Source organism: Solea solea, chromosome 8 (genome assembly GCF_958295425.1).
Source record: "Solea solea chromosome 8, fSolSol10.1, whole genome shotgun sequence".
Taxonomy (NCBI): domain Eukaryota; kingdom Metazoa; phylum Chordata; class Actinopteri; order Pleuronectiformes; family Soleidae; genus Solea; species Solea solea.
The window spans coordinates 27,758,053-27,810,536 of NC_081141.1; the positions used below are offsets into that span (position 1 = coordinate 27,758,053).

Genomic DNA, 52,484 nt, shown 5'->3' on the forward strand with positions numbered 1-52,484 from the left:
AATTTCTCAAACGTAACGTCAACAGCAAGTAGCTACACTTTTAATCATAACTAATGTTAGCCAAGTTGGCTGTAAGCCTGCACTGAGGATGCTAACACTGTTAGCAGGAGCAGAAATGTTAGCATTGCTAAAGGTAAAGTTGTTTATGGTTAGTGTGTTTACTCACATCTACCTTTTAAAATCTCATGTGCTGGTCACCATAAACTATTATCTTCTGATATCATCACATAATGTTAGCTTGAGTTTTTATCAGTGTCACAGGTAAGAGGGTGCACTGTGGGCGCTAGCACTGTTAGTAGCATTAGCATTTCTAAAAGTAAACTTTGCTAAAGCAGTCTAAAAATACTGCGTTGTCTTATCTTTATGGAATGTCGTGTTTATAAGTGTTTTCTGGGGGTGGCTAGTGTGGCTAGCACATTTACTCACTTCTACCATTTTATTGATGTTGCTTTTTTTGCTAATTTTAGCTAAATTAGCCAAAACTCTCAAGTAACGATTATTTTCATAATCGATTAATCTGTTGATTAGTACTTTTTTGGTCTGTAAAAGAGCAGAAAGTGTTGATAAATGTTGATCAGTGTTAACCAAACCTGGAAATGTCTTGTTTTGTCCACAAACCAAAATTCATCTAATTTAATGATTTATTTGTTGTATGGAACAAAGAGACAAGAAGATATTCAAACCATTCTAACATCTTACTTATTAAACTAAGGCAGCATTAATTATAACTGTTGAGAAGACTCATTATCGTATTTTTTTTTTTTTTTTTTTTTAATTCTTCCTAAAATTCATAATTACTGTTTGACACTGATGTCGTTTTGTTTGTTAGCCACAGGATTTTCCACATCGGCACTGTGACAGGTAGGAGACACACTCCCCCACAGGCATGATATGATATGACTGTGAAGCACTAATTAAAAAGTTGAGAAAACAACCAAAAAAACTTTTTTGGGATGTTTTTAAAAGTTTGCTTTTATTTCCATGAGAAATAAAAAAAAACTAAACAATACACACGAGAGCCGAGGAAGTCTCCAACACTCCCGGTACAGGCGTGATTTAAAACAATAATAAATAGTAGAGCAGGTTTATGCAAATAAAAACCAAGTTACTGTTGGTCTGATCAATGTTATGTACAGTATTTTACAAAAAAGACAGGATGGTTGGATTTAAGAAAGCAATGTCAGACAAAACTTTGCTTCAGAAAAGGTAGTAATTCCAAAAAAAATGCTAACACAGTTGACTAGCAGCTCCCCTAATGATGATGAAGCTGCCAACAAAAGTTAAATTCTACTGCTCAAAAAAAAAAGGGTAATTCAACACACGGGACAGATGCTCCTTGTCCCCCGCCTGCCCCTGCTCTGCTGCAGTATACACACAAACGCTACCTCAGTCAGGTCTGATAGTTTTGCTTGACAGAGCCTGTTTAAAACGAACGACGCAGTCAACACGCGACGTTAACATCATTTCTGTTCACGAAAGATCAAACGGAGGCAGAACAACGTCAACATCACCGTAAGTTACGTACTACAGCTTTAAAGCTTCCCAACGACTGATGCAAAAATCAGTGGATCGGATTTTGGCCAAATTAAAACGTAAAGAACGCGATACAAATCGGAATTTCCGAGGTATTGCACAGATTGTGAAAATGTAAATACAAATCAGCGTTGCAATTGCATGAAATGCACAAACGCATCAGTTAACGGCTTCATAGTTCAAAAGGTCGGTATCGTACAAGTATCGGCAGATCTTCATGGTTGTGATATCGGTATCGGAGACAAAAAAAAAGTGATATCGTGCCACATATAGCAAAACTTAGAAGGCATTTTTATGGCGCCTTTATGTAACACACAATTAAAACCTTGTGTTCACATAAAGACACAAAATTCAACGTTACAGATAAAGATTTGTGTATTCATTTCTTGTTAAAACCACTAAAAAAAATTTGATTTGAGTTGCAGACTTTTGGAGAAAGCCTGGAGGGAAACGTTCCCACACAGCTTTGTTATCATTTTATGTTAAAGGAAGGAATTTACTGCTTTCCCCAGCTCGTCAATGTGAGTTACTGTACGTCGTCGCTCTCCATCTGTGGCTCTGTGTTCCAACTTGCTTGTGGCTGTAATTTTAATCAGTTTAGCCGGAAGACATGAGAGACAACAAGAGAAAATAAAAAAGAATGGAGAAGAAGCGCCTCGAGCAGCAGAAGAAGAAGACATTGAAGAGTCAAGGCTGGGCTTCTGGGCAATTTGAAGGAAAGAAGTGATGAAAACCCGGTTCAGGACGATGCCCAGAGGCGATGGCATAAACGTTCAAAGATAACTTCCACGAGTTTTCAACGACTTCATCCAAAAAGTGGAATTTCACTCCTAAACTAAGACTATGGCTCAGACCAACTGTCAGAGGCTTCTGTGAGATTATTGCTCGACCCGGTGAGAGCTGTAAATCCATCAAAAACATTGATTTCGAAGTCAAAGTAAAGGTCGACCAATTTGGTTGATTTTTAAAGGCAGTCTCCCACTTTAAAAAAACCTCGGAAATGACAATGTGACGTTCCAAGAAAGTTTGCAATAATAATACTCATGAAAATGTTAAAAATTTCAAAAAACGCAACAAATGATTACAGCATGGATTGAAAAAATTGGAACTCTGAATTTCTGGGATCACAGGGCGTTCCTGAGGACCGCAAAAACAAAAACTCCCACTCCCATCCCAGACTTTAGGAATCACTGCATTAATGTAAGAACTTTGGGGTCCATTTTGTTTAATATAAAACATGAATATATAACAATGCACAAGGTAATTTTATACTTTTTGATGTACTGGTTCTGTGTACTTCTGTTATCAGATCAATCCACCACATTACTTGTGCCTGTTTTACCGAGCACAACAAGCAGTGGACTGCGGAAAGGATGGAATTTACAAAGTTCCTTGAATGCATCAGTAACAGGTGTCTATCAGTGGACTGCAACCATATTTGCTTAAGTGAATTAGAAATGAACAAGGTTCACTGAATGCATCTCTTAGCAGCAGCTTCTACATCTTCTCATATCATGGAGTCTTTAAACTGTTGTTTTTGTTATTAAAAAGGGAGAAAAATCACACATTTACAGCAAAAAAAAAGTCTTTAAATGAACAAATACAGCCACAGAATTATGGTTTGTGCTAGATGTGCTACTAGCTGGAATCAATTAATCGGCTAAAACGATTAATCGGTCAATCTTTATATCAAAATGAATAAATTAAATAAAGTCATTTTCCTCAGACACTCGGAGTAACAGGCAGAAATCCTCAGCCGGTCCTTGGACTCCGTCATTCCCTCTCAGAACAGAACCAGCTCCCAGACTCAGAACCACAGCAGACTGAGGTCACGTTTTAAGGACCTTGTGGTCCATCATGCTCACCCTCTCTGCTGTGGGTCTCAGTAGTACGTGCACCAGTTGCTGTAATCGCTGGGCATCAGGCCGCCAGTGATGAGCAAGATCAGATCCACGAACCACCAGATCCCCAAACCCCCCAGAGTGAGCAGCTTCCCGACGGCGGTGCCGGTGTGACCCAGGCAGAAGCGGTCGACACCGAAGCAGCCCAGGAAGAAGGAGTACAGCAGTGTGGTGATGAAATAGTGTCCGGTGTATCTGAGACAAACCAATAAACAACAAGTCAGGGACAATTATTATATGTTTTAACCCACCACAGCAAAATACAAATACATGATAATTGTTACCATTTTACTCCGGGTCAAAGGCAACATTCATGCCACAGTTTAATTTCAGCTGTGTTTTCATACAGATGCTGCATTTTTGATACATATAGAGATTCATTTGAAATTCTGGGAGAACATGGGATTCTATACATTTGTAAATACTGCCCTCTAGTGGACATTGTGATATTTCTAACAATGTACAGAACATGATGATGTCCTAACTGATTTGTTTTTACCTCTAGAAATCCTGCTGGGTATATCACAACACAACACAACTAAAAATAATGGATATTTATCAATTACTAATTTAATAGTCAACAATTTTGATAATAGACTACTCAATCTGAGTGATTTCTTTATAAATAAGTAAATAAAAATCAGTGATTTCAGTGCCTCGTTTCATTCAAGTGAATATTTACGGTTCATAAAAAAGGCACAAGACATGGAATGTTCCGATGTGTTGCCATTTTTGTCAAGCTTGTTAAAAAAAACACATTAATTGATTATTAAAATAGTTAACAATCGATTAATCAATGCAGTCTTAGTGTGGACGATCAGGTAAGGTGATCCGGATGACAACCGTCTCCAGTCAGTTGAAAAAACATTCCCAAAATTGCCTATAATTTAATGAATTCAGAATTGGGATCAGAACATCCCTCGTGACAGGTTTGGAGTCACTTACTTGATGCAGGGGACGCCGTCTCGTTGGAATTCTCTGGGTCCCGCACACTCTATATCATCCAGTGCAGTACATATGACATAAGTGGTGTTCACTTCTTTCTGAGTCTGGCCACCCCACTGAAGGCAACAAATCGACAGATAATGAGGTTAAAAACAAAATGACATATTATTTTAACAACATAATATGTGCCTCAAAACAAGCAGCACTCACCCCGGCACATCCGTGTCCCATCTCCTGCAGGGCTGTGTAGTTCCCTGCATGATCCACAGGGTCCTGACAGAAGATGAACTCCTCGGGTCTTCAATGTAAATTCAAATGTATGAGAAATGTGAGACTAAGGGCGGAATTAATTGGGTATATAACTCAAAATATACCAACATTTCCAGGTAATAAATAACAAACGCCAGACTCCATTCATAAAACCTTAAAGATAATAACTTATTGTGTTAGTAGTAAACATGCATACTTGGCAGGAGAGAGCTATTGTCTTAATCTTAATGATTATTACTTTACGTAAAATTCGGCGTATAGGTTTTAACAATTTTAACAGTAATTTAGTAAATAGGCTGGTTTACGTCTTGATGTCAAGAACATACGCCAGACTCCATTAATAAAATCTTAAAGATAACATTGTTTTGTACTAAAAGTCAAAATTAAATCTTGTCAGGACATGACGCATATATTAACCTTATCAATTATGACGTTACATAAAATTCGGCGTATAGGGTTTAACAATTTAACAGTCTTTTGGTTAACAGGCTGGTTTCCGTCTTGGTGTCATACAATCTTAAAGATAATAATTTATTATGTTAATAGTCAAAATGAAATCTTGTCAGGACATGGCGACTATCTTAATCTTAACAATTATGACGTTACATAAAATTCGGCGTATAGGGTTTAACCATTTAAACTGTAATATAGTGAACACTACAGATTTGTTTACGTCTCGGGTATTCAGGATGAACGTCACAGGAGCTTAGCTGACATGCTAACGTGAACCCGGTACTCACAGATAGCTGCAGAGGACGACAGGTGACGGGGGTCTGTACTCGAATCTCTCCGTTTCATTGTCACTTTCCGCCGGTATGTCGTATTTCTCCACGCCGGGACTCGGAGGCTGCTCGCTGAAGGGGAGCCCGGTGGCTCCCTGGCCCGGGGAGGCAGAAGCTAGAGGCTCCGCGGTCGATGAGTTCTGGGAGTGAATTCCCTCCAGACACTGTAGGAAAATGACGGCGAGCAGCAGGAAGAACTGCCCGCACAGCAGAATATAACTCACTGAAATCATCGCGTCGTTTCAGTCTCCGCCAACAAACCAGTCATGGTTGAAAAGCGACATTTATGGACGAGAGTTTGTTTGGGCAGCCATCTTCCTCTTATTCGCATTCTTCTTTCACGCTTGTCGAGGGCTGGGGAAGAACACATTTCGGTCACTACCGCCACCAAGTGGTGTGGAAGGTGGACTACATAAACACTACAACTACATTTTATATACAAAATGATGACATTTTTATGGTTTTAATTATATAAAAAAATAATTAAATATATACAGAAAATATAAAAAAGTTGGGAAATTTAATTATGATAATGTTTTATGATTCATAATTCAAATATTAACCGTTATAATTGAAAATAAGATTGATGCAGGCTGGAGTAAAATAATATAAAAGCATTTTATGACTTAAATTAGTATTATTATAACAGAATATTTAATATAACATGTCCATTATGATTTTAAGTAGACCTCAGCGGGACTTCCTTTTCTACTCAGGACCAGGGGTGTTCCAAAACACTTTTGGGGTCCTGGGCTGAAAGGACCCACTCTGCACCAAGGATATAAAGGACTGACTGGGTAGTGTAGGAGTCTTCCGAGTCTCCAGAAGATGGCAGTAATGCAACATTGTCAAAATCATTCAGTATGAATGATTTCTTTGTTATGTGGAGCAAAGAAATCAGAAAACACTCACATTTAAAAAGGCTGCAAACCTATTAATCCTCTATCTCTATATATCTCTATATATTTATTTCAATAAGAGCAGTTAAAATTCACAGATTAAACACAGGAGAAAAGTAAAGGTAATGAAAACACAAGTTCTTTGTTTCATGTGATTATATTGTCATAAAAATCTCATAAATATTATATTATTCTGCCATAAAACTCTTGAAAATCATGGTCATTTAATGTTTCTGGGTTCATTTTGATGAAATCATTGCACCACAGTGATTCAGTCTCAAGTCATGGATTCAGGAAGATGCAGCTTTTACTGATTTTGCAAGACAAACTTACATTTTCATTATGAAACACTTTTTTGTTTGTTTGTTTGTTTGTTTGTTTTCCTGGTGGGAGTGGGTGAAGAGCACATGCAGGGACGACGACACTTTAAAGAACACTCGCGTCAAAACTTCAACTCGTCCTGAAGTTCTGCTTCGTTCCTCTGCTCCGTCGTGGGTCGCACCAGCAAATCGGGGACGAGATGTTTCAATCCACTTCCTCCCAGACGAGGAACGGACGAAGATATGGAGACAGGAGAGGAGGAGGAGAAGAAGTCCTGACTGTGGACACTAGGGAAAGCTCTGAAATCCAGTTTGGAGCGAAGAGAGAGGCCGGTGTAGGGATAAAAGAGGAGACCTCCAAAGTGTGAGAGGTTCACCACGTCCTGTTGACAAGGAAATAACAAGGAAACACATTTACAGTCGGAAAAAAATAAAGAAGATGTTGTTTATTCAAACAGTTTCAACCAAATAGTCCTAAGAAAACTGTACTCTAATATTTAATCAACCAACGTGTTATAATGGAGGAAAACGGTGCCCAATCATAGGTCGTTCAAATTAAAACAGGTTATATAAAATATGAAAGAATACATAAACAGCATTAGTTTTGAACATCTTTTAGATTATATTATATTATATTGTACATAACTAGTAGAGGTGTCCAAAAAAATCTGTGAAATCTGGATTTTTTTGCTTCTTTCTTGGATTTGCTTGTGTTTTCAAATATAAAAGCTTCCTAATCTTGCAAACATGACATAACACCACTTTACTAAGCACACGACAGCAGAGCAGACACACTGTACTTAATGAATTTTAAATCAAAAATCGATTTTTAATTGAATCGTGACCCAAGGAATCAGATTGAGTCACACCTCCGGGCCTTTTTGTGAAATGAATCATTCATTTATGGACGTCCAGGTACAATTTAGGCTAATATAAGCACTTAGGGATAATTATTGAACCTGAAAGTATATATATGTTCCCTTTTCATCATCCAAAAGGTACATACTCTACATGTTTCAAAAGAATTTACCATTTATTCAAATAAGGTACAAAGTGTGGGGGACACACTGAGCAAGTTAAGACATGTTCTGTCCATCCATGTCTCTCACACATCTGTTAGCTGTGGACTTAAAACCTGCAAAGATTTAACCAAAGTCAAAACGTACGTATAATTTCAACACAGAAGTTTTTACCTTGTATCATATTGAAGATTTTGTATTATATTTGCTGATATTTTCTTTTCTTAAGTTCATCAAGGACTGCAAGTAACGTTAGTTTTCATAATCGATTCATCTTAACTTCTTAAGTACTTGTTTGTATCAGAAAATGTTGAAAACCCTGGAAATGATGATGTTGTCAAACGTCTTGTTTTGTCCACAAACCGAAATTCGATTAATAATCACTTAATCGTCGCAGCCCTGACTTTATCTGCTTTAATCTTGATTGATTTTTGACTCTTTAGATTCTGATCTTTTTACCTGCACCAGTGCGTGCTGCCGAAGGCTGAGTGGAAACACTGGAGCTGCTGGAGTTCTGCAGGCACTCATCAGTCCACACGGGTGTTTGTCCGATTCCGCCGGATAAACGCAACCGTGTGCGACGCCGACTCTGAGTGACATGCACTTTTGTCTCCGCTCTGAGTCCTGAGGTCCGTCAGAGAACGGACTGAGGACGTGGATTTGTCCCGGCTCAGTTTCTGTCTGTGTCCTGTCTGGACTCCTCTGAACTGTCCTGTGTGTTGAGGAAAGACGCGACGCGGGGTTGGTTTGACTCTCTGCTTCTTCAGAATCGTCCAGCGCAGCGTCGTTCTTCTCGCTGTCACTGTCGGGGACATCAGGGACATCTGGGACAAACGACAAACAAGTTCATTCTGGACTGAAATGAGTCTTAAACCATGGTAAAGTGGGAAAACATAAACAGCGTTTGTGAACCTGGACACTTTTGTTGAGATGAATAAGCCTCAAGTTTCACGTCAGTCAACCTCATCTCCTTAGATTTGGATGACAGATGTTGTAGTTTCCTAAACATGAGAGGTAGAAATTATAAATGGAGTTGAAGATAAGACAATAAGTATCAACCTTTTTTGTTTTACAGTGTAGAAAGTAACTAACTATTCAGGTTTAAAGATGTTGTCAAATTTGCCACCTCAATTTCTCACAAAAACACAGTTTTAAATGTCAAAATGTGACATATTTTGCATCTTATGTTTCTAATGATGCGTTTCACACATTTAGTTGTTATTAGAATTATGAATAAACTTGCCTCTTCTCTCGTCTTCCGTTCCCCATGTCTCGGAATCCTTTAGCAAAAGGGTTGTTGTCTATTTTCAGCTGCGTGATCTGACAGAAAAAGAGATAAACGTCGTCTTTACTGGCTGAAAACTAGGTTTTGTTTTGTTTTTGAGAGAAGATAAGTAAAAAAAAACAAAAGAACTTGTACCTTGTCATTCTGATAAGCAGTGACGGCGATAAACTCCGTCTCGGAGAAGACGTACGTCCTGAATGTGCTGTACGGCAGTTTGAGGACGTCATTGACCTTCACTATGTGGAATCTGGGCTGGTATTTGTGCATGGAGTTAAGAATTGTCTGCGAATTAATGGATAAAAAACAGAAGAATTTTAATTCTATTAATATTATGTTATGAGGCGAATATGTGGAAAATGTTAGGAAATTCTGTGACTACTGTGTCAATTTTGTAGACATAACTATGTGCAATTATTCTTGATTAAGGTAAGAAGGGGGGAACTTTATCATTTCCGATTCATTTTGGGGAATTCAGCAATTCTTCGGTCTTTAAATTTTTGTCAGTAAAAAAAAATAATCAGACAAAATGATATAATATTTCGTCAGATAAAAAAATATGATAGTATTTCTATATATACTATTTGTGTGATATTTAATGTATAAATATACTTAATGAATTGCAGTACATGTACAACATTAAATATGTTAAGTGAAATCATTTATTTTAACAAAGTACAACAAACAACGTTATTTTTAACATTCATTTGTGTGTGTGTGTAATTTCTAAGTTTAAAAATAGGTCATTTGTTTATGTTTTAAATTTACATAACACAGTTTTAAGAGTTTTTTTACAACAGTGAAACAGAGCTGCAGCAATTTATCTTCAATCACAAACAAATTGATAATCGACAGGTTTTACACTGCAAAAAAATGAAAATATGTACTTGTGTAATTGACTTGAATCAGTGTATTTATCTAATCACACCATTTGTTGGACTTACAGTATTTAGTAATAAAGGCTGAAGATACTTAAGATAATTTGACTTGTTTCAAGAAAACTTGACATTTTCCCCTAATAGTGGTTATATTTTCTTGGTTTTTGAAGGCATTTCCTAAATAATTTTAAAAAGTTGTCTAGTTTTTCAGCTTCTTAAATAATGATAATAAGGAGTTAAGTTTCCTCACATTTTGAAGGAAGCAGGTTAAACTTTTGCATTTAAGAAAAATACACTTAAAAACACCTAAATAATCTAATAATTATTGACAAAAGTGACTAAAATCCAAACTTACAAATCCGTGTTTGTCAGAGATGTTGTTGGTCAGCTTGAGTTTGTTGAAGTTCACCACCTTAGACATCCACTGCTCGCCCGTGGCCGGACTGTCCGGGTGGATGTACATGCGTTTGGGCATCTCCGGGTCGGCCTTCCCCGCCACCATCCAGCGCGAGTTATGGAACTTGTACCTGCAGTCGTCGGCCGCCACGACGTCCATGAGCAGAATGTACTTGGCTTTCCTGTCCATGCCCACACAACTGGCTTTCAACGGCGGAAACATGCGTCTGCAGAAAGAAAAAAAGTGTGTTTAAATCATCTCACAACAAAAGAAAAGAGAAAAGAAAGATCTTTCTGTCACCTGACTTCCCATGTTCAATTTAAACTGCCACCAAATCCGTATTACGTAATATAACCACATTTTGTTCAATTCGTTAAAATTCTGAAGAACATTTTTCTGGAACTTTACAGGACTTTACCTTCTGATAACTATTACCATTTTACATAAACATGACAAAATTCATCCTGATCGGTGAAGATATTGCTGAGATATAAACATCTGAACTTTTATGGGGCCGAATCGTGTTGCAATCAAATTAGCGCAAAATTCGTAGCACGTAATCTCACCAAATTTTGTTTTTTGATTTCATCAGTGGGTCAATTCTTACAAAAAATGATAGTTGAGTGATTGTCGAGCCATCACAGAAAATTCAGATCAATACGTCAAAAACTATAGACAGGAAGTCAATTTAAACTACGAAACTAAAAACTCTCTGTATTTACATTGCTCTATTTTACCTGTTTTATCTTCTCTCTGTTTTATTATCTTTATTATTTTCTGTAAAGTGTCCTTGGGTGGTCTGAAAGATAAAAAATAGATTTAAAAATAAAATTTTTCACTATAATTATTATTAAGTTGGTCAAAGGACAAACTTACAGATAAACCCACGCTAAATAAATAAATAAGCATTGTAAACATGAAACAAAGTCCTTTTTAACTCATGTCTGAGTTCCTAACAGGAAGTTTCAAGAAGAAAAATCATTTCCAACTCACAGCAACATGGGATTGTAAGATGGCTGCCACTCACCTCAATAATAAAGACAAAAATGTCACTTTATATCTACACATTTACAATCATCAAGTCACTTAAGTCTATTCGTTTAAGACTTTATGACAGATTGGGGATGAACGAAGGCTTTTAAAATATAAAAAAAAATGATATCTATACCCCCTCTCGACTATTTACACCAATAACTCCAATAAAAAGACAGGCACATATATACAAATTTATAAATAATGTGTATATAATATAATCTAAAATAAATGTTGAATGAGAAAAACACATTTCTTAAGGTTTTTTTTACCATTAAATCTAACTTTTCTCTTAAATGATATCCCTTAATCTCTTTTATTCTAACACATTTACTTTTTTATTTGAGTTAAATTATGTGGTAACAATATTTTGATGCACGTTATATATGACGTTGCCAATTTAATTAATAGAATCAATTAAATCCTTCCATTTCAATGTCTGTATTTTAATAAACACGTATTTTAGACATTAACGGTTGGCAGTTTATTAGAAATGACTGCACCTTTACGCACTCCATCCATCCATCCATCAATCATCCCTCCATGCGTAAATGCTTCAGATTTACCTGCCAGATTTGGTGATGATCATCTCGGTGCCACACTTGTGGAACTGTCTCCAAAGGTCGCTGGCCTCCAAATAAACCTTGCACTGATCCTCTTCCATCTCCCCTCCCTCGAGAATGTCGGGAGGCCGACACAGAATCGCAGAGTGCCCCGGCGGAGACGTGCGAATCACGGGATCCGCACGCGGGGGGAAAGCCACGGCGGGGAACAGCGGAGCTCCGCTCAGGACGGACCCGGGAATCAGAGCCGCATCTCCGGCTCTGACCGGGAACGTGTGCGCCGCCACTTCGCCCGCGGGCACGCGCGGCTCCGAGAAGCTGCGCATGGTGGAGAAAACTTTTACGCACGACTCTAATCGGGATAAACGTTCACACTGCAACGATTCCTGCAGGAGGAACGAGTCGTCACAAACGCATGGCGTCGCTAAACCCGCATTATGAGGTGAAAACTGTCATTTTTCAAAGTCTCCACGGTCACAGCGGGGCTTCGCTCTCAGTTTGTGTCCAGGCTGATTTGCTCCTTGACACTTCAGGACTTCAGAGTGACAGCCAGAAGTGGGAGGAGTTCTCAGTTTCCCCTTAAATTGCACTTCCTGTGCAGAGAAATGCTGCCTCAACTTTCAGTGCAGGTCAGGTCTGCAGGTTTTAAGCTGCTCTTTGGTGAAAAAATACAACAATTATGCACAAAAAAAACACAAATGATTGTATTAAGTCATACAATTTATGAGTGGATCCACTGAAAACAATGGTGCAAGCAGTTTGTTCTCAGTTTAAAGCTGTAGTGTGTAACTTTTAAAGGTCTGTTACATTCAAACTGTTATGAAATTAGTTCACACTAATGTTCTAACGCTGTGTTCACACCAAACCGGATTTTAAACTTATTAAAGTATTTTAAACAGAAGTACTGGTTCACACTTCAAAACAACCACAGTGGAACCAAAGTGCTTTACAGAGTCATTAATCACAGACATCAAATCTTACACAAGGCAATAAAATACAAATAAAAGACATAAAACTTGTAAAAAAAAAAAAACAGCCATACAGTAAAAACCAATAAAATAACACCAAGGACTTCATTAGTGATTGAGAAGAGAAGGATTTTAAAGAAGAGACAAATGTTATATCTTTTAAATCAGAAAGGGAAGTCATAATCATGTGTGTGTTGTGAGGGAGACGAGCAAGCAGGCGTTTTCCAGTAAAGCAGCGTTTAGATCCTGTGTCACCCGGCGACATTCCCACGCTGCACACAGGAAGTGATTTGTTTCATGTCTAACAGACGGAGGCAACAGCAACATGGAAACACACGTCTGAAAACACAAAGAAATGTTCAGAAAAAGGTTCACGAGTGAATCTTTGTTCGCACTGAGGATCCCGTTTCAAACCCCAACACCTGCTGAATTACATATTTTAAGTTGTTCAACTTTTCTGGAGAAGAAGGTCCACTTTTAATACACACACAAGCAAAATAACGCCCTAAACCAAGTACACACTTTTTGCATGAGTGAAATCCAATTGAAGCCAATTGTTCCAGCGCCAGGAGCTAAACACTGACGAGGTCTTTCCTCGTGTCCAGTTCCGCACGGGGACACAGTCTGCTGCCGCACACGGATCCAGTTCTGTGGAGGTGGCGACTCTGCCAGCGATTGTCCCGGCCCGGATTAGCCTCTGGGTTCAGTTACACACATTTTTATTGCTCAATAGTCCATGACAGCGCGGGGACGTTCCAGCGAAAGCTTTCCATGTGAGTGAGAGCGGCAGGTTCAGGATATACAGAACATGAGCGCTGTGCCACGCCTGATGTGGCTCACTGGGGCTCAGCGCTGTCACCATGTGAAGTCGCACGCAATGTTAATGAACACTTCGTCCAATTTAATGGGAAAAAAAAGCAAATTACATTCATAAAAGTGTGGTTTTTGGCGCACAGTTAAGGGCCAGGTCGTACTTACCGCGCTCCGGTTCCACGGAGAGCTTCTTCGCATTTCCACGTGTGTAAATATCTGCACTTCCGTTCCATACTATCACAAAATATTTAAGTTTTACTCTCATGTGTACTTGATCTCACGTGCCATTTTACTACAACTACTACTTGTCCTTGTCTTCTTTGCGTTCTGAGTCGTACGTGAGGTCACCAGTGGACGTCCTCATTTAACCTGAAGCACTTTCCCATGGTTTCCGTCTACTTTGTTGTACCTGTTGACCAAAAAAAGGAGCGTGCCACCAAACTACCAAACCACCAAACCAAACTGGACTAGTGTTTGTGCAGTCGCCACGTTTTGTATATTCCAGAAAGAAACCCGCACACGAACCATAACAACTCGAAAAAGCCTTTGTTAATTAAAAGGAAGTAACTGCATTTTGCACAAGCCTAGAACAAAGTGGCTTTCTGGTATGGATCACGTAGCCAAAGCATGCATGGATTCGTCTATGAAGGCTCTCTATAAAATGTAGTTAAAATAATTTATATACACATATATAAAATGTTGTTAAAAAAACAAAAAAAACATAAAAAGTTGAGTTAAAAAAATCTAAAACATTTCATTAAAAAAAAATGTTAAATTTAGTTAAAATAATTATAAAATTTATAAAATGTGCAAAAAATATATAAAATTTACTTTAAAAAAAAAAAGAAAAAAATTCAGTCTCCTTCTGGATTTCACTATGTTTTCCATCCTTTTTGTCTTCTTCTTCTTCTGTGGAATAACTTCTTCCATAAATTCTAAATGAATCTGAGGGCGGAAACTACTTGAGTACGACTCAACTATCAATTACAGAAAGTTGCAAACACCTAACAGACTATTTTCCACTGTCTCATATTTTTTTCAGATGTTTTCTTAACAAGCAGATTCAAGTTCTTTCCACCAGTGAAGACGAAGTCATGTGAACACATCTCGAGTCATTCCACCACAAGATGATGCGTCAGTGTTAACAAGGAAATCAGCACATACTGTACAGGTTAATGTAAGCGCCATTTCTATTCTATTTCTGCTTTCTGTCGAAAAGTTATAAATGGCATTAACAATTAAAGGGGAAGTCCAGTTTTTTTGAGTGTGTCAAATGAGATATTTACACATTATCAACGTTGAATTTGTCCAGTGAACCAGACTTGGACACGGACAGTGTATCTGAAGAAAAAGTTTTTTTTATCTGGCCATAATGTGCTACTGTACAACTAAAGATTCTAACATACTCTTGTACTATATTTCTATTGATTTTGTATGATGTGAGGCAACTAAACGGGACAGGGGGAGGTTGTTTTGGGGTTGGGGCGATGATGGTGATGAACTTCAGCGAGGACTTTTGCTGTGAAATTAGGAAATACCTCACACAACACCTCTGGTTCCAGCCTCTCCACAGCTCTGTGATCACATGCCTAAGTAAGCGCACGTCTTATTCAGAGGGTCAGTGGAGATATGCGGGTGGGTGGCAGAGCCAGCCGAGGATGACCCAATCTGTTTCTGGCAGGGACGCGGGGGAAAACCCTGCCCTGTCCGTGCGACGACTTCAAAGCTCCAGTGCGTAATACGAAACGGGCCCCGGAATCGTGGCAAACAAGACGCCTGGCTGTTATTTGTGGGGCTTGGCCCACAGGCTGTGTGTGAAACCTGTCACTGAGGATAAAGCCCAGTAGATCTCCACTGGGTCACCGGCCAGGAACACACGCTCAGTCTGGTTAAACCTTTCTGGGTGTGGAGCTACGGGCAGCCAGAGGATCCAGCATCGTGCTCATCATCAGTCACCATCAATCACCATCAGTAATTATCAGTCCCTGCTTGGTTTAACGCTCTGTTCCCACCAACTGATGATTAGAAAGGGTTTCGTGGTAAACTCTTATCTTAGGTCTTTCACGATTATCATTCACAGTAGCACAGATTCTTGCCGTGTCTTGTTCGGGGGACTGGCTACACAACAAGTATGATCCCGGCCAATCATTGTTCACAACACTGCGTGAGATTATAGGTCATTGTGGAGGCGGGGGCAAGGAGTTGTTGTCAATCATGGCTACTGTCTTGAAAAACAGATTCCTGGAGGACCCGTTCTTGGGTGTCTTGAAAAGGACAGTATGGACTCTCTGTACTTCAAAGAGAGCTTGAGGTAATTTATGTCTGGATGTTACGCCCACGTCAGAGCACTCTGATCTCCTATTGGTCAACGTCCAAGAGCACGTGTCGTAGGAGATGTCAGACGAGGCAGGAAAATGGAGAAAGTTCTAACTTGTTCTTGTTGGGGTGACGCGGAACATCCTGCCAAATCTCTGTTCACTACACGTCTGTTAATCATTCTAGATGTTCGTAATCCCTTCATGACCACATAGCTTGAATTTGTGTAGTCTGATCTTGGCATTAAAGAGATTTTACATCAACGACTGTGGGTAAAAACGCCAAGAAAAGCCCACGAAAAGTGGATTCTACTGCTAAAATAAACTGATATTTTCAGTTACGCTGTTTAATTGTATTGATGACCATGATCGCGATTGTGGTTTCTCACAATCGTAATTGCTTGACATTGTAAATCCATATTGGGGGCCACAGGAACTCAAGTGCCTGCATGTTTAGTTAAATACAGATGCTGCTGTTCCTGCATCATGCAGCTCCAAGTTTCCTGGATGTAGTCTTAGCAAAGTCACGCTAACAAATAAAACATGTAACTAATATATTTCAACTCACATACAGTGTTAAGTACAAAATTCACGTATTTGTTCATTACTCATTACTACCAAATAAAACCAGAGGAAGAAGAGTTGGTATTATGGTCTGTATTGATATAGAGCTTTTCTAGTCTCAAAGAGCTGCTTTACACTATAGTTTTCACCCATTCACATGCTGCAACATGGGGTTAAGTGTCTTGCTCAAGGACACATGTAGACTAGCAGTTGATGGAATTGAACCCACAACCTTCCAGTTGAAAGATAACTCGCCCTACCACTAAACCACCATGGCTCAATCATTACTACTCACTGTTTTACTTCTAAACCGTAAGTACATTTTACCAGAAAATGATACTTAAGTACAGTACATGACATACACTTTAAGACTTTTACTCAAGTAATATTATAAAAAAAAGGGACCTCAGCTTCTATCAAAGTAATTTTCTGGTAACATACTTGTACTTTTACTAGTATCCCTTTTAGGTACTTAATACAAGACTGCTCACATATAGCAGATTTAACTACAAACAGAACAAAGACACAACACGTAAATAAAGGTGTTTTTTTCAAATGTATCGTCTTATTGTCGTCACACACATGAAGTTTCATATCTGTGAGACAGCGACAGAGAAGGTGTCGGCAGGAAGTCGCTGCGCCGAGGTCAGATGGAGGTGAAGATATCGAAGCAGAGAAGTTACTTAACCACAATAGTTTCAGTTAGCACTGTGAGACCTCTCACAAAACTTTTATAAAGGGTATAATATTAGAAACTGCTCCGCCCAGCGGTGTGTATGTTACACTCTCACATACAGAATGTGTGTGTGTGTACGAGAGTCAGTCACACACACACACACACACACACAGTACATGTCTGTAAAAGTCTGTCAGAGTTCACACTCACAGTAAACCCTCAAAGTCATTGTTGACTGTGTGAAAGTGTAATGTAGTCGTTGTAAAGTTGTGTACTCAAGTTGTGTCTAGCTATCTATACCTAGCTAACTATTTAGCTGAATAGCTAACAAGAAAGATAACTGCTTGTAGCTAACTAATTAGCGAGCTAGCAAGCAAGCTAGCTAGCTAGATAGATAGATAGTCTAACCATCTATACCTAGCTAACTATTTAGCTGAATAGCTAACAAGAAAGATAACTGCTTGTAGCTAACTAATTAGCGAGCTAGCACGCAAGCTAGCTAGCTAGATAGATAGATAGTCTAACCATCTATACCTAGCTAACTATTTAGCCGAATAGCTAACAAGATAGATAACTGCTTGTAGCTAACTAATTAGCGAGCTAGCAAGCTAGCTAGATAGTTAGATAGATAGACAGATAGATAGATAGATAAATAGATAGATAGATAGATAGATAGATAGATAGATAGATAGATAGATAGATAGTCTAACTATTTATACCTAGTTAACTATTTAGCTGAATAGCTAGCAAGATAGATAGACAGATAATTGTGTCTAGCTTTTTATACCTAGCTAACTATTTAGCCGAATAGCTAGCAAGATAGATAGACAGATAGAGATAGATTGTGTCTAGCTAACTACTTTGCTAGCTAGCTAATTAGCTAGATAGCTAGCAAGCTCGATAGATGGGGTGATTAGTTTTGTATTTTTCCAGAAATATCTGTATTTTCTCATTAATTCAGAAAAACACAGCTATTTCTCAATGTTATTCTAAGTGACTATGCTCCCGTAGAAAGTGGTGATACAAGTGTAGTAGAAAAATGTACATAGTACATTTCGTCGCTATTCAATATATTCTTATTTCCTGGTTGGCATCATGAGGAAACTGGAAGACCACATCCATTTTTCACACAGTATATATGATCTATGTTTAAAACAAGCAGAGCTTTGCTTTTAAATCACTCTTGGTCAGTGGCGGCATTAAGCACCTGACAATATCTCTCCGATAAGAATGTTAATCTTCGCTCCCTAACACCTGCGATGCAGCCCCGCCCGTCCTCCTCCAGCTCTCTTTAGTCCTTATGTCTCTCTTTATGTCCCTCTGACTGGAAACCGTCTCCACGGCCAGGGTCACTGGAGACACTCCAAACCACTGTGGCCGCGTTGTCTCCGTAACACCTCGCGTGTTTGGACAGTTGAGCGATGATGAATGGCTTCACGGTAACAGGTTAGTGAGAATGAATATATTTGGGGCTTCAGAGGTGGAGGAATGTGGTTTAGTGTCAGAGCGGAGGTGCCAAAAGAGAGAGAGAGAGAGAGAGTTGATGTCACATGACACACATTCACACTGAGGTCACATGAGCAAAGGTGGGGCAGACCTGAAGAACTGTGAAAGAGTGAAGGCCGTCACCACTTTGCAACAGGTTGTATCTCGTCGTCTGCCTTCATGATTTCATACTAAAACAGGTGTGTTCAAACAAAGTGAGGCCCGCGGGCCAAATGTGGCACATGCACTTGGGGGCTTGTGGCCCCTAAAGGGTGCATTCATATGGAATTAGATTTGTGTCAATAATTTCAAGAAGCAAATAAAATGTTGATTGAATCATACAAAAATATTGTATTTTATTGTTTGAAAATACACTTTTTCTTTGCACTCACTGATTTGTTCTTTGCGTCATGGTTTTTTGTTTGTGGGCGGGCCTTAGGAAGCTGACTGCTGATTCGCTACTGAATTTTGGAGCGACATAACCACGAGCTTGGAGTCGCTGTTCCTCTGGAACTCGTTCCCCGTCGACATCCGACAAAATAATTATAAGTATCTAACGTTTATAATCTTGACAAACATTAGATATTTACAATTATTTTGTCACAAATCTAATTCCATACATTCACACCAGCTTCTTCTTAATCGAACCCTCGTTTTGTGGGAAGTGACTTTTAACGTTATTTTATTTTTTCCAATCCTAATGCTCAAATTGTATTTTCTGGGTAAAGTTGCCCTTTAATGGACTTTAAATTTATTTTCTGTTGCATTTTCATTAAGGAGACAATGTGTAACTGACGCATGAAGACTCTTTAGTCAGATTAAAGCAGTTGTAAACAGATTAGAGGTGCGTTTAAGAGCTGGAGATGAGAGTCTGACTCTGATACTTCAGTGATAATATACACTGATGGAGATTTTTTAAGGATAGTCCAGTAAAAAGGGGGTTTATTGTTTATTGGCCAGAAAATTAGATTATAAAAGGTGAGTACTGCACCAAAAACACTGTAAATCAGCTGTATTCAAGGTGAGTGAAGAAACAGGATGAGAGAGAGTGGGAGGTAAAAAAGAAAATCAATTTTGACACATTAGAGCGATTAGCTTATTGACACGGCGGGAGATTGATTGACGGCGTGGACGCTGAAGAGAGCTGCGAGTGTAAAACAGCCTCTTCACTGATGAGCTCTCTGTAAAGTGATGCTCCGCTCACAGTCACACGGCCGTCCGTCGTTACTTTACGCCCTCCAGAAACATAAACAAGAGAAGAGGACGCATCCAAGCATCAAATCCCCACAAAACCGCTTACACGAGGATTTAAGGGCCACTTTCAGACACTTTACAGTGGCTGACGACGTTGGTAATTGATCATAAATTAAACGTGTGTCTCTCTTTTTGCGGGAACAATGAAAGACATGTTTAAAGATGAAATTAAATACATAAGAATATGAAATTGTTTCATAATATATTTCAGTAAATGAACAAATCAAAATAATTCCCAAGTAAAACAAGATATTATTATGATTTCCAGTATATCTTGTGTTTATTATAAAGTCTAGTTATTATTTTTCTCTAAGAATTACATATTTCTTTGATATATAGGTTTTTATTTTTATGAAATGTGGATGTTTTGAGGGTTTGACATATTATCAACACTCAAATCAAATGATTTTGACAACTTTATAAAAGTTTGTAAGCCGCTCACTCTCCCACACCAAATCCCATAGAGAAAATCTGTGATTTTAGCTCACACCGACACATGAGCCGCTGGTCTACTGCTGCCCCGTGTGGCCAGTTTGTGTCACTGAGGTAAATCCGTACAAAGATTTTCAGACACCAAAGTCAAAACATAACACATTTATACTTAATGATGGAGGCAGCAGTGGATTAACAACTCCTGTGTGCTGTGGTGTAAAATCACTGATTTTCTCTATGGGATTTGGTGTGGGAGAAAACAAACTTCAGTTTACTTCCAAAAAACTGTATAAAGGTGAGAAAAAGTGGCAAAGTTTGAGCTCAAATTAGTTTTATGCACTTGAAACTATATATTTTTGATAATAAGTATTAACTGATTTCAAATTTAGTTTTATTTTGATCACATTTTGGAGCATATGGTCCAGCCCGACGAGAAAACTGCCTAAGAAAGTGATGAAAAGCTGTTTTTGTGTGTGTTTGGGCGACAGACGCTTTTTCATCACTTCACCGCCCTCATCAATTCACCCGCCTGTCATTCCCGTGAGGCTACATCCACTGTCAGTGTCCTAAACTGGACACCAGCGCACTTTGCAGGATAATTTACAGAAGCTGGCAGACGGGTGCTAATTTAAGAGAGTAGCCTTTTTTTTTTTAACGACGTGAGAAAACGGGTCAATTTACAAAATTGCTCAAATTCCAGCCAGGAGTGATTAAGTCACATTATCCACCAACTTATTTCACTTTATTTAGATGCAAAAGTAGATTCTTTTAAAGACGGGATGAGCATCTATCACGAGTCAAAGCGTGGCTGTGAAGTATCGACAGCGAGAGCATCAGGGAAACAAATGATTCAGACTAAATAGCTCGGAAATGAGCGATTCAATTAAGAAGATGTGTTTTCCTTCTCGTCAGCACAAAGACGCGGGCGACGCAGATGAAAAGTCCATCAAAGTGCGTCTCAAATGTGCAAAGACCGTATTTCACGCTGCTGCTGACGATGACGTCGTCTCCGGCCTCGTTTGGTGTGAAAAGTGTGGATATTTTATGTCTGACAGGTGTTTGTTTTGTTTTCTCCTGTGATGGAGGACAAAGAGGACACTTACTGTCCACTGAGCGACTTTATTATGTTCACAGAGACGAGAGGAATAAATGTCCACTCATTATTTCATCACTCACAGCTTCACACACTGTAAAAAGGGATTTTTATGAAAGTAAAATAAGACTTACTTCCTGGACATTGCTCTATTTTTTCCAGGTTTTGCACGAGAAGAAAAAAAGGCATTTGTTATTAAAATTATTTTAAGTGAACGTTTCTTACATGACACAATGTCTGTGATGAGTGGGTCAGTTTGGTCAGTTATGTCAAATGTTTGGTCATTTTTGTCAAATGTTTGTTAGTTTTGTCAGGTTTTGGTTCATTTTTGCCAATTTATGGTCGGTTTTGTCAATTTTTTTATAATTTTGTAAAGTTTTTGGCCATTTTTGTCCAATTTTGGGTCCCTTTTGTCAATTTATTGGACATTTTTGTCATTTTTTGTCAAATTGTTGGTCTTTTGTCAATTAAAAAGAATTGGCAAGATTGAACATAATTTGAATATTTTAAGATAAATAAGTAAACCAACACATATATAGGAATGTTTTTTCTGGTTTCTGAAAAATCTGAAAATATTAAATCAGATTGAAAATCTACAAATCTCCATACATTCACTATCACACTGTGACGAAGTGACGGCTTCAAATTCACTGTCAATTCATCACGCTCCAACAGGTGTGGACGGCTTTAATAAAGACGGCTGCTAAATCTTAGTGGACATCAAAATATCGCTTGACTCTGCAAACGGGGATTTACGCTTCGAGTCTGCAGCCGACTGTTCACAGAATGTCCCGCGCTCCTCTCCAGGCAGGCGGGATTTACGCGTGGCCCTGCAGGGCTCAGTGCGTCGGTCTCCACCGTGGATTACAGGCTACACAAGTGGTGACGTGTGGGGGGGTGAGCACAGAGAGAGAGGGGCGCGAGACGCTGGTGTTTCAGGTTTCAAGGTTCAGCTGGAATTCTGCAGCTTTCTCCAAGTGAAAATCACCGTCCCAGGGGAAACCTACAGGAAACACCGAGGACGCCGTGTCACCGCGGGGTCGTTAACGCCTTCATGTTTCCTCTCCAATTCCCGCTCTGTCTCGTTGTTTGTCTCTGAGGAGCAATAGAATCAAGCCCAAAGAACTCCACTGACACTTTTACAGGGCCACCATTGTCACACTTAGGTCTGTGCGTTAATCGAACTGAGCTGTTTTGGTTTTTTTACGAGGAACACCAACGCTGAGCGAGTGTGGACAGTTAGACTCTGCAGATGAATGTTTCTGAAAACGTCCTCGCTTTGTGAAAACGTCCTCGTTTTCTGAAAATGTCCTTGCTTTCTGAAAACGTCCTCTTTCTGAAAACTTCCTCACTTTCTGAAAATGTCCTCACTTTCTGAAAACGTCCTCTTTCTGAAAACCTCCTCACTTTCTGAAAATGTCCTCACTTTCTGAAAACGTCCTCTTTCTGAAAACGTCCTCACTTTCTGAAAATGTCCTCACTTTCTGAAAACGTCCTCTTTCTGAAAACTTCCTCACTTTCTGAAAATGTCCTCATTTTCTGAAAACGTCCTTGCTTTCTGAAAACGTCCTCGCTTTCTGAAAATGTCCTTGCTTTCTGAAAACGTCCTCACTTTTGGAAAATGTCAATTCTGTGAACAAATCTTTGAAATCAACGGATTCTAATGATTCAGTCACACTGAAAACAACTGCTTTACAAAGTCACGAGTTTGTGTTGCGTGTAAAACCACGACACGGTAGTTTCACGCAGCAGTGCTATGACAACTCCGCCCACATTGAGGAGGAGCTATGAAGTAATGGCAAACGATGATACCAAATCGAGTAGAGACAAACAACCATGTCTTCAGACCAGGTAGTCGTCTATGATATAGCATTTTACATTATTTTTAAAAATATTATAAACGATAAAAGACAAAGAAAAGACAAAAGAACATATGCCATAAAGTAAAATTTTGGAGTTCTTTTTCTTTTGGTGACACGGACCAGAAAGCAGATGTTCTGTTGTACTAACACAGGTGATGTCGACCAGCTCAGACTTTGACCATTTACCTGCATCATCAAAATAATCTTGGAGACATTATTTGAACATTGAAATCCTCCAATGTGTTGATTTAAAGCCAAATGTGAGTCCATCGATTCGCTTCAACCCGAAAGAGTTATCAAGTTCAGAAATCAGGTTTGAAATTCTTTATTACTTTTTTGTAATCTAAATTGTTCGTTATTTCCATTGGACAAAGACAAAAAAAAGAGCTGTACAGTGAACCATTTCAACAGATCATCATCAAAAACTCTCCGACAATCTTTAATTCAGGAGCCCCTCGAAAAGAAATAAAACAAATAAACAAAATTCACATAAAAAAAAGAAAGAAAAAAAAAAGTGCATTTTTTGTATAAACTCCTGTGATACATTTAGTTTTATAACGCTGCTGCTGCTGCTGCTTTACAACCTCAAACTCCAATTTTAGGCAGGTTCCTTGATCACATGATCACTACAACTGCACGTATGCTTTTATTCACGTTTAAAAATCACGACAGAAACCCTGAATGTGTAAAAAGTGTATCGACTACGACGCTCTTCTACCTTTGACGCCAGGCAGTTTTTCCTGAGAAGCTGCCGTTTCCTCCAAGGTCACGAGGTTTTTGCTCACAGAGCAGCGAGAGAGAGACTTTTTATTCCCCTGAGCAGTTTCTTGCTGGAAAGTTCCAAGAAACATACTTTATGATTATCTTATTTCTTGTTTTAAATCCTATAAGAAAGGCAACGGGGGTTCTTTTAAACGTCTTTATGGTGAATACTGTAGCCTTAATCATTTGTTTGTTTATTGTTTTCTAATGAAGGTCTGACGACCACGTTCCACCGTGTCTGCAGCTCTCATCTAGTAATCTTTCTATATTAATAATTTCTCACAACCTCAGGATGTTTCTAGGACAATTTCTCAACAGTGGATGACTAAATTCTTCCTTTTTGAAAGACTGAAGGGACAACATTGATCTGTATTATGCTTGACGGTGGAATGGTACAAAAGGTGCCATGTATATATATGTATGTATATATATATATATATATATATATATATATACATACATATAGGTTTAAAACATATTATACATATGTGACATGAGGCAAATCATTTGGGGAAAAACCCTCGACCTGCATGACCTCTCATCAGATCGTTAAGAAAATCTGCAAAAAAAAAGGTTTCAAAAAAGAAAGAAAGAAGTAAAATTAGCTGCGTAGATGATGTAAACCTGAGAAACGGAGGCTGCATCCACACTACGCCACTCTAACCGTTTATAAATGTGTATATTCCGCTCCAGATAAGTGTGCTGCCGGACCCCAAAATTGAGTTTCTGTTTGAAAAGTGTGTTGCTGCAGTTTAGTGTGGACGTGGAAAAAACAAAAGACCTTTAAGGTCTGTTACGTTGGTCACGATGTCCATTGAATATGTAAGAATATGTCGTAGAAGTCGGAAACAAAAATAAAACATGACTCCCTGTCAGGAGGTCGTGCGGTGTCCCCAGTCTGTCCTCCAACGATGGACACAACATATAAAACAACTTCCAGTTTTCATCACTCTTGTTCCTCACTTTCTAAAACTAAGTCGCACATCGTTCCAGTTCTTGTTTACAAAAAGAATGCATAAATTGTGATCCCAATACGTCCACGTTACCCCGGGTATTTTTCATTAGTAGAACTTTCTGAAACTAGGTCAACAACTAGAGGATGTCGACCAATATGGGTTTTTACCAGACCGATTGAAATCAGGATCGCAGATGTCTTAAAAAATATGAATCAGCGAATTACGATCATTAAAAAATGAGTGCGTATTAACACACAAAATGCTCGACTGGACGCAGATATGTGCATTTTCCTGATTTAAAAAGAAAACGTATGGATGCAGCCAGAGAGAGAAAGATACTCAACAACGGGAGCTTAACACCACATATGGAGACGGGTGATTACTTTGGATTTGGTAATTCAGTTGTTTATGGCAGAGGTGACAAATAAACGTGATCCAGTGGACCAGTGTGCTTCATGATCTCATCTCATGGCTTTAAAAAAAAAAACAGATTTGACTTATTCTCCATATTCAGTACAGTCATTAATCATCAGCAAACCAAGTGCTTTTTACAAACTCTCCTTTTTAAATAAGCAATAGTTTGTTTGGCCCTGCATCACAGGGGAGAGACAATAATTCTAAATCAGTAACTCCGTCTAGTCAATAATACACTTGACTAGCTTTAGAGAGAATCTGAACAGTTTAATGTTGATTAAAGAATTTCTAACCCTGTTTAGGCCCCGACGTGGACCTACACTTTCACAGCAAGCAAAAATAATTATTCACTAACAAATCCAAATGGCACAAGAGAAGCAGAACACTGAGACTCAGAATCTAACTCTGATCTAATCAGTTACAGTCAGTCAAATTTAAAACTGTTCTAGTACGAGTGACGAACCTGAAAATACTTTTCTTTGGACGTCCCGAGTCAGACACGACACCATTTCCTTTGGTGGGACGTCACAAAAACACCAGCCAGAGCAACAAAATAAAATAAAATAAAATAAAATAAAATAAAAAATTCCCCCACAGTCGTAATTACAAAGAAAGGTCACCTGACCCTCAAGTGACCTCCCCTCAGTCTGACATCGACGGCTAAAGAAGCGACAGTGATCAGACTGTAAATCCTATTGCTTTCATTTATACAAAAATAAATCAGCTATAGTGGTTATTCTTATTTCTTTTCTTCTTTTTTTTCCAAGTATGGTACAAAATATCATTTAAAAAACAAACAAAACAAAAACAAACTAGATTCAGGTAAAAGGTAAAGCAAGAAATTAATGTCACGCGCTTCCACGTTTATCAGCTTTTTCTGTCCTGAGCTTAAACGATGGTCCGCGCGTGTGCGATAACGTCCGTGTCTGACCGTCGACGCCTCGACAACAAATGTTAACTTTAAAGTCACTTTGGCATGATGAGCCCACATTCAACTCCCTCTTATCAACTCGCCCACTGACTGGACATTACTGTATACACACACACACACACACACACACACACACACACTCCTGATGACATTATTAGTGGTTTCATTACAGTTTCACCTCAAGATAGGAAGTGATTTTTTATTTAAATTTAAGTTTTGGTGACGCTACCGAGACCAGGGTTGGTCTGAAAACCTGATTCTGATAAGGACACCGATTACAGCGCTCGAGTAAATAAAAACAAATGCATTTTAAAAAGGTCCAGTGTGTAAAATCTAGGGCAGAAATTAAATATTTATATAATATATAATAAATGATGATTTTGTCTGCATTTGTCCCACGAAGAAGAAAAGCTAACCTGTAGATAGGATAGAACAAATTGTTACCTTTACTGCGCTAACCGTGCAGTACAGCAAATGTTGTGACGGTAGTCTTGACATAACAGGACATAAACATCACCTAAGGTGCAGTGCGGAAAAATGCCAGTGGGTGGCAGCAGAGGCTAGTTGGCGCGAGGGCTGAAACAATTACTAGATTATTAATCGATTACTAAATTAATCGTCAACTATTTTGACAATTGATTAATCGGTTTGAAATAAAATGAGTTAAATGTGAATATTTTAACTGTTGAAAAATGCTAATCTGTGTTCCCCAAAGCTTTGTTCTCAAAAAAAAATCAGAGAACTCTGAGAATAGTTGACGATTAATTTAGTAAACAATTTATAACACAATCGCTGCCGCCCCAGTTGACACAAAGCAGTGCAAATCTGCTTTAACTGCTCTAGCAGTTAAGGTAAATAAAACCGTCATTGTCATAAATTCTCTGTAGGACATGGTCTATGCAAAACTAAGCTCTTAATTCTTACACGCCGGACCTTTTAACAGTTGTGTTACACTCTTAATTGTTATGAAACATGGATGTTACTATTAAACAGGACAAAGTGAATTATTTGCTGCATTAAAAAAGGCAGATTCTATGAACACACATAGACGGTGACACGGCAGTGGTCGCAGTTACTGTGGCATATGCATATGATTTGTTTTTAACTGAGCGAAAACCTGGTAAAAACACTTGAACATTCCTTTAAACAGCATCATTTTACTGTGTATATTTCGGTGGTGAACTTGGCAACTTGACAAACACTTGGGGCAGATGTGGAGTGTTAGTGGTGCGACACAAAGACATAAACAACAGAGAGAATTTGTAATTCAAAATAATAAAACTACAAAAACAAATCAATAATTGCTAGCTGTGACATAAAACAAAAAAATCAATCATGTCACAATGGCACACAATTTTCCCTTTAATTTGGGATGTAGTGGAGTTGCAAACACTGACTCTGAATGGAGTGAGTCGAGAAAAATATCCTTAATCTGGCCTCAGATTAACAAACCCTAGTCTTTCTAATACACATGGAGCGTGGACGTGGATCTGTGGATTTAAGCCAAAGACGGACAGACGTTGTTTGTTAAGTGTGTGTGTCGGAGCAGTGGGGCTGAAGCAGAAAACGGATCCGAGCGGCTCGACGAGAACAACAGCGCTAGTCGAGTTTGTCCTGGAATATGTACAGGTTGTTGGTGGTGGCCACCGCAATGATGTTGTCCAGAGGATGCCAGGCAGTGTGGAGGATCTTCTTGTTAAAGTCAAGACTGTCCACACTGATCTCATCCTTCTTACGCTTCCCACCCGTGCTTACTTTGCGAGGCTTCAGGACGGACTGCGGCTTGCAGTTCTCTCGCGACGCCTCCAGGGTGACGTCCTGCCGGTAGTCCCTGTCGAACATCCTGAAGAAGTTGTTGTAGGAGCCCGTCATCACGACGCTGCAGGGACACGAGGATGGCAGATTATAATCATGGAAGAAAATCTGAACTAACGTTGTGATTAGTTTCACGTTAAGTTTTGTTTAATTCCTGGACGCAGACACATTTACATGCACAGTTTAATCCAGCTATGGCCTTAGTCAGACTAAGACAGGCAATCGGACCACTTGCTGACATGACATACACAATGTTATGTGAGTATATAGTAATTAAACAACGATAAACGAGAATATACACATGATTATATGAGTATATAGTGATTAAACAAGGTTTAAATGAGAATATATACAAGGTTATATGATTATATGGTAATTAAACAAGGATAAACAAGAATATACACATGGTTATACGAGTATATAGTGATTAAACAAGGTTTAAATGAGAATATATACAAGATTATATGATTATATGGTAATTAAACAAGGATAAACGAGAATATACACATGAATATATGAGTATATAGTGATTAAACAAGGTTTAAATGAGAATATGTATGTACTAATGTACTAATTATTGTCTTAGTCCGACTAACATTGGACTAGAAGAAACACAAACCATTCTTTTGTGGAGTGGAAAAAACAAACATATTTGCTCACCTGTCATTCCCGTTCCAACAGCACTCAAACTTGTCAAAGATGCAATCGTTCTCGTACAGTGAACACAATTTATTCCTGAGATATTCGTGCACCTGTTTATAATGTAGACAGTAATAATAGGAGATTAAAATTAACATGGAAGAGAGCCAGAACTACGGTGTCTAGTAGTGCTAAACAACATATATATATGTATATATATAAAATTACATTTTTACAAAACAAATTTAGAAGATGTAATACACTTTAACAAATGCTGAGACAAATTTACATATTAGAAAACAAATTTAAAAGTCTTTTGATCCATTCCCTTTGCGTCAGGACTGAGACTTTTGTAAATGTGTTTCAGGATTTGTGAAAAATAAGTTTCACAGTTTGTAAATTTGTTTGCTAAAATGTAAATATGGTTAAACACTTATTTATAATACTGTTTTGCACCATAAATAATGACTGCACAGTAAAACACCCCCATCTTGTGGACAAAAAAGGTAAAAACTACAGCAGACTACCAAGTCTGCAGGGGGAATGAAATGAGATGAGATGTCATCAACAGTTACAGACCTGATACGTCTCGACTGGTCGCGTCTCCATGTTGATATCCCAGATTTTGACGGTCAGGTAGTCGCGGGTCATCACGTAGCGTCCGCTGTGACTGAACTTTACATCGGAGATGGACGAGATGATCTCAGAGAAGAACGAGCGACTGTTTGGATCCTCTGGCTCTTCGAAGACTTCAAAAAAAACAAAAAAACATTTAATTTAGTAAAACTCTTGTAGCTTCAGTCCCGCATTTTTCCCTAACTTTTCAGCTATTTAAAAGTGAATATGTTCTGGTTTCTTTGCATCATAGGACAAAGAAATCATTAAAATAGGAACAATTTTGGTTTGTGAAACCCAGATCGACACTTTATGGACAAAACAACTAATAAAATAAATCAACAGATTATGAAAATAACTGTAATTTGCAGCCAATTAATGCCTCAACTCAAAGATTTTCCCTTAATTTTATTCTACACTAGTTTAATTGTCTATTGTTCAGTCTCCACTGGAACAGACACACCCCAGCATACAACAACAGCGCCCCCAGCAGGCACACAGCATTAACGAAACTGGCTTACTTTTGCTGTATTTGTCGCACAGCGCCGATGCCCTCATGTCACACAGGCGGATGGTGCCTTTGCTGCTGCTGTAGACAAAGGTGTTGCACTGGTTTGGGTGAAACTCTGCTGCCGTGATCACCTCGGTCAACTCCTCCATGTTGGTTGGTTTAATGTCGACAATATCTGAAGACGTGAGGTCAAGGAGGTTCAACAGGAGTACACCACAAAATGGAAAAAAGAGAAACTACCAAAATATACTGGATTTACTGCCATGTTTTGGTGGTCAATACGGAGAAAAAGGTGAAAAACTCATTTAAATCACAGCACGTGAGCGTAAAGTCACTGTGTGCACAAGCCTCACTTTGGGGACATGTGGTGGTATGATGTTTAATTACAAATAAAATGTCCAATAATCAAATGACATGGGTCTTACCCACGTTTCTTCCACAAGCAGGATTATTGAAGCCTACGGGACTCAACGTGAGGAGTTACATCAACAAAAAGGATACTAAAGCTGCGATCAGTGATCTCCAGGTGCCACAGGTTGATCCGCAGGTCGTCTGCAGACAGGTACGTCTCATGGTCACTGTTGACCGAGATCGAGTTGACGTGGTAAGTGTGTGCGTTCGCAAACACTCGCCTGGGGCTGGCCTCAACCATCAAGTCCATGGGCCTGAATACTGGAACCTGAGGGAGAGAGGAGAGCACGGGTGAGGACCATTTCAGGAAAGAATATGTGCATGTGTGTGTGACAGAAACAAAGGGTTTGGATTCATGGCGCTTTTCCATTCCCTTCCATACAGCTCAAGCACAGCTCGACTCAACTTGTTTTTTGCTTTTCCAACAGTGATAGTACCTGCTCTGATGAGGTTCCAAGCGAGCTGAGCCGAGACTAAAATGACTGCCGGCCACTGTTCGGCCAACAATGCCGAACTGTAGATCAGTTAAAAAGACTTTCATGTCGGAAAATGTTCTCAGTTTATGAAAATATCCTGTAGATCAATTAAAAAGACTTAAAAATTCCTGAAAACATGCGTCAGGGAGGTGCTTGAACTGTATAATGGAAAAGCACCATTAGCTCAACAGGTTCATCTGGTAATTTAAAGCACAACTAAACACTTATGAAGGGGTTTTACAGAGGGGGTCAGTATTGGAAAGGCAGTCTACACATGGCGTGTGCACATGGTTTTATTCAGTACACACCCGTAGTGTTGTGACATTGCTGGGATCTCTGTATCTTCCGTCCTCTTCCTTCAGGTTGTAGCCCTCCGGTCTCTTGTCGCGCTCGCTAATTTTCCACAGCTTGATGGTTTTGTCTAACAAACGAGAAATAGCATAAAAGACCTCAGTAACATTATTATTGCCCGTAAATTTCAGTTACTAGTCAAGGTTCACTCACCATTCGTAGATAAAAGGAAATGCGCTGCATTTTTCTGAGGCAGCCATCGGATCTTGTTGATCTTCTCCTCGATTTCAAGGCTTTTCAGGTAGTCGAACTCGGGCTCGTGGCTCTGGAAGGTGCTGTAAACGTTGTACTCGCCTCGACACTGTGGCTGATTCTTACTCTAAAACAATAACAATCAGCAAAAGGAGTTGAAGGTTCAAGTATTAATGCATTGAGAATCAGCATTTCACTACCTGTATGGTCAAGGGACACAATTTTTTGTCTTTTTGCAAATGGTATTTTCTGCTAAAACTCCAACATAATCAGATTAGAGACAAAAACCTTACCTCTGGCTCTTGTTGAAAGATGACAACACGACCACCCTTGTCCCCGGTTGCCAGCAACTCCCCAGAATGGTTGAATTCAACCGTTGATATGATGTCGGCTGTCAAATAAAAGGTGCATTTATTTTAATTTGACAGAAATTGAAGATAAAATTATGACCTTGAATGATAACAGATATGCATATGCATTTACAGTAAAAAAGAAAAAAATATTTATTCAATAAATCAACCAAATTCTGGAACGCTTAACCATAAACAGTCAATGTCTAACCTTTAATTTACCCCTCAACTTAACCAGTTCCTCAGAAATCATGTTCTGTCTCATTAGGAGCAGCTTTTGGTTTCCATGGGGACTACTGGTCTGACAAGATCAGTGTTTATAAACAGAAAATGTCCTTTGGAGGTAACAAACACAAGAAGATACCATACCTACACTTCAGTAGAGATCCACTGTGGTGGATCTCTCAAAGACAATCATTCCCATCAAACCCTACAACATAACAATCAATCCCTGTTTACAGTCGAGCACTATTATTATGAGCTGGTGAGATCCTAACTATAGACGACAGCGTTGTACAGAGAGAGCTTGGTACGACCAGACTCCACACACACACACACACGCACGCTCTCAGAAAAAAACAAAAAACGACAGACGAGTGGAGATGATCATTTCAGCAAGAGTAGAATTTTAAAACACACTATTTCTGTAAGTGTTTTTCAGCCTATCCACAGGCTAGTATGTATGCTATTGACACAAGGGGAGGCCTCTCTCTCTCTCTCTCTCTCTCTCTCTCTCTCTCTCTCTCTCTCTCTCTCTCTCTCTCTCGCTCTCTCTCTCTCTCTCTCTCTCGCTCTCTCTCTCTCTCGCTCTCTCTCTCTCTCTCTCAGGGAAAGCTTACTGTAAATAACCTTGCAATCCTTTACACACAACTAAGTCATCATGTAGTGTAAACATTGCTATATAGGTCATTTGTGAAATTGCTTATTGAAGGCTACGATCCAGTACGGCTCTAGGTGTTCATATGGAGATCAAAATAGTCTTATATACACATCATGGGACATACTATTTGCAAATTATGAGCATAATAACACTTGCAAATTTAATTATGAGTAATGCATGATGGTTGATGCTCATCACATGGCTTAAATACTACATGTATACTGATTTAATGGTTGAAATCTGATTTTTTTTTGCCACCTGTTGGCCTAGCATGCTTAGCATTCCAGTGGATTATTGCATTTCTACGATACCTATTATACTAATTTGAGTAGGAAAATTACTCATTTCCAACTTCTATTTATGCATGTTCTTAAAACAAGCACAAATAAATCTTCTGCATGTTTGTTTGCGGACCTCAAATACAAATCTGTGGGTCCCGACCCAGCCTTTGGAAATGACCTAAGCCTTAGTGTATCAGATTATGGACAGTGTTTTGAGATCCATATCATATTGACCTCTCACCAGAGTTCACCCAACTCTACTACAAACACAAATTGGAGGATTAGCATAAGTCAGCTGACTGGTGAGCAGGATGTTATCCACACACAGGTGTTCAGTGACCACAGCATGGACGACTCACGTTCTGCTACGTCGTCGTCTATGGCTCCTTTGACTTGGGAGAAGCACCACTGAACATCACTGTTCCCACCGACGGCCCCTGGACAAAACAAAGACACAGCATTTTCAATACAACCAAAGCAAAAAAAGGACAACTTCATATGTTTATAAAATCCTTTATGTACTTAAAAAAATGAAATATAGGATATAAATAACAGAAACTGTGGCTGGTGTTTCTGTGGCATAATTAAGTCAAAATCATCGGACTACACTGTCATGCAGTGAGTGTTGTCCACCGAGTCTAACAGGAAGTTAGAGAATATTAAGTTTTGTTCTTGCTTTCAGAATTTAAAACAACCAAAACACTCAATATCTTTTTATTTCTTGACATGTAGAGGATTGTTTTATTCCTCGTATTATGGTGTTTATTTATCAGTTTAACTTGCTTGAATGGCTCAACTTCATAATTGCATTTTATTATGAGAGGTTATCATAACTGAAGCCTGTTTTTTTTGCTCGATATTCCATTTTAAAACCAATATCCACCGATAACATTGTGCTTATAATATCTTGCATTACTACACTAGATGATTTCATAAATACTCGTTATTTCGAAATATTGTGATAATATCCTATCTAGACATGGGGCGATTTCAAAAGTATACGTCACGATTATCCTGAAACAAAAATAATTGTGATTTCCAATATTATTGCAATGAGGTGCAGCCTTCTATGTATGAATGAATGAATGAATGAATGAATGAATGGATAACAAGTTGTGGGGAAAGATGTTGCTCCCCATAGGCACAGTAATAAATATGCTGGAGAGTTAAGACGTTTGACACGAAAATAGAAATTCACCGTGATTAACCTGTGAGTGCTTTTAATCCCAATAAGCAATAATATCGTATACTGCCCCATCACTCATCGTATCACAACTCGAATATCTCAATAATAGCGTTTTGTGGCATCTGTGACGATTCCCAACCCTCTGCATCGTAGTTTGGCAAACTGGGGCCCCCCAAACAGCATCTTGCATATGTCCCCCACAAAGCTAGAAACGGCCCTGCAGCTAACTGAGCAAAAAACACCTTTAAATCTAGCATAGTAACAACATGGCAGTGTATATCTTCTTGCTAATAATTGCTGATAAGATTAATCAGTCGGTTTTAATATTTAACGCATTATTGTGTTTGTAAAAACTCTCTTTCACGCTGTCAAACATACACTCCTAGCATCTCGGAGCTAACTTTAGCCTGGAGACTCAGACAGCCCCATCTGTGCAGGAGAAACTTTACTGAACAATAATAATAATAACAATAATAACAATAAAAACCTCACAAATACTCTGCAGCTTTACCTGCCATGGTGAGCTGCTCACACTGAGCGGGTCTCAGTGGCTCCGGCCCTGGACTGGAGCTGGAGTCTGACCCGGGTCGGCTGGGTGGTTCTGACCGAAGTGCAGTGGAGGAATGAGGCGGCGGAGAGCTGCTCGTGAAGTCCGAAGACCCGCGCAAGTTCCGGCTCCGGGTAATTCGGGCAGTTCCGAGACAATTTTAATCAAAATCCAAGTGAACAACAAGCCCGAGAAGTGTCTTTTTTAGACTTTGAACTCCACTTTGAGATTTCCCTCGCCTCTGCTGTCGCCTCTCCCCAGTACTACACTTTCAAAATGGCGCACTCAAGGCGGCGTTCAGGAGGTTTCAAAGTGACAGAGCGGTGCGGGCGGGAAACGTGACATTTCCTCAACTAAACAGTGGATCATTTGACCCTTCTTCGCGTCCAGGAAAACAACTAGGTGATGCGGATTAAAATTCGTTTCACTTTTCATAAAAAGTATTCAAGACTTCATTAGAACAGCCTTGTAATTCCTCAAACCCCGCCCGTGCGCGTGGTTCCAGTGAGGGAATCAAACGCACCCACGCACGCAGTGAGAATTCAGTGACGTCAAAACGGGAAACTACATTTTATTTAGGGATTAATTTACAAAATTAGATTCAACCTACATAAGTTATGTTTTAAATGTATATAAAATATAACTTGTCTTTATATGAGAGCAGAACAGAGTGACAAGCAGACGATATCAATCTTTTTTTAGTAATTCTATGTATTTGTCCATTTATTTATGTATTTGTGTATTTATATTTACGTATGTATATTTATGTATAGTTTATTAGAATTAAAAAAAAAACAATTTTATTTATTAATTTTGTTTTGTTTTTGTTACTGTTATTTGTTACTTTCCTAATTGTTTTTCCTTTCAATTAGATTAGAAAAAAATCATTAATCCCACTAAAAATGTCATGTATCTGGCATTAAAGCTTGAAATTGTCAATCGAGAACATGGAAAATAAAGTTAAATAGAAGTCAGAACTGACAGAAGTGAAGTCACTTCTGAGTTGACTGGTTCCAGTGAAAATCCTTGAAAGTTTGAATGTTTTTGCATAAGAAAGACAGACAGACGACTTTATTAATCCCTTTGGGAGGTTCCCTCTGGGAAATTAACAGCTCCAGCATCCACACACAGCACTGTTAAAAATAGAGAATAGAATAAAATAAGATAAGAATAAAAATATAAAAATAAAAATGAAAGTGACCCATGCTATATATATATGTATGTATACCTACAAACACACAACACATGTATATGTATATATATATATATACATATACATACACATACACATATACATATATATGCATACATACATATACACAAAGATACATATATACACATACATACATACATATACACATACACACACACATATATATATATATATATATGGTTTTATTGCACATGTTATTGTTGTGGTTGTTGTTTGTTTAGTTCGTACTGTTTGTTTTGTTTGCCCCCTATAGAAAGAGGTTAAGTTGATATTTTGGTGAACGTCTCCCTTATTTGTTACATCACCTATTGTTTCATGCACATGTGTGAGGTGTTGAAAGTGTGAAATGGTGGACAAACATTTTGTATATACTCATGTGTTGACCTTGTTGTTCAAAAAAGATGCGCTTCCCTCTTGAGTCTGATAAAGTAAACAATAAAGTCCTTTTTATCCACATAATACTCTTTATGTTTGCGACACGTTTCACAGCAGTTCAGTAAATATCAGTTTCTAGCCCTCATGAAACCTTAGGGTAATTTTTACTTTTTCCATATATATCTTCTTGATAGTTTTGGCTGTATTAATGCATATGAAGTGAAATGCTTGTGTTTCTTATGATATAACATGCTGTGTAAAAAAATAGTAACACTCAGCACCTTAAGGACATAAAATGTACCAACTGAAAAAAGCCTGTATTCCATGTTATTATACTTTCATTGGCCTCAAACTTTGGCCTCAAACTATTTTTTTTACTATTCAACTTAATTTTGACCCATTTTCTTCTTCTAGGCATGACCTATTAATCCTGCAGGTGGCAGTGTTTTATAATAAATAGCCAGTGGAAGCAGAAACATACAGTATACTGAAAATAATGTGCTGTTTTTTTTTAAATATACATTTTGTGTTTAATAGCAGTTAATATGAGTAATTAATAGAGTTAATTTTGTAAAGGTTGCATGAGGGCTAGATGACACATTTCAACACATTTTCAACAAACACAAACAGGTGCAAAATGGCAAATTTAAAATAAGTTTCTCTGTAGAGTTTCTCCGTCTTTTGTCTCTGCATCACCTTGTTTATATGATTATAAAGACAGAAAAAAGCAGAAATCACAGAACCAAACAAATGCGGCCACTTGAGCTGTGAGACGTTGATACTTTATATATTGACCGGCACAGACCACGAGTCCCTGGAAGGATCTGGCTGATCATTAATGAGCTCTTCAGTGTCACAACTGTTCCTCTGTTTGCTTTCACTTCCCCACCATAAAATACGTGGTCCATCTGGCGAGCAGCAGAGCCCCAAACAGCACTGTGTAGCTGAACAGGACAAACTTGAGGACTTCCTTGAATGTTCGCAGGAAGCGGATGAACAGAGGATCCACGTCTAGATTCTCCCGCAGAGTTTTCTCTCTGTGACCTGCAGGTTCAGTCATGTGACCCATGTTCTTACCTCCACCCATTTCTGCAAACACACATGTGAATATAACATGTAAATTAAATCGGTAACACCATAGATTAGATTAGATTAGATTAGGTTCGGTAAAATTGGATTACATTAGATTGGGTTAAACTGAATAAGATTATGTTGGGTTGATTTAAATTATGTTAGATTACATTGGGTTAGGTTAGGTTAGATTGGGTTAGATTAAATTAGGTTTTGGTATATTAGATTAGGTTAGATAATATAAGGTTAGGTCAGATTGGGTTACGTTATGTAGGTTTAGATGGTTATGGTTAGTTTAGGTTAAATTAGATTAGATTAGGATAGGTTATGTTGGATTGGGTTGGGTAACATTAGGTTAGGTTCTGTTGAGTTAGGTTAGGATAGCTTGTGTAAAGTTGGACTTGTTAGGTTAAAATAGGTTAGGTAAGGTAAGGTTAGATTAAATTGGATTAGGTTAGGTTAATTTGAATTGCAGAAATTAGTCTTTGCCTTAATGCAGGTTGATCTTATATTAACAGTGTTAGGCAACGACACCACTACTACACACATTAATACATTTATATAACACTAAATATGATCACTTTACCCATCACAAAAAAGTAATAATGCTATGATTTCTAAGCAAAGTAACCCTTAGTTACTGGGTTACTAAATCATTTTTTTGTCCTTTAGAGGCCACCACCTCATGATGATGTGTACATGCAGCAAGTCACAGCAGAACGAACGTGCAGAAAACCAATATAAAACACGATATATGGCCTTTCATTGCCTTCATATACAAACAAGGCAAGTGAAAAAGCTTAAAATTAGCTTAAAAATCAATTTACATCAATTATTTTTGTGCAAAAGCAACAATGTTTTTTAGACAATTTTTTATTTAGCGTTTATTCCTATTTGATGTGCAAATTGATTTATTTGTGGCCTTGTAGGAGCCAAAGTGCCTGCATTTCCACGAGACCACTATTAATAATTTATCTACAGTAACTGCAGTAAATGGACTCGGTATTGATCTGCTTATGTTTGTGTTCCTAGTCCAACAATAAAAAATTGCACAACAGCTTCAGCATTTACTTTTTTATCATCAGATCATTTTCAGAGAAACTTGCAGCAAATATAAAGCTGCAAGAAAAGGCCAGAAAATAATTCCAAATCTGTCTATATCGATAATTATCGTGATAAAATGACAGAATATTAAAGATTATGTGTTGCTCTTGGGTGGAAGTTGAAGATGATCATTTCAAATTCATAATTAAAGCTCAATTTCCCTTGATTTCAGTAATCTGAGCCAAAATATTAAAAAGAAATGACGTGTTTGCACGGAGCATAAACAATATATCGATATATATATATTAAACCTTAAATTATTGATATTAGAGGTTTTTTTCTCCTTAATCTATATTTTAGCATGTTTTACTCTTGACTATTTCATATAATCTATTTCAATCCCTATTTTATGTGCTTTTTAAACATTTATTCACTGCACATCTTTTAATCTCACATACAGAATTTAATTCTTATCATTTTCACACTTCATTTATTGCGTTTTTATGATTAATATTTAAGTTGTTTGTTCATGTCACCAAAGCTCTCTACACCTGATGTTTCATCAGTTGGGTTATTTTTTTTAAATCTATGCTCAATTCTGGCCTTAATGTCTTAATTGTATGTGTGTATTGTTACATGTAATTTGTATAAAAAGTGATGTACAAATAAATATTGATTAATTTATATACTGTATATATTATTGTTGAATTATCAATCAATTATTGTTTTTCCTCCAAAATAGTCAAAAGCTAAATGAAAATATGAAGCATGTCAAAGAAGCCAGAATAAATAATCTGTTCTTGAAAACGTGGATTTAAAGTAAACTGCGAGTGAAAAGTGAGATGAAAGCAGGTCGTACCTTGGATTTTTCGTGGAGCAGGAGCTGAGGAGATAAAGTGAGCTCCAGTGTTTCCAGCCCTCGCGTCCAGGTCGCTGTGTCGCTGCCTTTCAGCGTCTCCAGCCCTGATGAGGAGGAGGAGGAGCCAAGAGCAATGACACAATGATCACAAGGATTTGAATCTCCTGGGATCGACCTAATGGGAGTTTTAAGTCCTCGGCGCACACCTGCTGCTCTGCTCACAACACAACAAGAACAAGAAGAAACTCTGTCCACTGGATCATTTTCTACCATCAAAAACCACATTTAACACAATTAAAGCCCAAGTCAAAGTGAAGGAAATCAGCATAGATTTACCCCGAGCAGAGTTCGCCCAAAAATATCAGAGTGGTTCCTGTCAGCAGGTCGGTATCGACTGAGAGAGAGAGAGAGATCAAACGTCCTCGCGCCGGCTCAGTTATCCTCCACCGGAACACGGAGCAAATGGCCTCCTAATTCAATCAGTGTCCTGCTCTGTCAAATCACAAGCCGCCGTGAGGCCGAGCTCTCCAGACAGCACAGGGCCATTATCATCTGATCAGGAGGCCTGTTACCGCGCTAATTGCTCTTTCAGAGAGCTGCAGCGCGGCGGACGGATCCTCTGCCATCTGTCTGCCTCTCGTCTGCGCTCACTCATCACAAATCAGCAGAAATAAATAAATAAATACAAAACAACAATAATCCAAACAAGCGAGGGACAAAATGGCTTCACGTCAAACCAGCGATAGTTTGGTTTCTATTTATTTACATTTGTTTTGTTTTTTATGTTAGCAAAAACAACAATAAACAGAAAACTGACGTTAATATTATTAACATCAAAGTGCATTTTTAATCTTTAACATTCACAAGATCTTATGGCAAGAGGGTGAGACCGAGGAGGTGAGAGGATGAGACAGAGGAGGTGAGAGGATGAGACTGAGAAGAGAGGATGAGACTGAGGAGAAGAGAGGATGAGACTGAGGAGGTGAGAGGATGAGGCTGAGGAGAGAGGATGAGACTGAGGAGAAGAGAGGATGAGACTAAGAAGATAAGAAGATGAGGATTAGAAGACAGATGAGAGGATGAGGCAGAGGAGACTGAGATGAGAGGATGAGACTTTGAAGATAAGAAGATGAGGGTTAAAAGAGAGGATGAAACTGAGGAGAGGATGAAAGCATGAGACTGAGGAGATGAGAGGATGAGACTGAAAAGAGGAGAAGATGAGACAGAGAAAGAATAAGAGCGACTGGGTAATGTAGGAGTTTTCCGTAGATGGCAGTAATGCAACATCCTTCATGAAAAGCTGCTGTAAACCCACAGAAGAAGAAAGGATTTTAGTCGTATCTACATATATACACCAGTGTCTCCACTTAAGGTTATAGAGCTGCATGATATGATCAGAAAAATCATAAAGCCATTATTTAGACTGCAGTATGATCCATAATTGGGACGACATAATTCAATCGTATTTATAAATATTTAAAACTTTTTTTGTCATGCAAAACATATTTTATTTGTAGGTTGTTGAATTTGACCACAACACTGTTTTAGATGTTGCATATGATCGTGTTGGGATTTCGCAGCCCTACAATAAAAAACCCTCGTAAATGAGACACACTGGACCTTTAAGTTAGTAACACTGTCAAAAACAACACACGAGTGACAACAGCAGCTTTAAAAAGCGTGTTGCTGTCAAACATGAGTGAAACATGAGTGAAACACCTGCATTTGGAGACAAAAACAGCAGCAGAGCGGAGTTTTCTGACGGATGGAGACGCGTGATGTGTCCAGGTGGACGTGCAGGTGATTCAGATTCAGGACATCTGAGACTCGGGGCGGTCCATGATGGTTTTGATCCACGTCGTACCGTTTATGAGTTTTGTGGTGGCTATGATGTACTCCATGCCGCTGTCCTCCATCTGAGACAGGAAGCGAAGCGCGGCGATCTCCGCGTACGTCACCCCGCCGAGGAAGAACACCAGCGTCGTCCGGTTCTCCCCCTGCTGACCTGTGAGACGGGCGGGACAAAGGGGACGGACGTCACTCAGACAAAGACACTGAGCTGAATTCATGTTAAAATGACGACAATCTCCGTGCATTTGATTCAGTTTTATAAAATCTGACGGAAAGAGAGAAAAAAATATCAACTATAATATATAAAAAAAATCATTGTTGACGTTGAAAGTGAAAATGTTTTTGTTATGTTATGAAAACTGTTTCCTAAACATTACAAAAAAAAATTGTAATGGAACAAAAGCATGTTATCAATGTAAAATTTTAAAATGTACTAAAAAATGTGAACAATAAATTGTTGTAATGTTACAAATGTGACTCACCTCACAAAAAATACTTCAAGTGGGCAAAGAATTTACAAATGATGCTGTTTATAATAATTAGGATACACATTTTTAAGTGAATATTTTAAAGAATAAGATCATTATGAATCACAAGGTCGAGGAATGTAAGAAAAACACAGGCTCCCCCTTGTGGTAAATAAATCACTAAGACTGTAAAGTGTTTTCTCGTGACAGATGTAAAATATCTATTTAATCTGCAATGCATTAATCCCAGTAATGATCAACTGAACTGTGAGTGTTTTTAATCATAATAATAATAATAATAATCAAGACTTTTCCTTTGTTTCCAACCAAGTCAAAGGGGAATTTTTGCCTTTTCTCACGTTATTAAAATACGACTGAATATGAAAGAGGGACAAATATAAACACCTCCCCCGAGATGACGCTCCTCTATTATCACCTTTTTTACGATCCACATTGAGACAGACATGTAGAGACAGGTCAACCGTCTCATGTCCAGACTCACAATTCTAATTAGCACATTTCAATTTGAGCGTGTAATTAAATCCACTGTTGACATCAGAGGAAAAACAGACCGGTGCAGTTAGATATGAGAGGAGAGGGAAAGAGTCACTGTCAAAACCTGATAAACCACACAAACACAAACACACGGGGACAAACAGGGACAGTGTCTCTGTGGTGACTTCACCGAGACAAAGCCTGGGTCTTATCTGCACCAAGCAGGAAGGAGTGTACAGGCTTTTATTCTCTTAAATGACAGGCAGGGAACACGGTAGAGTGAGGTAACTGTCACTGACATAAAAACGTGGGAATAACTAGTAAGATAACATAAAAATGGGTACTTTATTTTGTAGGAATAAGTACTAAAATAAAATATATCATAGAAATGTGTATTTTATTTTGTGGGAATAACTAGTTAAATGAAAGACAACATAAATGTGTATTTTATTTTGTAGGAAAAACTAGTAAAATGAAAAATGACATAAGGTGTATTTTATTTTGTAGGAATAACTAGTAAATCAAAAGATTACATAGTTGTGTATTTTATTTTGTAGGAATAACTAGTCAAATTAAAGATAACATAAGAAGGTGTATTTTATTTTGTAGGAATAACTAGTGAAATGAAAGACAACTTAAATGTGTATTTTATTTTGTAGGAATAAATACTAAAATGCAAACACCTCTAGAGGAAAGAATCTACTTCCTGTTTTCATATGTGTTAGTGTGGATGCAGATTACTTTGGATCCAGAGTTCAAACACGAGTCTGGACACAGATCATTTTCACGTGAAGACTGTTTTCAAACATAGAGCAGCAGTGTGGACGTTGCACTCACACAGTACTTACGTTTCTTATGAAGTCCAGCAGGCAGCTGCTGTCTCTCCTCAAAGTGTGGACCTGGAAGCATCTTCAGCACCTCCTCGATGCTCCTCCAGCCGGGTCTGGCCAGAACCTGAGTCAGGCGGATGCTGAGTGGAGCGTAACCACTGTACACGTAGGAAATGTCATTGGGGTTCTGAGGAAAGAAAAAAAAAGACAGTCAAAGGCTGTTTTCAAACTCCTCAAACACGTTTTATCATCAGAAAATTCACACCTGTTCATTGGCGTCCTCCATCCACAGTTTGAGGGTTTTCCTGATGGTGGGGTAGTTGTTCCTTGAGCTCATCTGTGGCTTCAGAAGACCTCCCTTCTCCAGGTTATTCAGCGTTAAGATGTGTTCGTAACCGTAGGTCTACACAAAAACAAACAAAAAACCTGAATATTAGTCAGACTTTCACGTAACGTAACGATTATGTAACACGTAATCAGTTAAAGCACCTAATTGGTTTCTATAATGTAGCTTGTCAGATTTAAAATAAGTAAAGAGACGTGGTATAGTGAGAGTCTACACGACAACCGATACATCCCAGTGCCTACTTGTCAAAGCTCCGCCCACAAATCGCAAAAACATGTGGAAAACAGTAGAGTAAGGTGACTGTCACTGACTGATCTGTACGGAAAAACTGATTTCTTCTACATATGTGCGTAAATGAAGATGACATGTAAACGTATATTTTATTTTGTAGGAATAACTAAAAAATGAAAGATAACATAAAAACATGTATTTTATTTTGTAGGAATAACTACAAAAAGGAAAGATAACATAAAAACATGTATTTTATTTTGTAGGGATAACTACAAAAAGGAAAGATAACATAAAAACATGTATTTTATTTTGTAGGGATAACTACAAAAAGGAAAGATAACATAAAACATGGATTTTATTTTGTAGGAATAACTACTAAAATGCTTTCTTGTCAAAGCTCCATCCACGGATCGCCAAAACAGCTAATCAATGAGCTCAGTATGAACCAAATTATTGGCTGTGTTTCTTAATTCTCTCACAGTCAGGGTCAGGTTTTCTATAAGCGTTTGAAATCCACACACACACACAAAATATCCGTGTCTTTACCTGTAAAATCTCCCTCTTGTAATAATCGAGCACCTTCTGCTTGAGGCCGTTGTTGCAGACTGACTGCATACACACCAGACGCACGATCTTTATCAGTGGATCCTTTTGAGCGATGCAGTCCTCGATGTACGTGTTCACCTGCACAACAACAAAAAATCACGTTTAAAATCATGTTTTCAACAGGTACCAACAACAAAAATCACGTTTAAATCATGTTTTCAACACGTACTAACAACAAAATCACGTTTAAAATCATGTTTTCAACATGTACCAACAACAAAAATCACGTTTAAATCATGTTTTCAACATGTACTAACAACAAAATCACGTTTAAAATCATGTTTTCAACATGTACCAACAACAAAAATCACGTTTAAATCATGTTTTCAACATGTACTAACAACAAAATCACGTTTAAAATCATGTTTTCAACATGTACCAACAACAAAAATCCCGTTTAAAATCATGTTTTAAACATGTACCAACAACAAAAATCACGTTTAAAATCATGTTTTCAACATGTACTAACAACAAAAATAGATCAGTAACACGTGAAGAAACTGTAATGTTAAATATTTCTTGGATTACTTGTGCAGGTGACCTTGTCATAGGTTACCAAATGCCAAACACTATATTTTAAAGGCAAAAATGATTTGCTTTGAAGAAACACTGAAGAGTGAACACATGAATACCTTGTCAGTGTCGACTCCCGTCATAAACTCCTGCTCCACTGTTAGATTATCAAAGAAGGCCTCAGAAGCTGGAGGAGAAGAATGAATTCAGTTTGATAATCAGAATGACACAGCAAATCAGAACAGCTAAAAATGTCAATTAAATACAGCTAGTTCGCCATCATACAGTCCTAGGGGTTTATTTTGAAGTGCCACAAGGGGGAGCCTGTATCTCTACAGTGAATTAAAAAGTTCTTATTTACAATTCCTGTTTTTCAGATTCCTATGTTTACGAAAATAACTATGTATCAGAGAAACATGTTTTTGTTAACACTACATTTGTAACGTTTTGGGAACACTGGTGATTAGTTTTTGTACAATTGGTAAAAATTGTCTGTAATATCAAAACTTTTGAACACTTTACGGTCATGTCAAAACAAAAGTTTTTACATAAAATTTGTTTTGTGCTTTTTGTAACTTTTTGGTTACATCAATGATGTTTTTTGTATTATCAGTACTATTTTTCTGCAACATTACAACATTTTGTAACTTTTCCAAAAAATTTAGTAAATTTTTGGTTACAGTGTTTTGTATTTTTAAAAAAAAAAAACACTTTAAGGTTTCTCCGCCCGCAATTTTCTTTTTTTATGTAACATCACAACATTTTGCAAAATCTTCGGTAAATGGTGATGGTTTTTGTATTTGTAAAAATTTTTTATGTAACATCACAACATTTGGAGGTTCATATAAACTGTTTTTTTTTCTAATTATTCGAACCATATTTTGCTATAAACGGCACATTTGTAACATCTGAGCGTATGGATATGAACCAAATAATTCCAGACAAATTCTCCACCCATTAACATTAGCAAATTACCAAATCATATTTCTACCATGAGGTTTTATGTAGCTGTTACGAAATAAGGTGTAAGAAGAATTTAAAGACATGGGTTTATTGACGTACTGGTGATGTCCTTGATGAGCTCGGCGACAGACGTGTGGTTTGCCAGTGAACTCCGCGCCGCCTGCATGTGAGGAAGCTGCGACACAAACTGCTTTATTTCTCCCACGGTTTTGGCGTTGTGTCGTTCCTGTGAAAAATAAAAATAAAAATAAAGACACGATCTCAGGGCAGGAAAAATAAAAGAATGCACTTTACACTGAAATCGTTTATCGTCTCCGCTATCGATTGACAGACATGAGATTATCTGTAGATGTTTGTCACCACTTCCTCATTAGACTAATGCTGTGAAAAGGTCACAGAGATTAGAATCATCAACACATCTGATCAGCAGAGGTCACTTCAATGTGGACCTCAGTATGGACCCAGAACCAGAACCAGGAGAAACTTAATTTAAAACTAAATTTAATTTACACGTTCATTCATTTTAGTGTAAACTGCAATTTAAGTGCTTAATTTAACACCTTCAACAAGAAAAGAGGAAATCTTTTGTGAATATAATGTGAAAACTGACAAAATATATATCACTAGAGGGAGGTCATCTTGAGGAACCTTAAAGATTTGATTTCATTACTATTCAGAGGTTTAGTCATCGATGATTCGACGCAGCCTTACAATTCTTTCTGAAAAGAACATGATTCAAAGTTGAATAATTTCATTATTTTCTTCTATTTGCATTAAAAAAGTGATGAAAAAAGTTACTTTTACATACCGTATATATACTGTACAATATTAGAACATATTCCAGAGGAAACAGGGAAAATGCAGCATTTATGATGGAATTCTCTCAATCTAGCAGTAAATGATGTTAGAAAAATAGGAAAAAATAGGGGAAAAATGCAACAGAGAATGAAGTTTTTCCTAAATATAAGTGTATTTTCAGTAAATCATACGACTATTAATTTATTTTAATGTTAACAGAGATAGTGCAAGTTAATAAGCACTGCTGTAAATGTGAATGAGACAATTTATCAGACAATTTGTGTATTTATTTCATGAAATGATGACGTTCTGGACCTTTCTTGATTTCAGTTTTAACTGAATGACCTGAAGAAAGCAGATATCGTCATAGAAAATAATCTGCAGGGATTAATAGTTTCTGTATTTATATCATATTATAGAGTAAATTCAAACCTCAAAGGCAGCAGAGATGATCTTGGCTTTCTTGCTGAGCGCTGCTCCGACGGCGTTGAAGTTTTTGTCCCGGATTTCAGCGTAAAGTTCCTCCGCCGAGTTCAGCTGCAGCTTCTTGGGCTCCGTGGGTAAATCTTTACTCGTTTCGCCCTGTTTTTTCTGTGCAAACTTTTCCGGCGGCAACTTCACATAACCTGTAAACCAAATATAACAAAATAGTAGGGGGGATAAATATACAAAAGCAGGGAGCTGTGATTACGACACACGCTTTCTTTGCAACTGATTGATTATAAAAAGTCAGTCAGTCAGTACATTTGAGTATTGAATCTTCAGTTCAAGGGAAACTTGATTGTTGGAGCTCTTATTGTGAAGGAGCTAAAGGGTAGTACTTGTTTTGTATCCATTAACATTGGAAATTATATTAAAAAAGAGATACTAAACTGTGCTATTTTGTCTTTTCTACTCTACTGACTACCATCTTCTTCTTCTTCTCCGAACCACTCAGGCGTTATTACGGTTGTGAACTCCTGTGGTTCATTTACCTTCTCTCATCGACTTAAATCTTAATTTTTTACGATTTATGTGGCTTCCTGTAAAACTTCTACAACAGAAACTCCGGAGGACACGCAGACATCAGAAACTGACCGTTATTAATTCCATAGATCTCGTCGATCAGGCCCTCGTACGTGAGCTGCGTGGCCAGCGGCGTGAGCAGGTCCACGTTGCGGTCCAGCAGCAGCAGGGTGTCGAACACGGGCAGGATCTGATTCTGGCTTCCGGCAAACTCCCTCTTCATCCTCAGCATCATGTTGGCGACATGCTGAGAACAAGCAGAAAACCCTGCGCTCATATAACTGCGACACACACACAGACACGACACCACGTGTAATCGATGCAGACTCGCTGCCTCTCGTCGCACTCACCCGTGCACATTCCCCTTTCCCGTATATCTGTGGGATGGTGCCGTACAGAGCCTGTAACGTCATGAGGCCTTTGGCTGTGTGGTAAAGGCTCGTTTGGTCGTTCTCCAGGTAACACTCCTGAATCAGACCACAGGGAATAAAAGGAGTTTGACCGTTAGATGAAACACCACAAATTCAAAAATACTTTGTAAAACATTTCATCATAAGTGAACAGCTTTCTCTCTCTTTCACTTTTATTGTGAAATATTTGCAGGCGCCGCATTGTATTGAGCACAGAGGAGGATTTATGCTGTGTTTCTGCTGTAATCGGTACACCACACAAACACTTAGAGCTGAAACAATTTGATTACTCGACTACTCTATTTTGATAATCGATTAATTGGTTTGAAGCTTTTTTCAGGATTAAAACAAGATTTCTGATTGTTTCAGCTTCTTAGAAAGGTGAATATTTTCTCTGTTTCTTTGCTCCACATAACACAGAAATCATTAAAACAAGACGTTCGAGAACATCATCATTAACCGATTAACCGTGAAAATAATCGGCAGAAAGCATTGAAATCTTATTATTTATGGTGATTTTTAACAGTCTGTTACTGTCCATATAAAAAAAGGATTTCTCTGGATTTAAAGAGCATTCAAAACAATTGCTAATGCAAGCACACTACACAAGTACACGATATATATCTTGCTGTTTTTAGATATTTGAATGCAGAAATAATACGTAGTGCATATTTACAGTAATAATGATTATTATCAAAATGAATTAATGTGTTGATGATTATTTTCTCAATTAATCATGTATTTGTTTGCTTCAGAAAGCGTTGAAAATGTTTAACCAAACATAGAAATGATGTCATGTTTTGTCCACAAACCAAAAAATAATTCAGTTTCTTTGTCATATGGAGCAAAGAAATTAGAAAATATCCACATTTAAGAAGCTGAAAAATCAGAAAACACTCAAAGCGATTCATTCACAATCTAATTAATCTTAAAATCTTCATTTCATAAACATAACACGTTGACTCATAATGTAAATAATTCACTTATAGAGAGTCACAGTGACACACACTCACCCTGAAAGCACTCTCGTACTCCATGGAGAGCAGGTCACCGTCGTAGGGGATCAGGTCCAGGATGTACTCGTCGATGTTGATGAAGGAGCCGAGCACGTTCTGCTCCTTCAGCCGCTGCTCACACAGCATGCTCCGCCGAGGCACAAACAGAATGTGGAAGTCTCGCGGCGAACGCGTCTTATCCTCACTGTAGGTGGCAGCGCAGTCCAAGGCAAAAGCGGGAAATAATAGTAAACAGCTTTACAAAATACCAGCATATGTATAACATCTAAGGTTTACTACATCCTTACCTACAGAACGATGTTTATTTTTAATCAAAGGATGGATTCATTGGTATCAAATGTTCCATACTGACAGTTTGCTAATCGATTTTGATTATTTTATGACACTATTTTTAACTGTAATTTGTGATTTTGTTCTTTTCTGTCACCCTGTTATAAACGTGCTGCTGCCGCCTCAAAATCCTTGTAAATGAGAATTTTAATCTCAGTGAGGCTTTTCTGGTTAAGTAAAAGGCACCATAAGTGTCAAACAGGAGACACACCTGGACACATTCTCAGCGATGATGTCCATGAGCTCCAGTCTGGGACGCACAAAGAAGATGATATTTTTGACGTCAGCAGCGGGGAGCCTGCCGCTCTTCAGAGTAAACATCTTTTCCACTTCATGTTCCTATAAAAACAAACATGAGGTTGGTATTGATTTGTATTTGACCGACACAGACTAATATAAATGATAATTATGGTTCTCTGGAGTTACTTTACAACACAATCAGTTACCTTCAGTAGAGAGTACTGAGCTATCAGTCCAAACGGTCCAGTCAGATATTCATCCCACACAATGGCCTAGAAATGTGAAGGAACAAAAAAACATCAATTACTACAACTATTTTCACAATCAAGTACTTGTTTGGTTTGTAAAATGTCACAACATGTAATGATTTCTTTGTTATATGGAGCAAAGAAAACAGAAAATATCCACATTTAAAGAGGCTGACAAACAAAAACAACACTGAAACCAATTGATAGATTATCAAAATAGGTGATAAATAATTTAGTAACAGATTAATTGAATAATAGTTGCAGCCCTAATGTGCTTTTATTTTATTTGATCCGTGTAAATATATAAAACAATCTAAATTAAAAGCACTTTAGCTGCATATTTAGAAATTAGAATCATATTTTGACTAATGTTAGTATGAAATAATGTATGCTAATCTTATAATTTTCTTCTTTTTATCCAGATTAAAATCTCAATCCGTCTCCTTGTTTCTTTTCAAATAAAGACATTTTACGTATTTTTCATGTGGTTCATCAGTCTTGTTTTTCCTTCTCTTACTTCCTCCCCTCACATATTACAGTAGTTATGGTCTCTGAATTCACGGACGCGATTGGTTGATTGTTGTCACGTGGTAATTTATCGCGCATGTGATTGGTCGAAAGTCCCCGGACCTCGACTACCGTAAAAACTTGAATCGCTGCTCATGTAAAAACCATAAATGCTGCGTCAAAACGTTAAAATTATGATCGGATTATTAGTTACAGGTCCGGGCACGGACTGGACGACACCCGTGTCCGGATCCGGACCCAGCTGCCATTTTGAGATCCATTTGCGATATTTTTAATTCAGTTGGCATCTGTGAGCCAATGTTGACGTTAGTGAAAGAAACTAGCTCCAGCGGTCCCTGCTTTTTTCCGCCATGTTTTGTCGCGTTCGCGTGTTCGTTACCTTACTCCCGGCGCATTTGTCCAAAAACTCCCGGAGGTCTTTTCGTGCAGCTTCTCTTAAAATGTTTAAATTCACTTTTCCGTACGATAGGTGGGCCGCCATTTTCCCCCCGTCAGACAGCGACACAACTCGGTCAGGTGACCGGCCGAGTCATGTGACCGAAGATAGGATACGACGTCGAGATGGTTCACTCCGCAAACTGGAAACTGTACAGAGTATGAATTGACCTATGTTTTGTTTCTTTGGTGCCTTTATGATGGGAAACAAACCAGTTAGTGTATGAGGAAGTGCGTTTTAATGATTTATTTGTTCAATGGAGCAAAGAAATCAGATTATATACATATTTAAACAAGCTGAAAAATTCAGAAAACTTCAAAACAGATTATTTGTCCAACACGCAGGTCGAATTGAGACACATCCACACTGACTTCTTTTTCAGATGTCAGTTTCTTCTCCTCGTTTATCTTTGATTCTTCCTTCAGCAGCTGGAGTTGCTGTTTAAAGTTCTCAGTTATCTGGTCACCCTCCTCCTGACTAGCTGTCATGTTGCTCTCTGATTTGTGTGAGAACTTCTCCTCAGCCATTTTTCTCTCTCATCCTCCACTCTTCCTCCTCCTCCACCTTATTCAGACAACTCTCCTGGCACAGCTGGATCTCCTGCTTCACCAGCTTTAGCTCCTTCACCCAGGCCTCGTCCTTCTCTGCCAGCTTCTGTCTCATTGTTTCCTCCAGAGCTTCGAATCTCTCCTTCCACTCCGCCTCTTTGCCTCTCAGCTCCATCATCAGTTTGGCGTTCTCGGCCAGGGAGTCGATGTGGGCTTTCGTTCTCATCACCCTTTCCTTTGCCTCATGTTTGAGGAGGTCATTTGTTTTCTTCAGTTCCTCCTTCAGCTGCTCTGCTCATCGCCGTTTCTTTGTCTGTCCATGTCAACAGCTGAGATGGTGGGCCAGTGAAGGACTGGACCTTGACATGTTGACCTTGGAGTAACATCTCTCCCGTCCTCCTCTTGACTCGCTGTCGTGTCTCTCTCTGATTTGTGCGAGAACGTCTCGTCTCTCATCCTCCTCTCCTTCTTCAGCCAATTCTGCTTCCACTCAACCTCCTCGACTTGTATCTCCTTCATTAGTCGGACGTACTCTGCCAGAGAGTCGACGTGGGCCTTTGATCTCGTTGCCCTCCTCTTGTCATTTTTGAGGAGGTCATTTGGTCTCTTGACTTTTTGGACCTGCCGCTGCTTCACCCGGTCGTCGTCCTGTCTCAGCGTCGTGATTTCAGCCCTCAGAGATGTGATCTCTGACATGGCCTCGGACAGCGCCTCCCTGAGGACATTGATGGTCTTTCTCAGTTGCAGTGCAGCCAACCTACTCTGCTCATCGCAGTTTCTTTGTGTGTTCATGTCAAGAGTTCAGACAGTGGATGGCATCACTTCAGAAAACACTACACAAAGTTCTTCAGCTGTACACTGAGAGGTTGTTGAAGTCACTGCAGAAACTTGCTCTCGCTGACTCCCTTCTTTTTCCATCAAAGACCTCAAAGCCGTCACAGATGTCAAAGAACATTTAACTCTCAATAGATGAACAAATAAAAGTTGACCATTAAAAACACATTCATATTTATTTATTTATTTGATCTTTTATTCATCCATTTACAAGACTGGCCACAGGTACAGCTGGTTCCTCATCAGCAGGAATTGAACCCACAGCCTTCCAGTTGAAAGACAACTTGCCCTCACTTTTTAATACTTTTACTTCTGTACATTTTATATCAGAAAATGATAATAATAAATGGATGGATGGATGATGATGTAAATGTAGATATTTTTTTCACTGTGACATCTTTCCTTCTCCACTTTAGCCTCTAGGTGGTGCAGTTTAACCACAGCAAGAATTAAAGAGTGGGAGGAAAGGACAGTGATGTGAAAATGTCAGTGTTTGCGTCTTAAAGAGATAAATTGTTGTAAAACAGTGTTTTAATCCTTAACTCATGTGCCTGTGGAAAATGTTACCACTTAATTTCCCCCCTGAACTTCATCTGTAAAACAAAATAACACAAACTTAACAAATAT

At 38.4% G+C, this 52,484-nt stretch overlaps 4 protein-coding genes across 4 annotated transcripts; all 4 read right to left on the reverse strand.

The window, feature by feature from the left end:
- Positions 1-954: 954 nt before the first annotated feature.
- Positions 955-5,775, reverse strand: tm2d2 (TM2 domain containing 2). The gene is made up of 4 exons (XM_058636797.1): positions 5,390-5,775; positions 4,590-4,677; positions 4,380-4,495; positions 955-3,629 (listed from the first exon to the last, which is right to left on the reverse strand). The coding sequence occupies exons 1-4, from the start codon at positions 5,662-5,664 to the stop codon at positions 3,416-3,418; spliced, it is 693 nt and encodes a 230-aa protein (XP_058492780.1). The 5' UTR covers positions 5,665-5,775; the 3' UTR covers positions 955-3,415.
- Positions 5,776-8,206: 2,431 nt separating this feature from the next.
- LOC131463852 (T-box transcription factor TBX3-like) lies at positions 8,207-12,342 on the reverse strand (the record flags this gene model as incomplete). Its single annotated transcript, XM_058635907.1, has 6 exons — positions 11,825-12,342; positions 10,185-10,452; positions 9,090-9,236; positions 8,913-8,989; positions 8,582-8,670; positions 8,207-8,493 (listed from the first exon to the last, which is right to left on the reverse strand). Coding segments are annotated over exons 1-6 (1,191 nt in total), but the record flags the coding sequence as incomplete, so codon positions are not given.
- A 13,319-nt stretch (positions 12,343-25,661) lies between these two features.
- Positions 25,662-34,915, reverse strand: LOC131464048 (serine/threonine-protein phosphatase 2A 55 kDa regulatory subunit B alpha isoform-like). The gene is made up of 10 exons (XM_058636301.1): positions 34,565-34,915; positions 33,227-33,304; positions 31,650-31,747; positions 31,318-31,483; positions 31,122-31,234; positions 30,428-30,605; positions 29,937-30,101; positions 29,380-29,549; positions 28,822-28,913; positions 25,662-28,225 (listed from the first exon to the last, which is right to left on the reverse strand). The coding sequence occupies exons 1-10, from the start codon at positions 34,569-34,571 to the stop codon at positions 27,946-27,948; spliced, it is 1,347 nt and encodes a 448-aa protein (XP_058492284.1). The 5' UTR covers positions 34,572-34,915; the 3' UTR covers positions 25,662-27,945.
- A 4,972-nt stretch (positions 34,916-39,887) lies between these two features.
- On the reverse strand, positions 39,888-50,638 carry vps33a (VPS33A core subunit of CORVET and HOPS complexes). The gene is made up of 13 exons (XM_058636849.1): positions 50,419-50,638; positions 49,470-49,535; positions 49,235-49,362; positions 48,691-48,877; positions 47,618-47,734; positions 47,340-47,514; positions 46,695-46,888; positions 45,564-45,690; positions 44,621-44,688; positions 43,929-44,066; positions 43,071-43,208; positions 42,824-42,992; positions 39,888-41,167 (listed from the first exon to the last, which is right to left on the reverse strand). The coding sequence occupies exons 1-13, from the start codon at positions 50,518-50,520 to the stop codon at positions 40,974-40,976; spliced, it is 1,803 nt and encodes a 600-aa protein (XP_058492832.1). The 5' UTR covers positions 50,521-50,638; the 3' UTR covers positions 39,888-40,973.
- Between the last annotated feature and the right edge of the window lie 1,846 nt (positions 50,639-52,484).

What these genes read in the sequence shown, in the direction of transcription:
- LOC131464048 (XM_058636301.1), bottom strand. An exon ending in GACCAGTCGAGACGTATCAG is followed by an intron (nt 28,914 to 29,379) that starts GTCTGTAACTGT and finishes CATTATAAACAG; the next exon opens with GTGCACGAATATCTCAGGAA. An exon ending in TGTTGGAACGGGAATGACAG is followed by an intron (nt 28,226 to 28,821) that starts GTGAGCAAATAT and finishes GTGTCCCTGCAG; the next exon opens with CGTCGTGATGACGGGCTCCT.
- tm2d2 (XM_058636797.1), bottom strand. Translation starts at nt 5,664, where the DNA reads ATGATTTCAGTGAGTTATATTCTGCTGTGCGGGCAGTTCTTCCTGCTG. An exon ending in GTCGTCCTCTGCAGCTATCT is followed by an intron (nt 4,678 to 5,389) that starts GTGAGTACCGGG and finishes TTTACATTGAAG; the next exon opens with ACCCGAGGAGTTCATCTTCT. An exon ending in GACGGCGTCCCCTGCATCAA is followed by an intron (nt 3,630 to 4,379) that starts GTAAGTGACTCC and finishes GGTTTGTCTCAG; the next exon opens with ATACACCGGACACTATTTCA.
- vps33a (XM_058636849.1), bottom strand. Translation starts at nt 50,520, where the DNA reads ATGGCGGCCCACCTATCGTACGGAAAAGTGAATTTAAACATTTTAAGA. An exon ending in AGTACGAGAGTGCTTTCAGG is followed by an intron (nt 47,735 to 48,690) that starts GTGAGTGTGTGT and finishes GGTCTGATTCAG; the next exon opens with GAGTGTTACCTGGAGAACGA. An exon ending in GATCTATGGAATTAATAACG is followed by an intron (nt 46,889 to 47,339) that starts GTCAGTTTCTGA and finishes TTTGGTTTACAG; the next exon opens with GTTATGTGAAGTTGCCGCCG.